Raw genomic sequence first — 72,089 nt, forward strand, 5'->3', positions numbered from 1 at the left:
GGCCCGCGGCCTTTCCCAGCAAGGACCCCCTCCCCCAGCCTCCGAGTCCCTCCGGGGCGGTCCAGCCACCCACCACTGCCGGCTCCAGCACGTGGCTCCGCGGCTGCAGGCTTCCTCGGCGCCCGGCTTCCTCGGCGCCGGGCAGAGACGCAGGGTGGTGTCCTCTCTCCCCGCCTACACCCCCCGCACCCTCCCCCCCGCCGTGACTTCTCGTAAAGGCTGCTCCGTCCCCACCCACCCCCGCTCTCCCGCGGCTGCCAGGCCGCGCCCCCCCCGCCCCTCCCCCGCCCCTGGCAGCGGGCTCTGCTGCGGAAACTGTTGACTCAGAGGGTGGCCGGGCGGCCAGCGTCTGATGTCAGCCTGGAGTCGGCCCCGGAGTGGAGGGGCAGGGACGGGGGTGGGGGGAGGGTGCCGGGGGCGCAGGGCCGGCGGGAGGCGAGGAGCGGGGTGCGGGGCGCCAGTAGGGCCGGGGGGCGCCGAGCTGCGGCTGCCTGGGCGCCCGTGAGTCACGCTGCGTCACCGGAGCAGATGCCCGGGGCGAGGTGGGGGGCGGGGGGCTCCCTGCTCCCGCTGACTCATCAGAAAGCCGTGCTGTGCGGCCCGGGGTTGAGGGGTGTGGGGGACCGGGGCGAGGCCGGGCTGGCGGCGGCCCAGGTCGTTGGAGGCGCGCGGGGCCGGGAAACCCCAGAGGGCGGATGCGGGGACAGCTGGCGGCTGCCGGGGTCACCTGCAGCGCGGGCGGGCGGGCGGCAAAAGGAGGGAACGCGTCCCGCACCCCCAGCCACCTGCGAGCGGCGTCTGGGCCTTTATTGCCGGGGAAAATGGGGGTGGGGGGGTACGGGAGGCTTCCCTTCCCGGTGTCGCGCACACCCGCTCTCAGGAGAAGGCGGTTCCAAGGCATCAGCACTGGCCTCGATGGCGCCCGAGCCCCCCCGCCCCCTCCCCTCCCCTCCTCTCCCTCCTCTCCCTCCTCTCCCCTCCCTCCTCCCTTTAAGACTTCTGGTCTGTCTGGGAAGAGGCTGCACCAGCATCCAAGGCTGGACGCTTTCATTCCCGATCTCGCTCCTACCCACCCCTCCGCAGGGGAAGAGGCCCAGATGCTGCAGACAACCACGTGCTGGGTCAAGGCCAGGCCCCAGCTCTTTCCGTCACTGCTGGCTAACCACAAGGTCCCCTGGCGCTCAGGAAATGGAACGGAGGGCCAGCCAGCGAGGCAGGGGCACAGCAGAGGGGGTTTCTCCGTGGCCGTCCACCCCGTCCTGGATCAGGGGCAAATGCTACGGCATTCAGGAAATGTGTGCGGCTCCTATGCAAGGTGTCTCCCCCCCACACACACCCGCTTCCCGCCCCCACGACAGGTGCGGGAGGAAGAGTCGCAGAGGGGCCTCACCCTTCCTGCCTCTACACCCTGGCCAGGGACACAACCCCGGGCACACCCTGAGCTGTGACAAAATGGGAAGGGGGAGGGGTGCAGGCACACACAAAGCCCTGGTGGAGCTGGCATTAGGGCAGGGACCTTGAAGAGTGATTTGAACAGATGGGGCAAGGACAGACATCCCGAGCAGAAACAAATGTCTGGAACCAAGTCCTAGGGGCTGGAAAGAGCAGGGTGAGTTCTGGGAACGGCGAGCAACCCAGTTGGACTGGAAGAACTGAAGCTCACGGGAGCTGAAGCGCAGATGTGGATCTCAGATGCAGGCCCAGTGGCCCAGAGGGACCTGGAGCCCTGGGTTCCACCCTGTGCCCCGGGGCACTGAGTCATGCCAGTTCCCAGACAGATGAAGTCCTTCCAAGAATCCCACAGTCCTGCTCAGTCACAGCTGCGGGAGCCTCGCTGCCTTTGGGTGGCTGTTCGTTGGTTCAGTCACCAGCATTCTTTCCGTGGGCACAGGGATGGGAACCCCTGATGCCAATGGTCACCATCGAGAGGGGCTGGCCAGGCCCTCCCGGCCTTCAGACTGCCCCCGAGAGTGGCCCTGGCAGGTCTCCAGCAGCAGTTGGACTCCCTGAGCCTGGACTTGAAATGTGTTTCCCAGGCACCCGTTCTGCAGCCGAGACCAAAGTTTCCAACAGGAAGGGAGGGGAAGACTTCTGTTTGTTTCTCAAGAGCCAACTGGCCTTTCGAGCCAGAGATAACCACCATGCACCTCACTGCAGGAGCGCCAGGCAGCCGTTGGAGCTGCAGCAATTTCCCGCCGACTCCGCATACATCACTCCAGCATGGAGATAGTTTTCAGTGAGCATTCTATTCCTCCTATTTTGCTAGTACCTCCTTTCACAAATTGAGGGAAAATCTCCAAGTCTGGCCCTCACAATGCTCAGCATTTGTCCACCCCCTCCCACAATCTACAGGCTTTGGGGGGGGGACCCTGAAGCCATATAAGAGGCCCCGTGTAAAGGTCAGGCTGAAGAACTTGGCTACGAGGGTACTGCCACTGATTGACAAGGGGGCGGGGGGTGGTGACCAGCTGTACTCTACCTGGACAGAACAGAAATATGGCCTTCACCCTGGAGGGGGAGGGCGTCTAAAATTAAAGAAGAATTTCCTGACAGATGACAAAGTAGCCTTAAGGACCCGTGAAAGTTGGAGATTCATCCATCCTGAGCACCTGACCCTGTCGTCACCAGTGTTGCTCCCATTTGACAGCTGAGAAAACTGAGGCTGAAAGACATTCAATAACTTGGTGAAGCAACCACAATAGCAGAGCTGGAATTGGACTCTGAAAGAGTGGCAGTTAAAAGCAGTGGGGTCTTTTGACCCCAACATCCTGGGATTGAGTTTTTCATCTCAAACACTGCTATCAGAACCCCAGAAAAGCCACACTTAGTCCTAGTGTTGGGGCATTAAACCCAAAGGGAAAACGTGTCACTGAAATGCTTGTGCCCTTTCTCCCTTTTGAGTCCCCGTCACAGAAGAGGAAACTCTTTATGTAACCAGTGCTCATTGGAAGGTCTTTCCTGGCAAGCAAGAGATTGGGGGGGGTGGGGAGGGGGGGTCTTGGGAAATGCAGAAGAGGTGCCTCAAGAAGGCCCTTTACGGAAGGTCAATTTTGCTCTCTCTTGGGATCCCCCGACCGCACCACAAACTTCCTGGTGGGAAAGCCTGCGGGTCTGCTGGGAAGTGGGTATTCGTTTTCCCATTTTACGGATTAGGAAACTGAGGCTGGAGAGAGATGCCACTGGGATTCCATTGTGGCTGGATGGGGCTCCATGAATTCCTTCTCGGGCCCAGCGGGAGGCCGGACCACCTACTGTGGACAGGCCTGGCGACCGAGCCTCCCTCCAGAGCCAGGCTCCGCTGCAGGGGTGGCCCGGGCGCGGCGGTGCAGAGGAGCCCGGGAACGGCATCGGCGCGCGCGCACACGCCGAGGCCGAGGGCCAGGGCCGCGAGCCCGGGAGGAGCCCGCTTCCCGCCCCGGCGCCGGGGGAGGAGGCGGCCGCTGCGCTCCTCCCCCGCCCCCATCCGCGGCGGCCGCCAGGTGCCCAGAAACGTGGCCTCCCCCTCCCGCGCCTGTTCCCTGCGCAGCCCGCGTCTCGGCTGTCACGTCTCCCCATCCGGCTCCAAAGTACAAGTCAGCCGCAGCCCTGCCAGCCCCGCGGAAAGGCGGGGGCCGGGGAGGCGGCGCCGGGGCGAGAGGGGCAGCGGAGGGAGGCGGCCCCTCCTCCCTCCCGCGTGGCGCGGGCGGGTCTGCGAGGGGCCTGGCCCAACTGCCGCGCCTGGCTCGGCCCGGCCCACGGGGCGAGGCGCCGGAGAGGCCGTAGCGTCACGGCTGCCGCCCCTGCCGGGCGGTCCAAGGGCGGGGGCGGGGCGAGGGGAGGCCCCGCGGGGAAAGCCGCGAGGCCGCGCCTCCCAGGCGGCGCGCGGGCCGGTGTTGCTGGGGAGAAAAGCGCTGCTGGGCCGCGGCCCCGCCCCAGCCCCGCGGACACAGCGCCCTCTGCTGGTGCTGCCTCAGCGCTGCACAGAGACGCCACCGCACCTACAGCCGCGACCCACTGCGGAGGCCCAGGGCAGCTCAGGCTGGGCTCAGAAATTACTAAAGGTCATCGCTCGCTCTCTCCCTCCCCTCTCTCTCTGACTTTTTAAACGAATTCATAAATGAGCCCTGAGCATTGCAGAAAACGTGGAGAAGAAAAAAAAGTCGCTCATATAATGCCTGTATCTATAAAGAAACTCTTAGGATTTTTGTCTGCCCTTTCAGCGCTTCATATCTGCACGCCTGTGTGTGTGTACATTCTGTATAGAATAAAAAATACAATATTGTCAGTTATGTGCGTTGTTTATAGAATAAAAAATACAATATAATATTGCCAGTTCCTGCTCCACCCTCAGGGTCTACAACACTGCCTCGCAGTGCGCTCCAGGTGCTCGAAACCACCTGTTCTCTCTCCCCTCAGGGGATCCACTCCACCGTACATCTTTTTTTAGCAGGCTTAAACTTTCCTTTACGATCCCTGACCCCACATGTAAGAGGTTGATGGTAAAATGGACCACTAGCCCCGTTAGCTAGAATCTGCAGGCCAGATGCGTTTGGAATTCAGAATTATTCAGCGTACACATATAAGGTAACCCCCCACTGGGGTCCGGACAACACCCTGTAATCAAACACCACATTCCTGCGGCAAAATGCATGACTGGTCGCACTAAATTGGATAAATAAACGCTATAAGCAGCTTCAGGTCAGTTAGGTCGGGTTTTGAGGCCAAGTGAGTTTTTTCCCACTCTAAACAAAAAGCTTTGGGTCTCCAGAGCATTTTAAAAATATATATATATCGCCAAAACCGGTTTGGCTCAGTGGATAGAGCGTCGGCCTGCAGACTGAAGGGTCCCGGGTTCGATTCCGGTCAAGGGCATGTACCTTGGTTGCGGGCACATCCCCAGTGGGAGGTGTGCAGGAGGCAGCTGATCGATGTTTCTCTCTCATCGATGTTTCTAGCTCTCTATCCCTCTCCCTTCCTCTCTGTAAAATATCAATAAAATATATTTAAAAAAATAAAATAAAAATAAATAAATATCTTTACTGATTTCAGAGAGGAAGGAAGAGGGAAAGAGAGATAGAAACATCAATGATGAGAGAGAATCATTGATTGGCTGCCTCCTGCACGTCCCCTACTGGAGATCAAGCCCGCAACCCAGGCATGTGCCCTTGAATGGAATCGAACCTCTTCAGTCCGCAGGCTGATGCTCTTTCCACCGAGCCAAACCAGTTAGGGCCAGAGCATTTTTAATTCAAAGAGATTGGACCCGTACTAACCTCTGGGGCCCCCCAAGAGCCTGGTGACGTGCCTGAGTCTGTGCTGTGAGCCGTGCTTTCCCATTTCTCAGTCTCTTACACACTTGGGGTGCTCGGTAACTCGGGGAACTGCGTTGCTGACAGATTTGATGTGAATGAATGTGGGGCAAGGGGTGTGAAGGCAGAGGGTTTGGTTGGGCTAGCCCCGTGGTCGGCAAACTGCGGCTCGCGAACCACATGCGGCTCTTTGGCCCCTTGAGTGTGGCTCTTCCACAAAATACCACGGCCTGGGCGAGTCTATTTTGAAGAAGTGGCGTTAGAAGAAGTTTAAGTTTAAAAAATGTGGCTCTCAAAAGAAATTTCAATCGTTGTACTGTTGATATTTGGCTCTGTGGACTAATGAGTTTGCCGACTACTGGTAGACTTTCAGATGTAATCACACTGCCTTCCCTACTCCCAGCTGCAAACCAATGAAAGTCAGCAGTTTTGTGGTTATACCTTCCTTTTCCTGGATTCACTGGGGATTTTGAAATAAATTGGCTGAACTCCCCACAAAGGCCTCCACCCACCCAGAGCACTACTGTGACCCGAAGGGTGCCACTGTCACTTCTCAGTAAGGGCCTGGGAGCCAAGACATTTGTCCCACCAGCAGTCATTAGCTGTGCTGTTTCCCTATGCACAGAGCCATGCGCAGCTTCTCCAAGCTCGGACTGAACGTCCAGCCTCCTGCTGACGTCCCCACTGGATTCCCATCCCAGATTCACCTCAAGGGCAACATGTCCAAGACCACACTCACAAACCTTTCCTCAAACCTGGTCCTCTTCCGTTGTGGCCCATGTGATCGAGCCCGTCCGCCATCCGTTACCCGAGCTGGAAACTCAGAGGCACCTGCCGCCTCCTTCTCCATCCTTCTGCACCTCATGTCACGTTTGTCCGTTTACCTCTGAAACAGCCCTCCAACCCGTCCTGCTCTCTACCTCCACCTCCACCCCCCATCCAGTCCCAGGGCAGAGCCCAACCAACTTCCACTTCCAGTTCTCACTCTACTCGGGTCCCTTCTCCGCAATGAAGCCCAAGGCATCGCTTGGAAACACAGTCAATTGTGTCATACCGTCCCCAGGGGCCCCCAGGGGGAAGCTGTCCAGGTTAAAGCCTCACCTAGGACCCTTGCAACATGGGACCTGCAAAGCCCGGACAGCTGTGAAACACACCCTCCTAACTATAAAAACAGCAAGGCCTCCCTCGCCTCTCTTAGGACAGAAATAGAAATCCTTAGAAAAGGCCTGCAGCGCTGCCTGGAGTGGCCCAGCCCTGCCCAATGCTGGTGGTGTGAGTCTCTGACCTCCAGGGGTACTGGCTTTCTTTCCCAGGACCTTGAATTCCCATCCCACAGCTTTTGCCCATGCTGTACCCCAGGCATAGAACACTCTCCCTCCATCTCTTCATCTAGCGATTCCTGCTCTTCATTCACGTCTCACTGCAACTAACACTTTACCAGGAAATCTTCCCGATCAAGCGAAATGCCCGTCCCTCGCTCTTCAGCTGCTCCTTCACATCTACGACTCCTCGTAGTCTTACATGCATCTGTGGGCTTGATCCAGGCCTGTCTCCCTCAGGACACTGTTGAATCTGGTTTGCCCATCATGTTGTGCCCAGCACCTGGCCCAGGGCCTGGCATGAAGCAGGTGCTTCATAAACACTTGATGTATGTGCCAATGAGCGTGTGATGAAAACTCCGCCCTGTTTGCTTGACCCCGGGATAACGTGCATTCTGCCCACCCCTCTCAGGACAAGCCCAGGAGGAGAACCAGAAGCGAGTTCGTTCATCCATCCAACAAAGAGCATCTGTTAAGTGCCAGGCTCTGAAAATAGAAAGAAGATGCAGCTCGAGTCCTCAGGAGCTACCGGAAGACAGCAGACTGAGAGACCAGGTGACTGACTGCCTTCAAGATCGTAACTTTTAGCCCAACCAGCATGGCTCAGTGGTGGAACATTGACCTATGAACCAGGAGGTCATGGTTCAATTCCCAGTCAGGGCACATGCTGGGGTTGCAGGCTCGATCCTCAGCGTGGGGAGTGCAGGAGGCAGCCTATCGATGAGTCTCTCTCATTATTGATGTTTCTATCTCTCCCTCCATCTCCCTTCTTCTCTGAAATCAACAAAAATATATATATTAAATAAACAAATAAAAGCAAGACGGCAAAGGAAATTTGCAGAGTAATAAAAACAATAACTTTTAAATCACAAAAAATAAAACAAAACAAAACACAGACTGTTAGAGAGTGGGAATTTTTGAGCACTCCGGAGAGGCCGTGGACCACGCCCCAGATAGAGCTGTCAGTGCTGACACCAGGCAGGCCAGGCCTTGAGATATGGTCTCATGGCCCCTGCCCCACTGCACCTCACAAAATAGCCTTGCAAGATAGAACACTGTCAGCTTTCTGAAGAACAGGATGACCCTGTAAATAACATGGTCGTCAAGAGCATGGCCCTGACATTATTTGGGAAAAACTGTTTTGTCTTGGGTTACTTACTCTGCAAAAACAGGATGTGGTTAATGTGCTTAAAAGGGGTCTTGCACAAAGGGTCGGGGCTGCTCTCTGACCTCCCTGCGTGGAGAGGGAGAGCAGTCGCCGGCCGGCAATAAAGGCTCCCTAAATTTTAATTTGGTCTGGACTCCGGTGGTCTTTACTCACGTTCGCTCCACAGCAAGACCCATTGACCTAGCAAAGCAACAGCCACACAGGGAACTTGTCCCACAGGGACAATGTCCTTTCTTTGAGCCTGATCCAATCAGCAAAAGTCCCTTTCTCCCAACCAACCAGTCCTAATTCTTTCCTGCTTTGCAAGCTGCCTCAACCACCTGACCCTTCAAAGAGCCCGCCCTAACCCTCTCAGACTGAGCTTGCCTGGTGTGTGGGTTCCTTGGATGCATCAAGCTAACTACACTTGGCTTGATGTGGCCATACATAGGCATGTCCTTGGTGAGCCTGGCATTCCAACTTGGAGCTTAAAACCCACCTGGAAAGAGCCACATCCCTTTGGCACCTAGATCTTCTGGCTTTTCTCACACCCAGGAATACCGGTTCACGTTGGGCGCAGAGCTCCAGAAGTTGTCATGGTAACTGGGAACCTGTACTTGGGGATTTGCCGTGGCAAAGGCTCTTGCTGCTAGAGGTGGGCGTATAGGAGTAGGTGGAGGGCAGGGAGGCAGGGGTCCCCTCTTCCTCTTGGCTCCACCCCCCTTCAAAACACACTGCAGCAATGCAAAGGACAGCGATGCAGGGGCACTTGTGACCTTCAGCAACACAATAGGACATACGAATTCAATATTCCATGAGGTCAGCTAAGTCCACTGAGAAAAAGTTGTTTGCTGCAACTTCCGGGGCACTATGAGCAAAGGCAATCCACAAGCTCCATCTAGTGGGAAAATATGCCACTGCCGCCCCATCCCTGAGCTCTCTGAGCTGCATCCCAGAAGCCTGACAGGTCTCTCTTCCCGTGGACCAGAGGCCAGCAACAGCATGGGCCCTTGTCAGAGAAAGCATTTTGAGTTTAATAGCCCCTGGCATTGTGCTCTGCACAGAGAAAGAAAACCTCACTCATATTATCAAAATGCTTTGAATTTTGTTAACATTTTTTAAAAGTTTATATTAAACTAGAGGCCCAGTGCACGAAATTCGTGCACAGGTGTGTGTGTGTCCCTCAGCCCAGCCTGCACCCTCTCCAATCTGGGACCCCTTGAGGGATGTCCGACTGCCCGTTTAGGTCCGATCCTACTGGGATCGGGCCTAAACGGGCAGTCGGACATCCCTCTCACAGTCCAGGACTGCTGGCTCCCAACTGCTCCCCTGCCTGCCTTCCTGATTGCCCCTAACCGCTTCTGCCTGCCAGCCTGATCACCCCCTAACCACTCCCCTGCCAGCCTGATTGATGCCTAACTGCTCCCCTGCCAGCCTGTTTGCCCCTATCTACCCTCCCCTGCAGGCCTGGTCACCCCTAACTGCCCTCCCCTGCAGGCTTGATTGCCCCCAACTGCCCTCCCTTGCAGGCCTGGTCCCTCCCAACTGCCCTCCCCTGCTGGCCTGATCACCCACAACTGCCCTCCCTTGCAGACCTGGTCCCTCCCAACTGCCCTCCCCTGCTGGCCATCTTGTGGTGGCCATCTTGTGTCCACATGGGAGCAGTCACCTTTGACCACATGGGGGCAGCCATCTTGTGTGTTGGAGTGATCGTCAATTTGCATATTACTCTTTTATTAGATAGGATAGAGGCCTGGTGCATGGGTGGGAGCTGGCTGGTTTGTCCTGAAGGGTGTCCTGGATCAGGGTGGGGGTTCCCTTGGGGCATGGGGTGGCCTGGGCGAGGGGCCTGTGGTGGTTTGCAGTCTGGATACACCCCCCAGCGACCCAAGTGGAGGCCCTGGTATCTGGGATTTATTTATCTTCTATAATTGAAGCTTTGTAGCCTTAAGCGGAGGCCAAGGCAGGCCAGGGCAGGTGGAAAGCTTGGCTTCCTCCATTGCCGGGGAAACCCAAGCCTCCTGCTCTCTCCATGGCCTCAGCCATCTTGGTTGGGTTAATTTGCATACTCACCCCTGATTGGCTGGTGGGTGTGGCTTGTTGGTGTAGCGGAGGTACAGTCAACTTGCATATTACTCTTTTATTAGATAGGATGTATTTTTCTTCAACCCTGGCTGCCTCAGAGTCAAAATGGGGCCAGCCTTTAGTAGGACCTTATGATCACTTTTATACTAACTTCACCTCCATTTCATCTAATTTTTTTAAATAAAGTATTTTTAATTAATTATTTTTAATCCTCACTCAACAATATGCTTATGGTTTTAGAGAGAGAGAGTGACAGAGAAACATCGATCAATTTCTTCCCACACACACCCCAGCCAGGGGCATCAAACCCACAACCTAGGTTATGTGCCCTGACTGGGAATCGAACCCACCTTTTGGTGTATGGGATGACACTCCCAACCTTGTTCATCACTGAGAATTGTCCTCTGCTACAGGGAACTGCTTGTCCCAGGCTGAGCCTCCTTACAAGGTGCAGCCTGGAGCAAAAGACTGGTTGATACTGGGATCCAAAGTCCCAGCCCCCACGTCTCAATTTGGTTCAGCTCTGAGGGCCAGCCCAGCTCCAGAACTCCCCAAAGGATCAGCTAAGGCCTCCATGGGCACCGCATTGTGGATGAACTTCTCTCTGCCCTCTCCTGCCTCCCATCTCCCAAGAGCACTTGCAACCGACCTGCGTGGTTGTCTCTGTGTCTAGGACACCAGTCAGACAGTGACCCGGGTTTATCAAGTCTTAGGTTCAAATCCTGGCTCTAATTGGGGCACATTTGTGAATATATCTGGGTCTCCATGTCTTCACAGGTAAAACAAGGACATTAGATGAGGAAATCTCTAGGGAACTTACAGCTCGTTTTTGACTACGTGTCATACAATAGACTCATGAGGCTCCTGAGATATTGGTCCCTGATTAAATAGCTTTTCTTCCCTATATTGCCATCCAATTGCTGTCATTCAACAGTGGGGTTGCTGATAGTGAAGGCTGGAGTATAATCCTTCAACTCTACTCTCAACAGGGTGAAAACAAACCATTTTGAAACCACTTTGTTTCAGGATAACTGGTTTATTAGGGATCAATGTTAAGATAACAAACTCCATGACTCCTAATACACTTTGTCTTACAGAGACACCAGGGAAAGCAGAAAGCTGCACCCAGTTGAACCAAACTGCGTAGGAACATACTAGTACAAAATGCACATTCCTCACTTACCCACCAGCGACTTTCGTTCACCAAGTGCGCATGAGCCACACCCATCCACAACCGATGTTACAACTTCCCATCCAGTTTCAATGGGAGTTCGCTGGAACTCAAAAGCAGTGGCCCTGCCGCAAACTGTGGGTCTTTTAAGGTCAATGGCAACAGTGACTGTATATTTATGCGTTTAACGTAAAGACTGCAGCTTGGTTCTATCAATATTGCAATGCTGCACTGACAACATTGGACTCTTTGCTCTGAACCCCATGTTTCCCATCAGCCCACTGTGCAATGTCACAGGGTAATGGTTCTTAGGAAAGCAGATCTCAAGTTACAGTGAAACTCACTGGACTTCAAAGGGAGGGGCAGTAGCATCATGCCACTTGGGAAGTAAAACTCCTTTTGAATGTGAACTTCTCATTATGTTCAGCTCTGCTCTTTACTGCCGTTTCCTAACCTTTCCTAAACCCAGTTCTTAGGAGGGCAACATCCTATATAATAAAGAGGTGATATGCAAATTGACCATCATGCCCTCGCACAAGATGGCCACCCCCATGTGATCACAAGATGGCTACCACAAGATGGCCAGCAGGGGAGGACAGTTAGGGGTGAACAGGTCGGCAGGGGAGGGCAGTTAGGGGCAATCAGGCCAGCAGGGGAGCAGTTAGGCGTCGATCAGGTTGGCTGGGGAGTGGTTAGGGGGTGATCAGGCTGGCAAGCAGAAGCAGTTAGGGGCAATCAGGCAGGCAGGCAGGCAGGCAGGTGAGCGGTTGGGAGCCAGCAGTCCCAGATTGTGAGAGGGATGTCCGACTTCTGGTTTAGGGTCGGACCTAAACGGGCAGTCGGACATCCTCGAGGGGTCCCAGATTGGAGAGGGTGCAAGCTGGGCTGAGGGACACCCCGCCCCCCGTCCTCCCCCCCCCCCCCCCCGCCGGCCCAGTGCACAAATTTCGTGCACCGGGCCTCTAGTGAAGGTATATTAGTGAGACCCATTCTTAACATTTTTAAATGCCTTGCTTTTGGGAACCACTAAATACTTTCCTCTCCAGCAAGCTCTGTGTTGTTTCCATTCTTATAGAGTTAGAAAAGGAAACCTAACTTTGAAAATGTTCTGGCTTCCTTATTTCTGCTGAGAACTCAACAGGAAGGGGGGATATCTTAAGAGGCGGATTTAAGTCACTAACAATTGATGCTGAGGGACAGTGCTGAGTGCTGAAACATACAAAGCGCCTTCAGTGCATTAAAACTGGTTTGTAGCAACCAAAGCTCAGGGTATGTGTGACTAAGTATTGCATAAGTTACAATTTATAAGCATATCACTCATTAAGCTTAAAAATAATTTTAGATAAATGCAGAAATTAAAACTCTATACCCATACTATGTCATTATGGTAAGGGATTGTTGGAACAAGTGTACCAACAAGCCACAAGAGATTCAAGTCAACTGTTAAAATGCTGTCATATACCATTCCTGTAACCTTGCACAAAAACTTAAGCTTTTTGTTTGGATACCAGAGAATCCCTTTAAATCCCCCCCCCCACCCCAAATTAGGTTCCATGAGGCAGATGGAGATAGTTTGGTCTCCCCAAATCTAAAAGGCCTCTTAATTTGACAAGGTTTATCCATGTGGTTATTTATGGAGGGGCACAATAACAGCAGTGAATGTGTTGCCTTTTCTTGTTTCTTCCTGAACTAAAAGGGAATTTATAAGGGCAAAAACACAATGAGAGAAGAGATGAAAAATGGAAGCTGGAAAGTGGACAGATTAGTAAATTACTTAACAGCTGTAGGAAACGGTCCCAAGCAGGCAGTAGGGAAACAGAAAGCTAATTCTAAAAGGTGCAGCAATTGGCCAGTCCTGACCTCTGGCAAAGACATTACTTAAAAGTCTAGGCATTCGAATCCCAGATCCTTATTCCTATGCTGCACAGCTGGACAGGAGCCCTCTTGGACATTCGTTGTCTAGACAGGCTATAAATGGGCCTCTGGAATGGGCCTCGGGGTGGAACTGGGCACCACTGGGGGCAGGACTGTCTTACTGTACACTGTGTCCAGAAGCCCAACCCTCTGACCTCACTTGGCTTCTGGACACTGGCAGATGCCCCATCACCTTCAGGCAGGACCTAGAGAATTCACTGACACAAGGGGTGTTACCAGGCACCTAAGGAATACCTCGAATCATGAAAGACACAGAACTCAAAAACAGAAAACCACCATTTGGAGAAAACACTATCTAGAACTTGGTGGGAGAGAGAAATGTCCACAATTGCACCCTTAGCTTGGAAACTAAGTTGCAGAAATGAAAAACAGACTTGGAATATGGAGCAGAGAAAGTAGCAACAATTTCAGAAACAGAAGAGATGGGAGGAAATAAATGAAATAGAGAATTAAAATTTCTAAACTTTAGCCAAGTGTCCCCTCTTCTGCATACTGCTAAGAAAGCTAGAAACTGGTGACAAGGTTGCAGGCAAGGGCATGCCCTAGGTGAAGTCTGGCACCATTATTTAGGAAAAGCTTTAACTAGCATCTGGGACTACATTCAAGCAGAAGATCCCACTAGTTAGTTCACTGCAAAGTCATCTTTTAACGTAACCCTTTTTCTACTGCCAACGCACCATCACTTTATCTGTCAGTTGCAGATTCTTTTTTTTTTTTTTTAATATATTTTATTGATTTTTTACAGAGAGGAAGAGAGAGGAATAGAGAGTTAGAAACATTGATGAGAGAGAAATATCCATCAGCTGCCTCCTGCACACCTCCTATTGGGGATGTGCCCGCAACCAAGGTACATGCCCTTGACCGGAATCGAACCTGGGACCTTTCAGTTCGCAGGCCAACCCTCTATCCACTGAGCCAAACCGGTCAGGGCAGTTGCAGATTCTTAATTCACCAATTTCCCAGAATTGATCCACTAATTTTCTCACGAAGCCATCAACTGCAAAGGCTGTTGACAGACATAAGCGATATTATAGTTGAGTTAGAATTTGAAAAGGCCATTAACAATGGAATTGCTTCTGAAGCCCAAGTCCACGACAAAGTGAGCATGTTGGGCAGAGAAAGCCTTCTATTCACTGCCAATACAAATGTTTGCCCGGACCATTTCCAATAAATAAAATCCAAATCCTTCAATTGTAACGCTGAGTCTGAGTGCCTTCAGCCTGATTTCATGTTCCCCTATCTATACACCTTTCTGGGTGAAAATATGTACTATGATTAAGACACAAATTTAACATCCACAAAATTCCTCCGTACATTTAAGAGTAGGAACCACTACTTTTCAGGTTAGCTTTAACTTGCCCAAATAATCATACATGACCAGAATTTCTTCAAACTCAGAGCACTTTCCTATTTCTGTCCTTCCCCTGCCCCTAATTAGCAAAGCTAGGAAAATGTTCAGCCCAAATGATCCATGACCCAAATCTGTTTCGCCCCAGTAGAGAAAAAGCTACAGAAATTGTAGGGGTAACATAACTTTGCTATATAAAATACAGCCACCTTACAGCTGGTAGCTTATTGGTTTAAAAATAGGTGATCAGTCTCCAGCAAATGGCCAGTAAAGACCAGAACTGGTTTTCCTCTTACTCCTGGGCCATTATGAAGGCCTGCGACTCCAAATACCTACACCATACTTCTACTTTGCCTTCAGGCTGGACAAGAATTACAGTAACTTGAATGTGGAAGACTTATTTTATTTTCTGATTTCATACTTTAAGCCATTAAGCAAGCATTCTTTGTTGGTCAAGTTGCTAACTAGAGTGAAGAAATTGTAACTCCCCTATTCAAGGACCAAAAAGACTGCAGTGTGACTTTTTCAAACCAATATTTGCAGTGAATGGCATATCATCTGTGCTCATGATTACTTGGAATAACTAGATCAATTTGTAAATTATTTCACCTTAAGTTTAAAATTGTTAGGAGGCCGGTCAGTTAATGTGCCTAGAAAATGTGGCTGTGTTATATATATATATATATTGGATTTTATAAAAATCTTCATTGTTCTCTCTGTAATGCCCAGCATCATTTTACCAAATTCCGTTTGTTGCTCTGTAATAAAATAAGACTCTGAAATAATGGTCTGCAAGCTAACTTACAGCTGATATGGAATTTTAACTTTCTTGCGCAATAGAAGCCATCAAAATAAAACGTGAGGAGGAATAAAAAACATTTTATCTGTGTATTCAGAATCACACACGAGTTACCTTTACAGTTCAATTTACTATATAGAAATCATTTGGGTTTTATATTCAGTTAAATTCTGAACCGAGATTACAATATTGTAAATTAAAAAAAGGTTGTTACATTAATTTAGTACTTTTTAACATACAAATTGAAATACATTAAGTTCAAACTTCAGATTTATGGCAAACAGTCTTCAAATACAATACAGACATTTCTTAAAGTTACCATATCATTCACATGTGGTTTTGCAACTCTTGAGCTGTTATACATAGAACAGCTCAATTGACACACCATGAAGCTCAAGGTTGTATAGTCAAGCCAAAGACTCAAAATTGCAACATCTTTTAGAAGATCTGGCATTTCTGGACCAAAGCACAATATGCAAAAAAGGTTGGGAACAATTCCTCCTCATTTCGGTTAAAAAAAGTTGTATGGTAGCTTGGAATTTTGCATAAAACCCCATATTATATCTTGGTAAAGTCCAAGGTATAAGATGACAATGGACTGGGGTCCTAAATTTTTTTATTAGTAGAACCCATAAAATTCAAATGGGCATTAATCAAATCAAAAAATATTAAGCACCTACTGGTTTAAGTGAAATTTTTTGAGATTCATGATCAATTTCTTTCCACCTTGAAATCAAGGTGTAAAAACCAGCTATTAAGTGCATTCCAAACTTCTCCTATGTAGCACAGGTAGAATTTTCTGTCCATTGGCACCAAAGTGAAGTCACATTTCCTCTTGGGAGACAGAAATTCTACATCTGAACATAGAGTAAGTTAGGAAAATATGACCCCTGTTGTTTATTTTATTACTATTATGATTCTGAGATCTAGGATTACTAATATACTAGCAGTGAACAATGCAAATTCCTGGCAACAACTGTCAGATAAGTGACCCTAACTCCCTTCCCCCCCCAATCACCATAAAATTTTAGTATGAAAAGAATGAAAAGCAATACTAAGCTGAACAAATGGGGAAATAAGAAAATAATCGATTGGCTAAATAACAAAACAAACACCTAAAGTTTGAAATCACTGCAAACTGAGAAATTGGAAATAGGTGTGACTCACCCTCAGCCCCTCACAACTCTGAAATTAAATAATATTCCATGCAAAAGAGTATCAGGTTTCTGGATATAGATGTAGCCCTTCTTTAAGTTTTAGTGTGCTGCAGAGTTTTCTGCAATTTTTATTTTCCTCCCCCCAGGTTACTCAGAGTATTTAACAGAATTGTCCATCTCAGCCAAAAGATTTGTGATTCAAAGATTTACTAAGTTACTCTATGCATTCTATCTATACAGAAACACCTATTATTACAATTGGTTTATGCAGGATTAACATTTTTGGTGTTAAAATTGTTAAACATCATGCTTACTGCACATCAACTCTCCATGATGCATCTGAACTTCACAATGAAACATTTTATTTAAATTACTAGTTAAATAACTGAAATGTACTGAGTCAAACTAAATTTAAGTGGGCTATAAAAGAAAATAACCTTCAGAACAGTCCATATACACATCTATTTCAAAACTACCTTTGCTAGCTAGCCCCTTTCCCAAAGTTTTAGCCTGAAAAAACAGTAAAATCTACACAAAATTTTATTGCAATCATACAAGGGTTACATTAGGTCAAATACAACAAATACTATGATGCAATTTTACATTTATTAAACTACAGTTCAAAGCACAAATTTACACTTTCTAAATACACTAAACGTATCTAATGAAGTCACACTGGTCTTCCACTGACATCTGATATATCTGGGTGAAAGACATTAACTTTACAAGACTTTAAACACGAATCCTTAGTATAAAAACTGTGTACTTGTATGTAAACGATTTAATGGGGAACCCAATTAATGGGCTTCCATCTCCACTAAGTCATCCATTTTGTTGCATATTTTATTTTAAACGCTTAAGGGGCAGAACAAACTGGTAAGTTTAAATCTGGATACATCATCTAAATCTCGCAATTAACCCCCAATGAATTATAGATGAAAGCTGTTTTTGTCTGGTCCCAAATAGTTATTACTAATAGTTTGTTTCCAAGAGAATTAACAGAATAAGATTGATTGAATTTTTTCCACACTGGAATGTAGACCAGACAAGCTTAACCTGCAACTTCAGATCTAAAGAAGCGTTAATGCCTGTTTTAAGCTTCAGTGGAAAAACTGTCTTCTTGGCTCAGCTGGATGCAAGAAGGCACAAAGAAGAAGTTCTTCATCGTGTCTGAAGTAATTCCAGCATCTTGCATCTCATACCTACATAAAGAGAAAAAGACAAGCATAATTCGGAATTTATGCACCAAGATCACAGAACTACTTAACAGACAATAAAATATCTTTCAATAACCCTTAAAAGATGAACGTTTTGCTATTAGTTATAAGTTATGCACTCATCACAAAATTAAAATTAGTGCCCAGCCGGCATGGCTCAGTGATTTGAGCGTGGACCTCTGAACCAGGAGGTCACGTTCAATTCCTGGTCAGGGCATATCCCGTGTGGCACATGCAGGAGGCAGCCGATCAATGCCTCTCATCATTGATGTTTCTATCTTTCTCTCCCTGTCCCTTCCTCTCTGAAATCAATAAAAAAATATATATTTTTAAAAATTGGCAAACATTCTGTCACCTCAAATATCTAATCTGCTTTAAAATAAAAACACCTTACCAATCATTGAATGACATCATGAAATAAATAGCTGGCCTCTGACAATCATTAAAAGCAGATGGTTCATGCAAAGAATCTGCTCCCATGTTATCAAAGATAAGCCAATCTCCCACATTCAGCTCAGGAAGAAGACACTTTTCCACAATGTGATCAAGCTCATCACAGGATGGACCCCAAAGGCTGCTTGTAAACAGAGGCTCATCGTCCTTGTATTTCTGTAGGAAAGAAAAAGTATGTTAAAGTTTTCACTCATGCAGGTACTGAATGTGAGGGTAGATAAGAGCATTTTTTTACTATCTCAGATCCAATGGGCCATGAAAGGCAGGTCTAGAGCCAGGGTCAGTAGAGTCCTTCATAACTCCACCTAAAGCAGCAAGATTAAAGCCAGAAGAATGCAGATCCTCCAAAAAGGGCACTAGTCCCTAACCTAAAGTACTTCTTCAAAAACTAGGATACATCTTAAAAATATCAGCTCAATTTACAAACTGCCAAGTGAGCAGATTTAATATTATTTGTAATAGAACTTGCCTTGTGAACCTCTGGAATGGTATTCAAGTCCTCAGACAGTTTACTTGCAAAAGAACCATAAACACCATCATTCATATAATACACAAAGGCTGGTTCATCACTTCCGGTTTTTTCTACTGAAATAAAAGAGGAAAAAATGAAGGTGAATTTACAGTAAAATGCCTCTAATAGTTATCATGAAATGCATAGCAAATACATTGAAAATTTATAGAACTGACTCCTAGTTTTCACATCCTATATAATCCTATATAATAAAAGGTTAATGTGCAAATTGACCGAACGGCGGAACAACCGGTCACTATGACGCGCACTGACCACCAGGGGGCAGACACTCAATGTAGGAGCTACCTACCTCCTGGTGATCAGTGTGCTCCCACAGGGGGAGTGCCACTCAGACAGAAGCCAGGCTCATGGCTGGCAAGTACAGCTACCATGTCAGGAGCAGGTCTAAGCCAAGGGGTCCTGGACTGCGAGAGGGCGCAGGCCAGGCTGAGAAAACCCCCACCCCAGTGCACAAATGTCGTGCACCGGGCCTCTAGTCTCAAAATATTTAACTTAAAAATCCCTACAGCCTAGCCCAGGGGTGGGCAAACTTTTTGACTCGAGGGCCATAGTGGGTTCTTAAACTGGATCAGAGGGCCAGAACAAAAGCATGGATGGAGTGTTTGTGTGAACTAATATAAATTCAAAGTAAACATCATTACATAAAAGGGTACGGCCTTTTTTTTTTTTAACAAAAATTTTAACAAGAAGAATGTAAACACTAATTATTATAATTTGAAACTTCAAAAAAATGGAGGAATCATAGCACAATAACATACCTTATATTGAAGATGGCAAAGGCAAAATAAAATTGCCTAACTAAGGAAAGGTACAAAAGCCTTTCAAATTAAACTTAAATATAATAAAATAATTTAAAACTAAAACAAATAGAAAAGAACAAAATGTGTAAACAGTAAATGCGTTTAGTGGCCACGGTAGCGTTACTGATACCGCATCCATATCAGCAAAAAAATGCAGCCGCAGCATGGCTAGTATGACATGTCCTCTGTGTCTTTTTCCCTGCTGCGCGCGTCCGCAGTGGGAAAAAAACTGCTGTGGATACAAGCCCTAAAAGCTGAAAGTCTTTGTTGTTTTATTAACAAGTCATTGTGATGTACAGAATGTGGGAACAGGAAAAAATTGTTTGAGTAGAGCTCTTAATCTTACCTCAGAAAGGCTCTGATACTGTGCTCTCCAGGGGCGTGTCTCCCTACATCACCACGATAACGTGTCTACGCATTCCCAGGGTGATGTCGGGAGACGCGTCCGCGGGCATTACAAGGAGCCTCTGGAAGATTGAGAGGTTGTTCCTTCTACTGAATGGGCGGATATAAATCCGCCCACTCAGAAGAAGGAGCTGCGGCCGTGTTTCCCAACGTTGCCATGTTAACACTGCTGCTGGTGAAGGAGCGAAGGGAAAGCAAGAGAACCCTCCGCTCTTTCGGCTCCACGGGCCGGATAGAACAGCCTAACGGGCCGGATCCAGCCCGCGGGCCATAGTTTGCCCACAGCTGGCCTAGCCGGTGTGGCTCAGTGGTTGACCATGAACCCAGAGGTCCCAGTTGGATTACAGGTCAGAGCACATGCCAGGGTTGTGGGCTAGAACCCCAATAGGGGGCGTGCAGGAGGCAGCCGATCGATGATGTTTTTCTCATTGATATTTCTATCTATCCCTCTTCCCTTCCTCTCTAAAAGTCAATGTTAAAAAAAACCCAACCAACCCATAGATATACACTGACACAACCTTAAACAAAACTGTTAGCCTAAAAAACAACGCATTTCACAAAGGAAAATAACCAATGAACATATGAAAAAGTGCTCTGCCTCATTCACCACCAGGTAAATACAAATTAAAAGTACAATGAGCTATCACCACCAAACACCTACTGAATGGATAAAAGATAGGCAATGCCAAAAAAATAAAAAAATCAAAAAAAAAAATCGCCCTAGCTGGTTTGGCTCAGTGAATAGAGCATTGGCCTGCAGACTGTGCCCATGCCCGGGTTGCAAGCTCCATTCCCAGTGGGGGGCATGCAGGAGGATAAAGGTGGGGAACAAGCAGAACCTGCATATAATTTACACTGCCCGAGGGAGGGTTAAAATAGTAACACCACATTGATATCTTTGAAAACATCTATTCTATGACCAAACAACTCTATTCTTAATCATTTACCCAAGCATTGACAAGATTTGCACAAGAATGTTGCTTTATTCATAATAGCCAGAAACTGAAACTATTCATTAGTAAGGGAATGCATAACTTGTATATTCCCAGAATATTATCAATAAACATGAAACAAAACGGTTCCATCAGATATATTATCCTGAGCTTTCTTGAACAAAAGAATATATGCTATATCAGCGGTTGCCAACTGGTGGTCTGTGGACCACTGGTGGTCTGTGAGGTCCGAAAGGTTGGCGACCACTGTGCTATGTGATTCCATTTATATGAAGTAAAGGCGGTTCAAATTAATCTATGGCAGAAAAATAATCAAAATAGTGTTTGTCTGGCAAGGAAACATAACTGAGAAAAAATAATTCTAAGATATGAAAATTATATTTTGCAAGGGATATCACTGTATGTCATTAACTCATCAAGTAACATACTTAACATTGTGTTCACTCTGTCAAAAAACGCCCCCAAACCTAAACAGATACTGAGTCTAGTTCAATTTGTCAAACTCGCGGCCCACAACGAATATTTTTGCGGCTCAGCCAATATAACGGTATGTAAGAAACATTTTAATAACAATTTCATAACCTAATTTTTACAATATCCTGTTATACATAATTATTAATAACGAACTACAACGTTTGCTAATGACTGATTACTACAATCGTGTTGCATTCATTTCCCTTACACCCCTTACATGCAGGCACACCATTTCTCTCCACTAATACTAGCAGCGAATATTTTAGCAGCCAACTGCCATGTCGTCATGAGTCTTGTACCGACTTGGTGTGCCCAACAGGATTTCGCTTTCAGAGAACAAGAAAAATAGGTTTACTTGTGTTACACTTACGAATTTGTGCAGTTATTCAGTGTCTGGTAAGTTAATGTTCAAGAAAAAATATTTATTCTTATTAAAATGTTCTATTATTTTATGTTAACGATGACTCATTTATTTCAGCCTTTTATATTCAGCATGTCTCAATCAAAATAAACCTACGTTTCTATGAAAATGGAAGCTTTTTTGCAACTCACATAAACGTAACTTTGATTTGACCCATGCTAGCCTTTGAGTTTGACATGCTTGGTCGTTAAATGGCTTGCTGTTGTGCAGTGGTGTGGAATAGCTATTCTGGAAACCCCTTCTGTGTGTTCTAGGCTTAAGTAAGTGAGAGAGAGGAATGATGGGAGCTAGGCTTCTCATTGTTGGGAAAGGAGTTACACAGGGAAAGGGAGAAACCAAATGTGCCCTGTGGTGTATCACTCTCACAGCTTTTGATATACAAGTATGTTTATTAAGAACTCAAAGGTAAAAAAAGACTACCTTACTCTTGCTTATTTACGGGGGAAAAAACTACGGGAAGAATAAGTCTCCTTAATGTAGAACAGTTCCTTCCTACCCATTTTTTAAAAAGTGATACTTTTAGCCCTAGCAAGTTTGGCTCAGTGGATAGGGCATCAGTCGGTGGACTGAAGGGTCCCAGGTTTGATTCTGGTCAAGGGCCCATGCCTGGGTTGCAGGCTTGATCTCCGGCGGGGGGCATGCAGGAGCCAGCCGATCAATGATTCTCTCTCATCACTGATGTTTCTATCTCTTTCCCTCTCCCTTACTCTCTGAAATAAAAGTGTTTTTTTAAAAATAGTGAATTTTGAAAATAAATAAATGTGATACTTTTAGACTGTCTAGATTAAAAGGACTCTGTTGGCCTTTGTTATGTAAGAAAGTATAAGGCAGATTCTCCCTGTGACTCATGTGACTAAAAAACACACACAATAAAACACTGCTTCTTAACAAGCGATGAGACCTGGGGGAAGTGTATCTAAAATATGTCTAGCTCAACATCAGCACATGAGAGTTACATTCAGATGTCTGATGGACATTTTGAAAAGATCGCTAACTGTCTATAGCTGGCTGAAGACCACCCACCCATATAATCCATAGAATGTCCTACAATACAATTACACTATAGTATCTGATAAATTCATCTTCAAAATAACTGGGATTATCTACTAACAGAAGAAACTATAAACTTTGTAACTTACCTCCAGAGGAAAATTTATCACTTTCAACAACTTTCTTTGCAATGATATTAACTGCGAGTGTAAATGCAGAAGACACGTAATAGCTTCCAGGTTCTGAAATTATCTTAATGCCAGATCCTTCAGGAAAGTAGACATCCAACAAAGGGCTGATAACACGATTAACCTATGGATTTTAAATCCCACATTACAGTTTCAATATTGGATTAGACAATTCAAATTAAGCCATGTTCCTGTCTAGCAACAAGGGAGCAAAATTTCAAATCAGTTTTTAGGTATTAAAGAATGTGGAGGAGGACAGAGCAGGAAACTAAGGAGTGACGTACACATGGATAAACAGCTTAAGTTATCCAAGTTGTGAATTTGTGCCATTAAGCAGTCCATAAGAGCACAACAGAATAGAAACTTTTCTGTGATAAAGTTATTATGATACAGAGGTAAAAAAAAAAAAAAAAAATATTGAACTTATCAAAGTTAGCTAGGTCTTCTCATTGCCTGCTTATTTTCTTAGAATCAAATTTTAAACAGATATCACAGGCTTTTAGTTCCTGCACTGTAAAAACCCTAGGCTACTTACTCATTTACCACCTAAGTAGCAAAGAATGAGAGATTATTCCAATATGTCCATCCACTGAACAGTTTACCTCTTCCAATTGAAATTCAGTTCCTGTGAAGCCTCCTCCAATGTCTAAGATGTTCATTGTGAAGCCAAATTCTCCCTAAAGATGAAAAATAGGAACATTTTGAAAACCCCCTCCCAGGTTGCTAAATATCTGTTCTGACATTGAATACAGCAAGTTTTTTGGTTCCTAACAGAAGCAGATTAATTAAATGTTATATACGTTAGCTTCCTGATGTTGTCTGTACTGTCTTGTAGACAAGTAAATCACTAATTCTTTCACCCACTTTTAAAATGAACTGTATGGAACTCTGCTTATAATGTAAAAAAATAAGTAAGGTGTGTGTCATAAATATAATGAAAGTACTTCAGATATAGAAGTGTTTTTCTAACAACCTGATATAAATATCAAAATTTAAGGAAAAAACTTACAGCCATGTCAAACACACATCGAGCATCAGATAGAGCATGTACGTATACTTGAGATTCTTTGCAAGCACTTGAAACATGAAATCTGAAAGAAATAAAGTAATAAATTTAAAGCAGCAGCAAATTTTAGAGGCCCTTCCTGTAATTCCTTTCAATTCTCATTCACCATATTGACACAATTAAGTATTTACCTTAACTTTACCCAATAGTTCAAGTATTAAAAGCCCTAACCTCTAATTATCAAGTTACAATACTTAACAATGAGTTATCAATCATGATTCATGGCTATCAGATTGGGGAAGGGAAGGTTTCTGCAGAGATGGTAGAGTAACAAGTTCCACCAATAAAATTGGGCCACAAAAACCATTAATAAATATGAATGTGTAATTTTATCTGACAAAATATAAAAACATGTCTATTGTGAAATACAAATGAACATTAATTCACCTGAGTATTACACATTTAAACTTGTCAATATTACTTAAGTGACAGATTTAGAAGAGAATACTTATACATATTTTTAAAATATATTTTATTGATTTTTTACAGAGAGGAAGGGAGAGGGAGAGAGAGAGTTAGAAACATCGATGAGAGAGAAAAATCAATCAGCTGCCTCCTGCACACCCGCTTCTGGGGATGTGCCCACAACCAAGGTACATGCCCTTGACCGGAATCGAACCTGGGACGACCCTTGAGTCCGCAGGCCGACGCTCTATTCACTGAGACAAGCCGGTTAGGGTGAGAATACTTAAATTAAGTATGATTTTGTACTCTTGATTGTGGCAGTGATTACATAAATCTGTTAAAATTCATAGTTTACCCCCCCCCAAAAGTCATTTCCCCTCTGTTAACTTAAAAAATAAGATTGAGTTGAAATGTGAAAACTCTCAAATATATGTGAACATTGTTACCTAAAGTAGTGATTAACAGTGATGATTCTTTATTCATCTTTATGAACAATTTAAAAAGCAAGATCTTATACTGTAGTGGGACTAGCAATGGAATGGCAACTCAGAAAATTAGATGGGATATAGAAGCACAAAATAGTATGAAGGATAGAGCATATTTAGTTTTTTCCTACACTAAGAAGGTTAAAAAAAAAAATATATATATATATATATATATATATGTAAAAAATATACAAAACTGGAAGTTGAATCTATGAGTTCATACGAATGAAGTCTTAAAATCAATAATCTTAAGACAAAGATTATCACCATAAAATGATTTTAAAACAAATACTCACTTAACCCCAATAATTTGGACATCAAGTTCCTTAGCACATTCCAAGATATGCCTACAGTTCTTCAGGGTAGCGCCAAACTTCATGTTACCCTCTTCATCTCCAGTATTATCTTCTGTTGCAATATGTAGTAAGACCCTAAGAGAAGGGGAAGATGATTGGGGCAGAGTTGGTTTACATCATCATCAGCACATGTGAAGCCTGAAGATTGTAGAAATTGTTTTCATTATGTTGCCAGTGTTCCCAAATCCAGCGACGGATGAATCAAGTGAACCTAATGAAAAACAATCCTGTATAGAGAAAAAACTAGCAATTAGGGCCTAAAGCATGAAGCTTAAAAGGATGGAATTTGGAAATAGGAAGTTAAGACTCTGTTGTAGCAGCAAGGGTAGGTAGGGCTCTGTAAATGAAAGACATTACTTTCAAATGAAGTCCATCAGTCCATAAATTCACCTGGAAAGACTAAATTGAATAGCAATGCCATCATTTTTTCAGTAAAAATATTAGGGCTTCAAATTTCTAAATTATTCTAGCCACTTACTTTCCACCCACTTATTCTGAACATTCCTCCTATTAATCTCTTATATCTAACAAAAAATTTGGGAAGCTTTCAGTTATTTTATTTGTATAAAAGCTTTTTAGACTACTGATTTAAATCTATTGGGTATTTCCTTTCAAACCATGACAATCTAGAGAAAATGATCATGAGATATTCAAATAATTACAAAACCACTAAAAACTGCAAATACACAAATACTGTTTTCCCTAGGTAGGAAGTTTTGGTGAATGACTGATGATGAATGGGCAAGTTTGATAAAAACTAAATTGTTCTATCTATGGGTAGAATAAATTCTAGCAAAAATATACCATTCCATTTACAATTTAACACAGTAAACATTCCATCCAAATCAGGGCTTATCTTTAGAAGATCATGGAACAGAAACTTTTAGAGAGAGTTCTCTAGAAAATTTTCTGAAAAAGCCCAAAGGTTTTTAGTGTAATTAATCCTATCAGGATGCCTTTCTCAGGATCACATTAACATCACTTACGAAAATTATAAATATACCAGGAAAATATGGATGATACACATTTCCAGGAACATATAACTCATTCAAAGTAAGCAAACATGCTCAGCCCACATGGCTCTGGTTGAGCATTGACCTCTGAACCAGGAAGTCACGGTTCGATTCCTGGTCAGGGCACATGCCTGGGTTGTGCGGCGTGCAGGAGGCAGCTGACAGATTTTCTCTCTCATCACTGATGTTTCTCTCTCTCTCCCCATCTCTGAAATCAATTTTAAAAAAAGCAAAGCAAGCAAATAATTTTGTGCTAATACAATATATTAAGTATATGCTGAAGTCCTCTTGAGATTATTTTTGCCTAAACTTTTTGCCTTTTTAAAAATATATATATTTCTTCATTGATTTCAGAGAGGAATGGAGAGGGAAGGAGAGAGAAAAATATCAGTGATGAGAATCATTGATTGGCTGCCTCCTGCAAGCCCCCCAACTGGGGATTGAGCCTGCAACCAGGGCATGTGCCCTTGGCCGGAATCAAACCTGGGACCCTCCAGTCCGCAGGCTGACGCTCTATCCACTGAGCAAAATCGGCAAGGGCAAAACTTTTTGCTTTTAAAAAGTAAATTTTTTAATTTATAAAACAATCTTGGAATGCAAAGTAAAAAAAAAAAAAAAATCACACTTCCTGTTCAAATAGAAGTGTGAACTTTAAAGAAATCCCTCAAATCACTAAGGACAACCATTCAAGAGCTATAGCCAAGGGCAGAATATATCCTTAGCTAACCAGGGAAAAAAGCTGACCAAAATGCACCCTGTTCCTAACACAACATAACAAGCAGGGTTAATGTGGTTATAAAAATATGGCTGTGGCCAAAACTGGTTTGGCTCAGTGGATGGAGCGTCGGCCTGTGGACTGGGGGGGTCCCAGGTTCGATTCCGGTCAAGGGCATGTGACTTGGTTGCAGGCACATCCCCAGTAGGAGGTGTGCAAGAGGCAGCTGATCGATGTTTCTCTCTCATCGATGTTTCTATCTATCCCTCTTCCTTCCTCTCTGTAAAAAATCAATAAAATATATTTTAAAAATATATATATAGCTGTGGCTGTAATTTTTATCCCACCAACCACATCTTCCTTAAGTTAAAGATTATAAATTCATGTCCTAAACTGTCCTTATCTCATCCTAACTCCATCTGAAGGGTCAGAAATACCCAATAAAACACTAGCATTTTCTATATAGAAATTTTAAGTAAGTTAAAATAATTACAATACACACCACTGCTCTACATAACCGCCTCCTTTTCCCAGGATAAGACAAACCCAAACCCTAAGCAAGTAAGATAATCTACCGAGGTACTAAGTTTTACACTTACTTGGCATTTGGATGATTACGTGCAATTTTCTTCAGTTCGACTTCACTGTCACAGGTCATGATGTTCACTCCAACTTTTGCTGCATACTTTATCTGAGACACTTGCTTGCAAGGACTTATGTAAATGATGTTTTCTGGAGACACACCCAATTCCTGCACTAAAGCCATTTCAGTCTGTAAAAATAGATGTTAAACAGTGTCATCTAAAAGGCAAATTTCCTATGACTTTTCATTCAATTACTACCTTATGTTTTTATTTTTTTGTTAAATTCAAGTTATAAGAGGTTAAATTTGTATTACATAATGCCACAGTACATATTCTGGTAACGCTTACTATACTACCCTGTGTTAAAACCTTTTAAAAGGTATAATTACTACCGGAGAAAATTTCTTAATTTAGAATATTACTTGTCATCAGAAGTAACTTGATCTAGCTAGGTCTAGCCTAAGAATGAGGAATAGCCCTAACTGGTTTGGCTCAGTGGATATCGAACGTCGGCCTATGGACTGAAGGAACACAGGTTCAATTCCGGTCAAGGGCATATACCCAAGTTGGGGGCTCGATCCCCAGTAGGGGGTGGGCAGGAGACAGTCAATCAATGATTCTCTATCATCATTGATGTTTCTATCTCTTTCTCTCCCTTCCTCTCTAAAATCAATAAATATATATTTAAAAAAGAGGGAATGAGGGGAAAAAAAGTGTCAGTTAAAGATAAAGAAAACTTTTAAAAGTCTCATCTTACTGAAACTTTCCTTTCATTGATAGCACACTTAAAAAATTGATCAATTTCCACTATTAGGCTGCAAATTTAAACAAGAGTTTTTAAAAAACCTATCCAGAAGTCAAATTTCCTTGAAGTTTTTCTCCAACTGTTGTGGGTAACCAAAAGTTAGAAAGTTAATTTTTAAGTATTATAGTTTAATGGCAAAATAGCCGAAACCGGTTTGGCTCAGTGGATAGAGCGTCGGCCTGCGGACTGGGGGGTCCCGGGTTCGATTCCGGTCAAGGGCATGTACCTTGGTTGCGGGCACATCCCCAGTGGGAGGTGTGCAGGAGGCAGCTGATCGATGTTTCTCTCTCATTGATGTTTCTGGCTCTCTATCCCTCTCCCTTCCTCTCTGTAAAATATCAATAAAATACATTTAAAAAAAAAATAAAAAAAAAAAAAAAAGAAAAAAAAAATGGCAAAATAATAAAAAAATACTTACTTTACTGGAACAAGCAAATCCAGTTCCAAGAGCCGCCAAAATCTCAAGTACAGCTGGAGTAGAGTTGCACTTTACCGTGTAGAATGGCTTGATCTGAGCCACTACGTTCTGCCACTGACTGTGTTTCTTCACAATCTTTCCGAGATCTCCCACAAAAAATGCCTTCTTCCCTGTCTATTATGTTCATGAAAAAAAAAAAAAGAGAGAAATAGTCACACCTACTGAAAATAAGAGTACCACTGAGTAAGAAAGAACTCCCTTTTTCCTCCACAAATGAGCCAAAACATGTATTATTTATACACTACATTTAAGGCTTGTGGAAGAATTAAGCTAGATTGAGCAAACAAAGGAGAATCTAAACACATTTGTTCTTTTTTTTTTTTTAACTTGACTTTTTGCTGTGCTATATTGTGGCATATGAAATATTCTCTACTTTGATTTTACAATATTATAATGACTTTCTATTTCAGAATTACCTCAATTTTACTTTTTAGGAGTAGAGGAGAAGGAGATTACCTATTTCCTTCCATACCACTATTTTAAAAGGCAAGATTAAATTTAAAATTCCAGAAGTATACTAAGTATCAGATAAACCAGAGTAAAAATATCCTTCCTTCAAAAGAAAAGTGATTTTATAAGGGATTTGGGGAAGATCTGTAATGATTTTAAAAAGCTGTGCCTACTCCCAGGGTAGAGAGATGATTGTACACCTCATGAGAAAACGGTTGGCAGATAAAATAATCTTATTTAGAATATACAACATCCAAATATTGTTTTAAAAGCCATGAAGCCAATATTACTGCTTTCTATTTTTTAAACATATTTTTGAAAAATATATATACTACTGAAACATGCCAAGAAATAGACATGATTGGAAATTATGGGCTATGAGTGGAAGATAAGAGACAGTTGTACTGAAATTATCCCATCCTTACAAGACATGCCATTTCTAATGTCCTAAAGACAGATTTTTTATTTTTACTTTAACATGAAAAAAAAAAAAGCAATTTAAAGTACCAGCAAGAGAAATAAGATATTCAGTTGTAAATCAACCTTCAGGGCAGGAAAAGACAGAAACAAAAGAACTTTGCTGGGGTGTGGGAAGGTGAGCACATCTATAAAAGTCAAGAGGAGAGCCGAAACCGGTTTGGCTCAGTGGATAGAGCGTCGGCCTGCGGACTGAAGGGTCCCAGGTTCGATTCCGGTCAAGGGCATGTACCTTGGTTGCGGGCACATCCCCAGTGGGGGCGTGCAGGAGGCAGCTGATCGATGTTTCTCTCTCATCGATGTTTCTAGCTCTCTATCCCTCTCCCTTCCTCTCTGTAAAATATCAATAAAATATATTAAAAAAAAAAAAAAAGTCAAGAGGAGAATCATTTTTTGGTTTTATTTTTCTCTATTTATCTACCCCTAGGAGAACAAGTTTTTTCCATCCTATTACTGAACCCTAGTAACATGAAAACAATTCAACAAATTTGGGGAATATGGGAAATTAGCTCCAATAAAAAAGCAAATTCTATCAGTAAGGTGATAAACAAAAATAATTCTACCAATAAGCACAAAATAAAAATAAATGATCTTAAGTAGTCATGAATATGATTTTATAGAAGCTGACACTAGGGGCAGTAGAGTGTAAGCATTCAATGTAAATTATCAATTCTCAGTCCACATACACCAGATTATCTGAAATATAAATGAAGATCTAGCCCTGGTCAGTGCAATTCCAGTGGTTATAGCTTGGGCCTCCAGCACTGCAGGATGGAGGGTTCAATTCTCAGTCAAGGGCACAGCAGGGAAAGGGCTATCAGGGAGCATGTTTTTTAAAAATGTGGGCTGGAAAGAAAATCTCATTCCTATTCAAGGGGAAAGGGGAGTGTTAAGGCACCCTAGAAAAAGACAACCTGGCCCTAACCGGTTTGGCTCAGTGGATAGAGCATAGGCCTGCGGACTCAAGGGTCCCAGGTTCGATTCCGGTCAAGGGCATGTACTGTGGTTGCGGGCACATCCCCAGTAAGGAGTGTGCAGGAGGCAACTGATCGATGTTTCTCTCTCATCGATGTTTCTAACTCTCTATCTCTCTCCCTTCCTCTGTAAAACATCAATATATTAAAAAAAGAAAAAAAAGAAAAAGACAACTTGGAAAAGTTAACATCTGAACAGGTACTTTATTAGATTCACATCTTAGAAATAAAGCATTGGTATTTTAGAATTCAGAAACATGAGACAGCGCACTTACCAGGGTATGTTCATTAACATAGTTATCAATAACATCTCCAAGGTTTGTTCCTTCATCCAACAGGCCAACGAAGTAGTTTGCATCGTCAATAAATCCTTTCATCTCAGCCGTATTCCACAAAGCCGAAAGTCATAAACCAGGAAAAACAAGAGACGGGCCACCAATCCTTATGTCTGGGTCCTTAGAATATGCAACAAACTGTCAAAACAGAAGTTATTAAAAAATTTGTATCATTTCAGTAGTTAACCTTAGTGTACGAGTTGTCAACTAAAGTGTGCTAAATGCCTAATTTAATGAGGACTCTGTATAGTCACTCAACACTTTGTGTGTAAAAGTGTGTACTTTATATATTTTTATAAAAAGCTCAATATGATATGACTTTAGAGAAGATAATCCACACATATGCACAATTTATTTATTACAAGTCAATATGGTCACCTTACTTACATAAACTTGCAGACCCAGTCTGTATTAATCATCATCTTGTTTTATAATTCTTTCATAACACAATTTACTAATTTTAAGTGAAGAAAGCTTACGAATTAGTGAATTAAGTATCTACAGCCAAGAAATTAAAATACTGAGTTTCAATATATTGCCAGCCAGGTAACATAGCATGCTACCAGGTAACTCCAATAAATGTCTTCTAAATAAAATTTTAGAGTAGATGAAAGGTAAGTAATAGAAGTCAGTAGAAGTGGAGGGTGATGTAAGAGGAAATAACTAGGTCAGGTTAGCAACATATGTGTCTTATGAGGCGAGTTGATTAACTGAACTAGAAGTCAGAAGACCTGGTCCTGGCCATGTCATTTAATAACTTTGCAATCCTAGGGTCATTTTCTCTAAATTTTAGTTAATGACCTTTAACTACTTCCTCAAAACGTTGTAGTTAGAGCTAAAATTAAGTTGCCAATTGCCAGAAACACAAAAATGCTATCGTAATTCAAAACCAGGTATAAACTAAGTTCACTGTACATCCCAAACCATTTACTGATAACTGATTTTTAAAAAGGCATCGGAGCCCTGGCTGGTGTGGCTCAGTTGTTTGGAGCATTGTCCTGTATACCAAAAGGTTGGTATACAACAAAATTTCTACCAATAAGTACAAAATAAAAATAAATGATCTTAACTAGTGGTCAGTGAGTCTACAGAAGTTGACACTAGGGGCAATAGAATGTAAGCATCTACACTAATAAAAGAGAAAAATGCAAATTGACCATACCTTCACAACGCCCACCATCCAATCAGGACTATGCAAATTAACCCATCAAAGATGGCTGGTTAATTTGCATATGCAGGCACCAAGTGGCCAGGGGCGGGGCGACGACGTAGGCATTCCGCACCGCCCCAGCAGCTCCGGGCCTCTGGGCAGCATGGGAAGGCGGAAAGGCAGCTCCGGGCCGGAGCAAAGGCAGAAAAGTGGCTCCTTGCCGGAGGGAAGGCAGTGCCGGCAGCCAGGGGAAGGAAGGCCCATTCTTGCACGAATCTTCATGCATTGGAACTCTAGTCTATACTAAAAGGGTAATATGCTAATTAGACCGGGAGACCTTCCGGACAAAGCCATGGTGGCAGGGCTGAGGCAGAGGCGGTTAGTGGCGATCAGGCAGGCAGGCAGGTGAACAGTTAGGAGCCAGTGGTCCTGGATTGTGAGAGGGGTGTCTGACTGCCGGTTTAGACCTGTAATATGGCCTAAACCAGCAGTTGGACATACCCCAAGGGGTCCCAGATTGGAGAGGGTGCAGACTGGGCTGAGGGACACCCTCCCCCCCACAATGCACGAATTTCATGCACCAGGGCACTAGTTCAATATAAATTGATTTCTGGTCAGGGCACATACCTAGATTGTAGCTTGGATCCCAGTCAGGACACACATGGAAGGGTTCTCACTCACATCAATGTTTCTGCCCTCCTCCCCCTTTTCTAAAATCAGTAAGTATATCCTAGGTAAAGATTAAAAATATCCTATATAATCCTATATAATAATGAGCTAATATGCAAATGGTCATCACGCCCTCACGCCAGGGCTGGAGGACTTGAGGCAGGGCGGGGGACCTGAGGCTGTGCCCCAACCTCTGCCCAGCAGGGCTAGACGGGGAACCTGAGGCTGCGCCCGTCCCCTCCCACCCCCCACAGAGCTTGACGGGAGGCCTGAGGCTGCATCTCCCAGCCTGTGGGGCTTGAAGGGGGTGAGGGCGGCCGGGTCTGGGTCTCGTGTGATTTCGAGGCGCATGCGAGTGGGTGGGGACTTGACTCTGGGTCCCACAGCACGCCTCAGACTCTGACAGGAGGAAGATTTTCCTATAGATTTTATTAATTTTCTTTCATCTGACACTTCTATTATAGAGAAAGGGCAAATAGCAATATTAAAATATTTCTTCTAATTAATTCCCTTTGCATGTGCATGAATTTCGTACACCAGGCCACTAGTGTGTGTGTGTGTAGCACCCAGCTGATGTGGCTCAGCGGTTGAGCATCGACCCATATATGAACCAGGAGGTCACAGTTAGATTCCTAGTCAGCACACATGCCAGGGTTGTGGGCTCAATTCCCAATGTGGGGCGTGTGGGAGGCAGCCGATCAACGATTTCTCTCTCATCATTCAAGTTTCTCTCTCCCCCGACCCCTGCTCTTTCTTCCTCTCTGAAGTCAATAAAAATATAAACCTTTAAAAAAAAAAAGGCATCAGACTAAATCCCATCCCTCTCCAAAGAACTCTTTCCCTTACCCAGACCTCCATTCTCCTCTAGGGCAGCATATCTATACTAATAATAGAGGAATATGCAAATTGTCTGGGACACCGTCACAGTAATGACTGAACAGCAGGCTGCGTGGGGAGACCAGGCCAGCAGGGGGAGCAGTTAGGAGTTATCAGGCAGGCAGGCAGAGGCCGTTAGAGGCAATCAGGCAGGTGAGCAGTTAGGAATCAGAGGTCCTGGATTGTGAGAGGATTGTCCCAGATTGGAGAGGGTGCAGGCTGGGCTGAGGGGGCCCCCCACTCCGTGCACCAACTTTGTGTACCAGGCCTCTGGTACTGACATAAACATCTATCTTTTAAGCTGAATTCACTGGTCCTTAGGTTACTTTAAGCAAAGATTTGTGTATTTTTTAACATGAAGTCCACAAACAAAGTCCTTCAGGCAGGATACTACTCATTGTCTTGTACAGATTTCTGGTTGCCACATTAACAATGGGCATAGATCAGCCCTTGGCAACCTACTTTAAAATTTGCACAACCTTTCTTGAGTTTTCAACCCATTTTCCTCCTGCCAACCCTGTTCTATCCTAGGTCTTCACCATGGTGATGGCCCTCATCCTAGAAGCATACTCCAATGGTTCCAAAGTGTCAGCTTTCTGGTTGCACCAAAACAAACTCATCAATTAGCCATAATACTAGTCAAATTTCATGAAATACAAACAATGCTTAGTTTTAAAATTTAAACACCAACAACCAAGAAGTCAATTACTTTCAGTTTAGGTCAGCGGTCGCCAACCAGTGGTCCATGAGGTCTGAAAGGTTGGCGATCGCTGGTTTAGGTCATCAAATCTTTCTGAAATAGTAGAAACTGTAAAGGTGAGAATATTTTTATTTTACCAAGGAAGTTAATAGGGCATATTCACAGGAGACCTCATACTTATGCAGAAAAGTCAAATGGTGGTCTGAACATTCTCTGAAGTTTGTTAAACTAGGACTGGTATAAATCTGTGCCCAGAAAGTAAGACATTGTAGGCTTGAGGATACATGTTTATTTTAAGCAATGTAACTCTAGCTAGAGCATCATTTTAGGGAGACAGTCAACTATGCACTAAGAGAAACAGAAAATATAGAGGCTACTCATTCAAAAAGTTCAATGGAAAGGTTTAAGTGTAAAAAGAGTATGTAGAAACTTCCTGTTAAATTATACCACAAATCTTTCTGGCAAAAAGGCTTTCATTTATTCTATTAACAATGAAAAATAATTTAATCAAGGTCTTTAGCCTAATGTTTCAGCTCATGTGACTCCTCAGTATGTTCTACTATTTTTATTTATTTTTGTTAATCCTCACTCGAGGACATTTTTCCATTGATTTTCACAGAAAGTAGAAGGTAGGGGGAGAGACACAGAGAGAATTATCAGTGTCTGGTATGGTTGCCCCCAGCACATCCACGACCAGGTACATTCCCTTGACCAGAATCAAACAAGGGACCCTTCAATTCACAGGCAGATGCTCTATCCACTGAGCAAAACCGACTTAGGGCTATTCTACTATATATACATATAAAATATTTACTTGGGAATCTTGGGTTATCAATTATAGACCACCACAAGCAATTGCTACTAAATTCAACAATTCTAGCTTTTTAATTTTTTAAAGAAGTCTAGCTTTAGAGTCAGGACAAGATGAATCTTAGTTTCTTATAGCAATAGTGCTTAGGGAAAAGGTAATTTTCCTCTAGTGTCAGGATCCTCAGTACTTACAAAAGATCAGGCCCATTCCATGCACTCTTTTCTGCTAAATGCCCATATTCTTCAGAGCTTTTCCTAGAGTAGTATGCTCATAGAGATAAGGACGTCCCTCCCCCCAAACTATTTTTGAACTACATAATCTATATGTCCCAACACTCACTGCCTGCTAAACTAGCTTAAATGTAACAGCAAATGTTTTTTTACAGCAGTATGCCAGGCGCTGTTTTAAGTACATTATCTATCTAGTATCGATTTTCTTAACCCTTAAAACCACAATGTTATTAACCTCATTTTACCTTTGAAGACACTGGGGCACAGAATAACTAATTAGGCTAACTCTAGAGATGCTGATCAAATCATGTTTAAAATAAAAGGAAAAATCTGTCTCCTCAGCACACAGGATTCCTTTTCCGGGAAAACCAACACAACTAATAGTTTCTTTATTAGAGCTTTAGCATATTCCCATAACCTATTAACCATTTCTCAGACTAAATTTCCATAGTGGTTAGTCAATAATTAAATTTATTCAAATTTGGTATAAAAACATCCTATCATGCCATGCCTACTCATTCCTAGCCTTTTAACCTTTCTTCATATAAATATTTTCTACATTTTAACTTTGCTGGCTGCTCCTTCTTTTTTGCCTAATTCTCAGGTAAAACCCAAAATTATTTTTTCCTTTTTCATCCACCTTATCAACAGTTTGCATACAATGTGTACCCAATTTTGACAAATTTGTACACCCCAGTAATCACCACTACTATAAAGATAAGTTCCCTCATGTCCCTTTTGCAATCATTCCCCAATTCCACCTCAAAACACATCTGCTTTCTATCTAGTTTGACTTTTGTAGAAGTGAAAAATTTTAAACATCAACTGAGGGCACCAAACTGAAACAGCTGGCAAATAATGGTACTACCAACATGAATAAAAATATTAGAAAATATTCCCTGCTCTAAAGTAAAGATACAATGCTTATAGAGTGACTAAGATACAATGCTTATAGAGTGACTAATACCATCATTGAAATTCAGAAGTAACCATAGCATTAGCTTACCAACTCCTGGTTGACTCACAAAAGGACATTGATGGGAAAATAAACTCATTAATTATATATATATATTTTTAAAACTTTTTTTTAAAATATATTTTATTGATATTTCACAGAGAGGAAGGGAGAGGGATAGAGAGCTAGAAACATCGATGAGCGAGAAACATCGATCAGCTGCCTCCTGCACACCCCACACTGGGGATGTGCCCGCAACCAAGGTACATGCCCTTGACCGGAATCGAACCCGGGACCTTTCAGTCCGCAGGCCGACGCTCTATCCACTGAGCCAAACTGGTTTCGGCTCATTAATTATATTGGCAATACTTGACAAAAGGACTAACAGACTACTGTAAACACACTTAAAACACTAAAAGAAATACAGGACATTAATATTATTTAATTTACTTAGTTATACCAAGCATTGCAATAAAATTGTTTATTAAAACCAATATTAATAAAACCTATACACAACAGATGGTAAATGTGGATAAGTGAGCTCTATCTCCACCACCTTCTTAAATGCTCCCTGAAGGTTTTGACATTCCCCTAATCCCTAACCCAGAGTAGGTGCTCAGAAACAGATGGGACAAAGGACTTCACAACTCTTTCAACTTAGCAATGGTGGTGACAGCAATACACTCCCTTGAAGTGTGTTGAAAACCATGATCCATCTTTCACATTCTTAAAAGGAGCCCAAAACCTTGATTCACGAGCGACCCACATGTAAATGTAAACCTCACCTGTCAGTTACTGTTAAACACTAAAAGCTTTGCCCAGGGAAAACTAATTCCTCAAAATAATCTGCAAAACACAAAAACCTTCAGGAGGGAAGTTTTCAATACATTTAGAGCCACCAATGCCTTTTGTTCATAGTTGGATACGGGTGGGCTGATCTTGAGTCTTTCCTACCCCCAATCTCACTGAAGGATTCCTAAAAAGCAGGGTTTTTTTCTTTTTAATATATTTTTATTGATTTCAGAGAGGGAAGGAGAGGGAGAGATTGAAACATCAATGATGATAGAATCATTGATTGGCTGCTTCCTGCACACCCCCTACTGGGGATTGAGCCCGCAACCTGGGCATGTGCCCTTGACCAGAATCAAACCTGGGACTTTTAGTCCGCAGGCTGATACTCTATCCACTGAGCCAAACCGGCTAGGGCTAAAAAGCAGTTCTTAATCATAAGTCCACTGTCTCACAAAGGAACATCTCCGTCTTAATTAAAGCACTATAGTAATAAAACATTTTGCTAAAATGTTTTCAAGTGACATGTAAAGTTACTTGGTGATGACACGTTAACCCAGAACCCAAGACACGAGCATGTTCTAGGCGGCCAAAATGAAAATAAGTAAAATTCCTGAGTAAAATTCCTAACAGACACTGTACCGCTTTTTATGGCTTGTAAGTCAGAAACAGGACTGATTTACTGGCTCCAATACAATATAGACCACTACATACTATAGTCTGGTGCTGCTGGATACTGAATTATTTACATTAAGCCTGAGAAAATCTACCATATGTAAATCTTACATTCTCTCCAAAATGCTTTATAACTTAAGAGCAAATTTACTTTTATCAATAGATACTAAGAAATGTTTTCTTCTCACAAGTCTTCAAGCTATTTTCATAACTAAACACCTTATGAATACAATATATGGTGAAAGAAAGCTCATCTTATTTTACACTAATACAAGTGGTGTAATCACACTACTACTTTTATAATAAGTAATTTCCTCCTGGATAGCTGGGAAGAAGAAATGTTGAACATTCCTATACACCTTCACATTGGTGTTTTTTGATAATACATTTTATGAAGAGCTGCCAAAGAAAAATCTCCAAAGAACTGCACACTGCTCTCCCTGGAGCCTTTCATGAGGCAGTTGAGTCCTCATGTTCATCAAAAAGGTAGCTCCAAGAGTAATGGCTGCAGCACTGGGCACTTGCCTTGTTACACACCTGCTACAAAGGCTTCTACAGTTGATTGTACTTCAGAAGAAACTGATACATCTCTCAAATAATCACAAGATAATTCTGGCAGCAACAGCCCACTTGACACCAGGCTGGATGGATAGGAGTCTTGGATTTCTGAAGTGAAGACCTCCCTGGAAGCAGAACAGGGAGAGCTGAACGGTTGAAGAGCACTGTTTCAGAGACACCTACTCAGGAAACCCAACCTTAATACATTGACCACTTTTCTAAAAGGACTTCTACTCATTACAAATGAGAGCTTGACCTATTTGGAAATTTGTACTACTACTATTACTCTGAAGAAGCCTAAAGGCACTTCTAACTTCATTATTTTTTTATTACATTGGCATTTGGTAATTTAGCACTCAGCTCACAGCTTTAAAACTATGCACAATGCTGTCAGTCACCTCTGCATTCTACCTCCAAAAGAAAAGTTACTTACCATACAGAATACCTTTAGAAGTAACTGAGCAAGAGTATTAGAAGAGACTTCTAAAAGATGGCTTGGGCACTATAGATGTGAAGCCTGGAGCAGGTAAACCTGCTAAAAAAAGTAGTTCCAGGAAGCTACGCTCTGGAACTGGTAGTTTTAGAGGTAACAATAGCCTACATTGAGCACTCAGAAGAATATAAGGACAGGGTTTGCTTCGATTGACGTAAGAGGAAAGCCAGTAATGGCAATAAGCATCCTTCAAGTTATTTTTCAGGTGATGAGGTTGGGAAAAAATTGAAAAATCCTAGAGGAAGAACATTAAAGCTGACTGCTTGAATTTTAAAAGACAGAAAAGAACAAGAATGCACAGAATAGATTTAAGGGGGGAGGGGGGTGAGGGAACCCCTAAAAGGATGAACCCAACAGGCTATGTATGAAGTACCTGTATAAAGCTGCCCAATGAAATGACTCACAATAAATTCTAAAATATATCTTTAATGAGATGAGACATGGATTTTCATAGTAATATGCTTGTGCATATGCAAATGACAAGATTAGGCTCCCTTTAAAAAAAGTGTTTGATGAGAAAACTAAATCTGTTTCTGGAGGGAATATCTGTTTTGGTAATTAAGAGGTGATAACATTAAAGATAACTACTGTAATATAATACGAACAGAAAATACATAACCATATTAATTTCAAGCTCTCCTGGTGCAGCATAGGAATAACCCTGTAAACAGATGTACTTAATTACTACTTTGAATACCTTATAGTAGCAGATCTCACTGTCACCTCACCAAGAGAAAAACTTAAGAATATGCATGTCAGACTTTTCTTCTTTCGTTAATCCTCACTCGAGGATATTTTTCCATTGATTTAGAGAGTGGGAGGGAGAGGGAGAAACAGAAACATCAATGTGAGAGAGTCACAATGACTGGTTGCCTCCTGCATGCACCCAACCAGGGCCCGGGCTGGGGAGGAGCCTGTAACTGAGGTACATGCCCTTAGACCCCCTGGTCCAGTCTGATGCTCTATTCACTGAGCCAAACTGGCTAGGGCATGTCAGACTTTTCTAATCATCATTTCCTTGTTATTTAATAGTTTTATTCTTCTACTAGAGGCCCGGTGCATGAAATTCGTACACAGGGGGAGGGGGGGTCCCCTCAGCCCAGCCTGGACCCTCTCCAATCCAGGACCCCTTGGGGGATATCCGACTGCTGGTTTAGGCAGTCAGACATCCCTCACAATACTGGATCGCTGGCTCCTATTCGCTCACCTGCCTGCCTGCCTGGTTGCCCCTAACTGTCCCCCGCCTGCCGCCAGCCTGGTCACCCTCAACTGTCGTCCCCCTCCCCCCACACCAGCCTGGTCGCCCCACACAGCCTGCTTGTTCAGTCGTCCCTCACTAACCCCCCCTGCTGGCCTGGTTGTAGGCAGCCATCTTGTGAGGACATGAGGGTTAATTTGCATATTACCCCTTTACTATATAGTATATATGTCCCTAAAACATTAGCTTTACTGTTTTAAACTATAAATGGAATTGCTATTGTTTCTCTATTATGACTGGCCTATTCTGCTTAACTTTATAGTTTTAGTTCATCCATGCGGACTGATGTGACTGGAGTCCATTAATTTTCATTGTTGTGTAGTATCCTACTATATAGATACACCATGTTTATTTATCTGAACTGACCTATAGATTACTTCCCACTTTTGCTACATTATAAATATTCATTATTTATGATACAAATATCTCCTATTTTAAGGATTGCTTAATTATTTGGGGAGTTTTGTTATAGTGTCCATGTTGATCATATTAGGATATTCCATTCTGCTTTCTGTCATGTCAAACATGATGGGCTAAGAAGATACCATATTTATTTAGGAGCTCTTTATAAACTGGGCATCAGAGGATCCTTGCAGTAAAATGTAACAAATAGAAAGTCCTATAGTTAACATAAACCTAATATTAATTTCAGTCTGCATGAGCACATAAAGTAGTAGGAAGTTGTGACCTAAGAACATGTAGGCAACTAAAGAATTCAATGAGAATATAAAACTGAAAAGTCCTGGTTAAGGCCTGGGGCAGGGAGCAGGAGTGGGCTAGAAGAGGTCAATAGGGGAAAAAGGATACATATGTAATATTTTCAACAATAAATTTTTTTAAAAAAGGAAAAGGAAAAAAAAGAAACTAAAAAAAGTCCTTATAATATTTTTTTAAAGAAACAGTTGTTTTATTACACAAATGTAAGGAGAAAAAAACAGAGAATACATAATTCTTATGATTATTAATAGATGTTTTAAGATTATTATGGGTAATACTACTCACAATAACAATTATCCTAGAGTGATGCTGTCCAATAGAACTTTCTGCGATTGAAATTTTCTTTATCACTACTCAAAACAATAGCCATTAGCCACATATTGCTCCCAAACACTCATGCAACTGAGGAACTGAATTTCAAATTTTATATAAAGTTTATTTTAAATTTAAATAGTCACCTGCCTAGTTGCTACGGTACTAAACAGAGCAGTTCTAGAAGATCCTGTTTTCATAAGAAAATTTTAAACTAAGGACCAAGTCCACACACATTACAGGTTACCCACCCCCAATAACTTTGCTCAAGGTAGCAAAGACCAATTCATAAGATTAACAAAAGGCTAGATTATAAGGAAACAAAACTCCATAGCAAGTTAAATCCTAAAGAGAGATTGAAAGGTGTGCTTACATAAAATAAAAAGGCAAAAGGTTAGAGCAGAATATTCCAGAGGAGTTTATCTTGGCTCCTACTGTTAGTTACAGACCTCCTGAAGGCTAGGTATGGTCTGGGCAGGCTGAACATCAGCCTAATCCTTGCAACTGTATGCTGTACAAATATTTTCTATTTATGCCATAATGTTCTTCACAATATTCACTGGATTGAAGATAAGAATGGCTAACACTGGACTAAAGGGGGGTGGGGGGGGGATGGCCAAATCTTTGCTACAGTTAGCTTGTGACAAATTGCTAAAGTGTGCATGGATGACCCTGAAATGGCAGTGAAGAACAAAAATATCTGTGTTTCCTACGCCTTTTGAGTATTGAGAGCACTTCATGTGTAACAGCTACCTTAGACTTATTTTAACAATGGCCAACCTAGAATGTCAGTCTACCCTTACCTAGATTTTACAGTTTACAAGGTATAGTTTACACAGTACCACCTTTACTCCTAATTGGAATTAAGCATTTAAAAAAAAATTTTTTTTGGAAGAGGGGAGGAAACTTCAAACTCAAAAACTCTGAAATAAGACCAGGCAAAGAGTGTAATGAACACGCATATTGATAGTCATTGTTAAGTCTCTAGGCTCAATTGACTCTTGTAATAAATGCAGGAACCATTTTATCCCCCTTTAAAAACTGGTCTACACTGCTTTCCAATTTTTTTGGCCTTCCCAGGAAAGATCCTTAAATTGGCCCAAAGAAAGAATATCACGTCCTTCAAACAGTGTTTTATCTATTAACATGCTATTATTCACACTGTGCTTGTATAGAATATATTTCCGCTACTTTTACACAAGCAATGAATCACCATCAGATACTACTTACTTTATAAAAACTGGTTCCTAATTTCAATGATGACGGTTTTGTTCAGCTTTTTGGCCAAAGAGCATCAACAACCATTAATGAATGTACTGTTGAATTTGTTTGCATCACAGAATCTTTAAATTACCAAAACTAAAATTTCTTATCTCCATAATGAGTAAATATTTTGCCTTTTCTACTGACAATTAACAGTTAAACATGAGAAAAAAAATATCCTATATAATAAAAGGCTAATATGCAAATAGACTGAACGGCTGAACCACCGGTCGCTATGACGCGCACTGACCACCAGGGGGCAGATGCTAAATGCCGGAGCTGCCCCCTGGTGGTCAGCGTGCTCCCACAGGGGAGTGCCACTCAGCCAGAAGCCCTGAGCCAGACTCACAGGTGGCAAGCATAGCGGCGGTGGCAGGAGCCTCTCTGGCCTCCGCAGCAGCACTAAGGATGTCCGACTGATGGCTCCCGGACTGCGAGAGGGTGCAGGCCGGGCTGAGGGGACAACCCCGTGCCCCCCTCCCAGCCCCCCAGTGCATGAATGTCATGCACAGGGCCTCTAGTATATATATAAAAGGCTAATATGCAAGCAAAGTGTCCTCTCGAGAGTTCGTTATGATGTGTGCTGACCACCAGGGGGAGGCACGGAACCTGCTGGCAACTAGCAGCAGGACGGGGCCCTGAGGGAGCTAGGGAAGGGGGAGGCGGGGAGTGAGGGAACCATGCAGTGGTGGTGTGCAGGTGGCAGGGAAGGAGGCGGTGGGGAGGCAGGGAACCTGATGGGAATTTCGTGCACCAGGCCTCTAGTAGTACCAGTAAACTCGTAAAAAACATTTTATTTCCCTAGTTAAAATAATATCAATTTAGGTTGGGCAAGTCCTATGAAGGCACATGTAAATGAGACAGAGTATGGATATTTAAAACCCTGATGTTCATATGAAATTTCTACATGAACAAACACGTAACAAAGTTAACTAATGATTACCAGGTAAAAAAAACTTCAAGCAAATTTTAAGAGTCCATTTGAACAAATCAATTAATTGCATTCTTTTTCCATACTTAGATACAACACATAAGGTATATGCTAATGATTAATTCAATCTCATTTCATCATCAACTAATAGAAGCAGTTGGTTAGAAGAAAATTTAGTTTTCTGGAATGGAATCTTTAAAAATTTTCCATTGGGCTAATTTATTAATTATAATCAGAGCTATAAAACAACTTGAAAATCTAGCTCACTGGAAAAAAAAAACCACTCCATCATAAAACCCTAAGGAATTTTAAAGACATGAAAAAACTTTTGTACAATTAGCACCCCTTCATTAATCTGAGATATTATTGGCATTAAAATATTTGTCAATCGGAGAAAAAGGAGACATATGTAAAACTTTAAACAATAATAAAAAATACTTGTCAAGATATTTTATAGTGGTCATATATTTTCTTTTTGTTTCATTTATTTCAGAGACAAAGGGAAAGAGAATCATTGATTGGCTGCCTCCTGCATGTCCCACACTGGGTATCAAGCCTGCAACTGAGGCATGTACCCTGACCAATAATCAAACCGTGACCTCCTAGTTCATAGGTCAACGCTCAACTGGGCGAGTGGTCACGTATTATAATATACACGTACGCTAAAGCAAAGTCTTGAAAGAAAAAAACTTCATTATGTAAGCAACTTCCAAAAATTCCAGACCACACCTCAAAATTCAGATGGTTATCTGATTTAAAAACCTAACTCTGAAGCCAAGTCCTAGATCTTAAACCACCTGCATAGAAATCCTATTGGGAGTATTGGGAGTATTATATGGTTCAAATAGAGTTTAGTTTAGTTTCACAGTCTGCAATGCTACGTGCCAAGTATTTTCCATAAAGGCCAGTGTGTTAAGTGCTTTAATGACTTCCAGTTTTCCAAACAGTATTGTTGTTCCACAAAGAATTAACCTTGAAATTTCAAATGTCAACTGCTGTAAGTTATCTGAGGATAATTTTGAAACATAAAATTTTCTCTTGCCATTTTTATTAATTTTAGTCAAGAAACCTTTGGAGCCTGGATGGCGTGGCTCAGTGGTTGAGCTTCAACCTACGAACCAGGAGGTCATGGTTCAATTCCCAGTGAGGGCTCATGCCTGGAATGCAGGCTCTATTCCCAATGTGGGGCGTGCAGGAGGCAGCCAATCAATTATTCTCTCCCATCATTGATATTTCTACCTCTCTCTCCCTCTCACTTCCTCTCAGAAATCAATTAAAAAAATAATCTAAAAATAAATAAATAAAATTATCTATAATAATGGCACTTGTTCTTAAATTTCCACCTTAGAATAGAATCTATTTATGACTATGATGTCAACTGACGCCACCTCAGGAAAGTTTTAAATGCCCAAGCCACCTTGGGGAAAAACATCAGATATGTTGGAAATAGAACAGATGATTAACAAAAATTAAGAGATAACTGACTTGGTAACTGAGATGGTGGCAACAGTGCTTCTCTTTAATATGCATACCTACCACTTGGTTAAAATGCAGATTCTAATGAAGGTTTAGGTGGTGCCAAAATCCCAAATTTCTGTTCTAAGTGATGCTAATAGATGCTGTTCCAAAGACCACACACTCAAAGAGAAATCATTTTATCATTTCAGGACTAAAGGAACTTTATATAAAATAAAGGAACATTATATAAAAATCACAGCTGTAAAGTAAGCAATTTGCTCAAATTCATAAAGCTATGAGAAACCCTCCAGTCAGGGTTCTAAGTCAGCAGAACTTGCAAGAAACTCTATTATTTAAATTGTGTTCCCCCCCCCCCGCTTTAATCTTTAAAAAACCCAAGTCTTAAATTGTAATTTGAGGTTAATATCAAATGTGCTGAAAAGGTTTGCTTTAAGATACTCTCCCATATTTGTTAGAGCAAAAACTTTTGATAGAACCTGTTTAACAAGAGAGACTAAACAAACACTAAACTGATACCCTAAGCTTTCCTAAAAGTTTCAAGTGTTCTTACCAAGTCTCTGGCCAACTTATAAAAACATCCAAAACCCAAATCTCAAAAACAAAAAATCTATAAATAATAGATTTAAAAATTAACCACATGAATCTAGCAGCACAAATTTAAATTCAAACAAGTTTATGGTGGAATTACATTTTTCAGAGATTTAATTCAAAAGTCAAATTCATTCATAGAAAATCAAGTTTAGTCAAAACAAAACTACCCCCTGAAAAATCTGCTCAGGTGTACATATATGATCTCCCAGTAAGTCCTCTAAAAACAACCCGTTTTTCCCCCCAGCAGCTGAGTGTTATATAAAGTTATTTTATGGAAAAGAATATAAACTCTAAACATCACTGGCAAGACGCTCATAACTAGAAAAACAAGAACTAAGATTCATTCCTCATATTCCATGCTCTAGGACAGTGGTCGGCAAACTCATTAGTCAACAGAGCCAAATATCAACAGTACAACGATTAAAATTTATTTTGAGAGCCAAATTTTTTAAACTTAAACTTCTTCTAATGCCACTTCTTCAAAATAGACTCGCCCAGGCCGTGGTATTTTGTGGAAGAGCCACACTCAAGGGGCCAAAGAGCCGCATGTGGCTCACGAGCTGCAGTTTGCCGACCATGGCTCTAGGATATAGGTGCAGTGAGTGGAACAGAGAGCATTTGCTCTGTTTGAATGATGTGATAAAATACTACCCACATCTTAACTTTAAAAACCTCTCTCCAATTTATATTAAAACCTGGACTATTAAGATTTCCTAAAATGTAACCTACAATAAATACTTAAGTATGATCATATGTGTTATGTAATCAAAATAAATGTTGTGATCCAGTCTTTGGTAAACAATGCATATAACTGAATCAGTATGCCTCTAATGTCAAGCCTGTTTTAGAACTTTTAAAGAGTTTTAAGAGTCACTGCATTTTAAGAGATAAATACAATTGCAAAGTTGAAAAAGAGCGAGCAAACAGAACTCTCCTTTATTTCAACTTTACAAGACCCCTGCGTAGATGTGAAAATACTTACATGGACAAGTTAGGAGATGGAACCCCCCTATCATCAGCTAGGTTCCCAAGGTGGCTCAGCGTTGAAGTCGAACTGCTCTCTATACAGCACTTCTCCTAGGCCTTCTGGGTAGTTGTACACTTGGTCAGAAAGTTCGCCCTAAAGAAGAAAATAAAAGTAGTAGCATATAATCCTATGTTTTAAAATGTTAGGTTAAATTGACATCTTAACTGCAGAAATAAGTTTTAGCGTTAATAGAATCTTTCTGTATATAGTAGTACTAGTATTTAAAAGCCTAAGCAACCAGTATGACCCAACGACTGGAACCACCAGTCGCTATGACGTGCACTGACCACCAGGGGGCAGACGCTCAACGCAGGAGCTGCCCCCTGGTGGTCAGTGTGCTCCCACAGCCAACCTCCCCCGGTCCCTCCACCTGGCCTGCAGGCCTGGCTCCAATGGGCCCTGATCACTGGTTAGGCCTAGGGACCCCACCTGGGCACAAATTTCATGCTCTGGGCCTCTAGTTTCAATAATGTCACATTACACAAAATGTTTTCAAAGGGTTTACACCACAGTATGAAATACTTACTTTTTACATAGTAAGCATTTCCAAGCTGGAATAGTACAAAATTCATATAACCTAAGTATATGGTCATCTTACCAAGTATCTTTACCTACTTACTCAGCTTCCAGCCTTCATCTAATTTCATTTTTGCTTTTATTTGTCCGCCAAAACCAAAATTTCTAAGTTGCCTAAAATTTAAATGTCCAACCTGATGTGTATGCAAGACTTAGTATGTATAATGTTCTAACACAGTGGTCGGCAAACCGCGGCTCGTGAGCCACTTACGGCTCATGAGCCGCGGTTTGCTGCTCTTTTGACTAATGAGTTTGCTGACCACTGTCATTTACTACCCTTTACCTCTTTGCACACAATATGCCACAACTGCCTAATCCTCACAGCTTCCAACTACACGGTAACACTTAGTCTAGTCCAGTGGTCGGCAAACTCATTGGTCAACAGAGCGGCAAACCGCGGCTCGCGAGCTGTGGTTTGCCAACCACTGTTCTAACATGTAGTCTAGAACTACCCAGAACATTTCTTTTACTCTCCAGTTTCCAAGTTCTTTTTTGCTTAAAGTATAAAATCCTACTGTATACCAAAACGATAAAAAGACTTTATGTCTTAGCTAATACATTATGTATATATGTGAACTAACTTTTGAGAACTGTCATATATATTGGGCAGTGACCACTAAAGGTTTACCTCCTCATACCTAACACTTGTCTAGACTTAAGTCACTGCTATACCAGGAACAACATGTGAATGTGCTTGGTACACTACAAAATGCTAAATAAGTTTTAGGAATGCTTATTACTTGCTATCGTTTGATAGGACAGACTTATATAATCTCTAAGGTAAATCGCTAGACCTAGTCATACTTCTATTCATAATTCCGTGGTTGCTACTTTAAATATAACCTGGCAGCATCTGCTAGAAAAGAGGTAAGAAAGAAAGCAGAAAGATGACAAAACTAGAAATTATAAGGGCAAGAATCTGAGATTTCAGAAGCATTATAGACATATCTAAAGCATATCTCATCTCAACCAGGATGGTCACCTTTGTAGGAGGTAAAGAAAATGTTCTTTCAGTCTACTAGGGTCTGCTCACACTCTCAATGATACTAATGGATGATGAGGCAAGATACTAGCATGCAACGGTGATTATAACCTTACATTAAACTCCATACAAAGATTCTGATTCTTCTCACACCACGATAATTTTAAAAATAAACTAAAATACTCGTGCTGGAGACAGAGACGGTTTATTCTCAATTATTCCAAGAAATAGGATAATTATCCTGACAGAGACATTTTTCTCTTTTCCCCGATATAGTTCCAGATATCATGCTGCTTAATGCAACCCAAGAGCAGTGATGTGAAATGTTAAGGCCATTAAACTTCAGATATCCAAGGATGTTCTTCAGTATGATCTCTAAAACATTTCCATCTAACTAAAAGATACGAGTAGGAAATGAAGGCCCTAAAATTTGAAAGGCATATCTCAACAGAAATAATAAAAAGGGTATGTAGAGTAAGAGAACCTTTATATACAGGATAAACAGAATTAACTGTACAGTTAAGATAAACCATGAAAAGTTAGATAAAAATGTGGAGAAAAGGAGTCATAGGAAAATAAATTATTCTCATTTAGAATGGTGTGTGTAAATCAGTTGGATCATGTACAACATTGCATTCAAGTTCCTTAACAATTGTTTGAAGAGACTGTCTTCATCTTGGTGAACTGAAAGTCGGCAGTAAGCTAGTAAGACAAAAAACTTCTCCCATTACGTTGACAGATACTACCCACAAACACCTAGTATCACCAAATTGCCAATATTTCTCTGAACTCACACTGCCTTTACCAATGACTTTTAAAGTTGTTCTGTGATATTCCTTCCCAAAACCCCAAACCCCAGACTAATCATGACAAAAGACCAGATAAACCCAAGTTGGAAGATGCTCTACTGGATATCTGGTCAATATTTCTCTGGACTGTCAAGGACATGAAAAACCAAAAAAAAGGACTAACTGTCACAGATCAGAGAGTCTGGGGAAAGTAGGACAACTAAACGCAAGGTGGTACTTTGGATTGGATCCTGAAGAGAGAGGACATTAAAAACTTGTGAAAGCCAAAGGAAATCTGGAGTATAGTTAGTAGTAATGTATCTGGATGAGAAGTATGCAGTATCAGCTTCTGTACAAAATTTGCAACTTTTCTATAAATCTAAAATTATTCTAAAATAAAGTTTATTTAAAAAAATTAGAGAAAGGATTAATATAATGGACCACTACTGAGCAAAAAAAAGGAAAAACCTGCTAATATATGCACCATGAGTATCAAAAATATGCTGAGTTAAAGAAGTCTTTTAAACAAAGCAATGCATACAATATAATTCCACTTATATACACAAGTTCTAGAATAGACAAAACTAATCTGCTAAAAACAACAAAAAACAATCATGGCTGCTTCTGTGGTAAGAAGGGGATAGCGTTTGAAGGGGTAAAAGATAAGTTTTCTGGGGTGCTGGCAACCCACATCTTGACAGCGGTTTGGAATACACAGCTCTATTTTTGTCAAAACTCATCAAACGGTATTACTTGAGAGTTGTGCATTAACTATGTGAATTTTATCGGTGTGTGTGTGTTTTCTTCTTTAAAAAATAAACAGTATTGCATGAGTGGGGGTATAGGGGAGGGTAATGGGGGAATAAGGACACATATGTAACACCTTAATCAATAAAGAAATTCTTAAAAAATAACAGTATTAAACCCTATTTAATGGTATGTGCATACTGAAGCTGGAGCAGTGAAGTGTTCAGGCAACTTCAGCTTACTTTGGTGTATGGGACCATGCTACAACTGAGACACCCAGCCAGGGCATGCCATTACTTCGAAATATATGGAAAAAGGTGATGGATTGATGAATGGATAGCGGGATGACAAATAAAATTAAATGTGAATCTAGGCGAGGGTACAATTCTTTCCCCTTTCTCTGGATGTTTGAAAATTTACAAGTTAAACGGGCGGCAAGAGGGAAGGTACTGATCACTGGATTATTGCACCTACCAGTAGTAATTAGGAGCCTACCCATCCTATCAAAATGCAAACTCTTCAGGGCTTATTTGTATTCATGACCAGCATCTGCAACTCTTACATTTGTAAGAGGAATAAAAGGATTATTAGGGCTTTGCTCAAGTTTCTGCCAGGCCCAGTAGTTCTCTCTTCCTCAAGTGTCCTCAGGTTCCCACCTAAGCTGGGAGCTCAACAGTGGAAACGGGACAGGACACCAAAATATCATAAAGTATCCAAGATGCTCCCCCCAATCCAGTTAAAACTGCTCAAACATCATGGGACTGTAAACCGGCCCTTTCAGGTTTCCGAACCAGCAGCTTAGCACAAGAAACCTACGCTCAGAATACATTCTGGGTAAGAGTTAAAACACGTTACCACCATTAACTGTTGGCAGTCGAACTAGTACTTGATAAGCCACCCAAGCCTACCCTGCTCCCTCCCTGCCCAGGAATCGTGGCGTGGACGGGAGTACGAAGCCGTGGTGACTAATCCTCCGGCTCCAGGAGGTGACTGGGGTGAGTGAAGGCGACTGGGTCCAATCCTGGGCGCCGCGGGGGGCGGAGCGGCAGGCCGAGGCTTCCAGAAGGGGCCAAAGGCCTCTCACTCGCTACCTGACACTGGGGTTCCCCGCCGCCGGGCCCCGCGTGGCGTCAACTTTCCTCCACCAGAGGGAGGCCGCACTCCCAGCACCCGTCCTCCCCCGGCAGCTGTCACAGGAGGCCGGCGCGGGCCCGCCCCGCTCCATTCATAACCCACGGCCCCAGCCATAGCACCCGTCGCACCGCCCGCCGGGCGCCCGAAGGAGAAGGCTCGGCGCTTCTCTGGGTCGGGGCGGCGGGACCCAGGCCCCTCGGGACGACGGCCCGGCCCCCTCCCCGGAAACAGCAAAGCACCACGGGAGAGGGGTGGGGGGACCACGCCGCCGGAGGCGACGCCGACCCCCGTCCGCGAGACCCCAGCGCGCCCCCACACGCACACGCCCCCTCGCCCCAGCCGCTCGGACTCCACCGAGCGTCCGGCGCCCGCCCGAGGCCCTGAGGCGCGCCCGCCGCCGCGGCACCGGCCGCCGCCACACACTCCGCCGTCCGCCATGTTCGAGGCGGCCAGCGGCGGGGACGCCGACCGGCGGCGGGGCCCAACCGGGAGGCACTCGGCCGCCCCCCGAGGCCGGCATCACGTCCCGGCCCCGCCCGCCCCCCTCGGATGGGTACTCACGTGAGATAACGGCCCAAAGAGTCGGGTAAAGCGTCTTCTCTTTTTCGGCGGAATTTTTAAAGAGGGATGTGGTTACCTTGAGCAGAAATACCCAAGGCGGCCTGGGCCATAAGCTGCGGGGACGACGTAGGAGGAAAAGCGCGGCACCGACACCAGCTGGGCAGCAGTGGAGGCGGCGGCCGACGGAGAGAAACTGAACCCCAGCGCGGGTACTAGAAGAAGGGCGAGGACTGGGTGGGGAGAGGACTCGGCGTCGCCACACCACAGAGGAGAAGAGCGAGAAAGGATGAGAAAAGACAGAGAAGGCGGAAGAAAAGGAAACCCTGCAGCGGAACGAAGAGCCAGAGAGTGTGGGAAGGCGGTGCGGGCGCCGCCAGTATTTATAGTAGGGGGCGGGGCTTGGCGACGTCACGCCGGCCGGCAGCCGCGCGAGCGGGGCGGAGTCGGCTCCGGCCCGGAGCAGGGGAGAAGGGAGGGGGCGGAAGCGAAAGGGGACAGCGCGCAGGGGGCCCAGGGGGCGGGGCGACCCCGCGGTGCAGGTGCCGGCCGCCTGGCGTCTCTCCGCCCTCCCGCGGTCCGCGCGTCCCAGGCTGGCGGGTGGCCGGCTGCGCGGACCCGGGCGGGCGGGGTCGAGGAGGTGGCTGAGCCGTAGCGCGGCGCCGCCCCGCATCCCCGCCCCTCGGGCGCCTGAGCTCTCGCCAGCGGCGGCCCGAGCTTCGGGAGCGGGGCCTGGCTTCCCGGCGTCCCCGGCAGCCCGTGCTGTTTCGGGCCCGGGCTGGCGGGATGCAAGCACTCCCTGGAGAGGGTGTGAAGGAGGCCTGTGGGGCCATCGGGGAGCGTCTCCCCTCGGGAGCCCTCGGCTTTGTAAGGGCGAGCTCGGCGGGCGAGCTGGGACCACCTTCCAGCCAGAGGCTCCTGCCCGCGCGGGCTGCGGCGCCCCTTAACGGAAGCGGGTTCCCAATCGCCGGGCCCGTCGGCCCCGTGTTAGTGACCGCGTGAACAGGTCCCCAGTGCTCGTAAGTTGCAGTGCGGGGCAGTAGGGATTTGTTTTTTGAGGAGTGTGGCTGTTACGTCTTCATTTTAAAAGGTGCTGGCGCAGTCAGACCCAGTCCTTACTCGTAAAGAACCAGTGTTGGAGAGGGGATTACTGATGTTCCAAGCTCGCATTACTATACTCTCCCCCGTCTCGTTTTCGCAATTATTTTAATGTTACTACTGCATAACAAACTTTTACTGGCGGACCTGGGACAACCTACATAGTTTTTAATTGCTCATCTTTTAAAAACGTCCTCGCACTAGTGATTAGAAACCCTGAGTTCTGGGGTGAAAACGCCTTGCAACTCAGACTCAGGGACACAAATGAAATACGAATTGACACACCCCTCCAAAATTCAAGTCTTTGAGGTTAAGACCCTGAGTTGTTTTGTTTTTCGTTCTTCCCCGCCGTCTGTTTACTCTGTGAGCAGCTCTGTGCTTGATTAATAAATCATCAAAATGGAAAGAGAGCCTTTCTGCGTGGAAAGGGAGCAATGCTGGAATGTGGGCTCTTGGATGAAAATATTAGGTAGAAATCAGAAGCTGTGGACTCTATTCCTGGTTTTGTTTTTCCATATTTCACTCTGCTTTCGTGGCTTTCTCTTTCATTTTAAAAATTCTCTTTGATTCAGAATATTTATAAGCACAGCACTTCACTAGACCCCCTGGTGGAAATAGGAAGGCAAGAAATGAATACACCACTTGAAATCTTGCTTACAATTTAGCAGGGGAAATAAGATGACACAAAATAACTAAACTGTTGACAGATAAATAGATAAAATGCTGCATGGAATCTAATAGAAGGAGAAAATGATTGCAGCTAAGTGAGAAAAAGGCTGCTGGGAAAAGATGAAGATAGATTTTGAGAGCAGAAGTTCCTAACATGGGAAACAAGTGACTTTGAGAGCAGATATTCCAGGTAAGGGAACCAGGTGAGAGAAGAAGGCACAGAAATGGGCCAGTTTGTAGAACTGCAAATGGGCTTTCGGGATCCAACCTAGGGGCAAGGTTGCAAATGAGATTGAAAAGGTAGGTTAGGGTGAGGTCAAGACGGGATCAGAGCTTGGATTTTATTCTAGAACCACTAAGCAGGGACATGATATACTCAAAGATGTTTTTAAAAGGTTATTCTGGCATCAGTGTGATTGAAAATAGAAAGTTTGGGAGAGAGAAAGTGAATGAGACTCTCACAGCAGTTAAGGGACTAAGGGAATTCAGAATGGATGTGAGGGAAAAGACAGGAAAAGTAGAGGTAATCTTGAATGTCATGGGAGAGAAGAAAGTATCAAATGATTTGGGGATTTAAGCTAATCAACAGGGAGAATTCTGGAATCATGAGAGAAAGAAATACAAGGACCCATTTTGGAGGGAAGAAGATGAGCCTGCTTTGAGCATAGTTTGAGCTGTAGATGAAATATCCCTGTAAAGATGGTGCAAAGGCCCCTGGAAATAGGGAGATCTGAAGCTCTTTTGGCTGTGAATTTGGGAGCCTCTTCTACAGGCATGATAATTAAGGAAATGAGGTCTACAAGAAAAGGGATGTAAGCACAGGATCTAGAGAAATGCCTGAGAGAAGGGATGCTGGCACAGAAGACCAAGAAGACCAGCCAGAAGTGGGATAGTCACAGTTGTACACTGTCAAGCCATTCAAGATGGAATGAGTGATGAGGATATCATATACCTCAAGCAGGATGAAAAGGGGGTTCTGATTTTGGCAAATGGCAAATCATTGGTAAATCCAGTCTCACATTGAAAAGTTTGAATTTTTTTTTTCTAAAGAAGTTTGAATTTTTATCCTGAAAAAGTTTCAATCATGATGGTAGTTAGAAGTTTAGAAAAGAGAATAATATGGAGTTGGTAAGAGAAAGGACTGTGTGTGGCAGGGAGAACACTTGGAAAGCTATTGGCATTTTTTTTCTATTTTATTTTTTTAAAATGATTTCAGAGAGAGGCAGAGATAGAGAGAAACATTGATCGGCTACCTCCTGCATACCCCCTACTGGGGATTGTGCTCACAACCAGGGCATGTGCCCTGATTCAGAATTGGACCATGACCTCCTGATGCACGGATCACTGCTCAACCAACTGAGCCACACCTGCTGGGCTGGAAAGTTATTGTAGTGATTCACAGGGAAGAATGATAAGGGCCTGAAGTTATCTGTAATCTCTAAGTGAACAATTTCAGTGGAGTGGGAGGCGCAGATGAGCTGCAGAGGTTGGAGTGAGGAGCAGCTGACATGAAGTCAGTGAATGTTGACCACTCTTTCAAGGGGAAGCTACTGGACTAGAGCCTAATCCGGCATCATTTATACTGAAGTAACCCAACTTTTATTATTCAAACGGTGCGTCCTCACAATTAACATTGTATTCACATCTAAAGAATAATGCTAGCTTTTAATGAATACAATAGAACCATGAAAACTGTACGGCAATGAAATAGACAGCATAGTATGTAACTTGAACAGAATGATAGGTTCCCAATGAGAACAGCATATTTAATTGTGTTTGGGGTTTGAGGTTTTGGATTTTTTGCCAAGTTGGGTTACTCATACACACATAACACAGGTAGTGCCAGAGGAAATATTATCATTAAATAGAGAGCCCTCAGATAAAATGATATAACCATTAACACTTAGGTCATCCTGGTACACTGACTCAAACTTACTGTTGTACCAATAGATATAAAAGATTGAATGAATTAGATTGTTGATAAAGACAAGTCACTCAAAAACAAGAGGTAAACCTAAAATCACCAGCCTATAACAGAAATATTTTATAGTCACATATAAATGTGGTAAGTGTAAAGAGTCCAATAGTAACTGAGAGTAAAAATCCCAGTTTAATGGGACTGCGTAAAGAGAGCTTAATAACAATTTTTATTGCTGAGTTTCATTCTTTGAGTACTCCCTATATAGAAACCCCAAATATATAGGTTTTAAATAATTTTAAAAACTTGCATTTTAAAACATAATGAAAATAACTAGATCTAATAAATGAATTCAGGGAAGTAGGATACAAAATCAATACCTAGAAATCGAAAGCATTCCTATACACCAATAATAAGCTATCAGAAAGAGACACTAAGAAAACAATCCCATTTACTCTTGCAACTAAGAAAACAAGGTACCTAGGAATTTGATAGAGGTAAAGGACCTCGGAAAACAATGAAACATTGAAGAAATTGAGGAAGATACAAACAAGTGGAAGCATAATCCATCGTGGATTGGAAGACTTAATGTAATGTCCATAGTATCCAAAGCAATCTATAGAAGCAACACAATTTCTATTGAAATAACAATGGCATATTTCACAGATCTAGAAAAAATACTCGAAAAATGTATATGGAGCCAAAAAAGATCCCAAATAGCCTTAGCAATCTTGAGAAAGAAGAACAAAGTTGGAATGGTCACAATACTGGATATCAAACTATACTGCAAGGCCATTGTAATAAAAACAGCCTGGTACTGGCATAAGAGCAGACATATGGATCAATGGAACAGAACAGAGACCCCAGAAATCAACCCATGCCTCCATGGTCAATTAGTATTTGGCAAAGGAGGCAAGAGCACTCTGGGGAAGCCAGCGGCCACGTTGTGAGTGCCCTTATGGAGAGACCCACAGGGCAAGGTACCGATGTTTCCAGTCAACAGGCAGCAAGGAGCAGAGGCCACATGAATGAGCTTGGAAGCAGAGCCTTCCACCCTTCCAACCTCCTCCCTGCACCCCCTCCCCGCACCCCTCCCCCCCAAGCCTGGATATAACTGCAGCCTGAGACCCAGGGAAGGTCAATAAATTGTCAAGTTCATGTAGCTAGTAAGTAGCAAAGCTAAAATTCCTGTCTCTTTTTTGCCTCTTGATTCAATTCTGTTTCCTTCACGTCTTTAGTCATCTCCTCATTTTCTCCATTCCCTCTCTCAGATAATTCATCCATTCTTACAGGATTATTTGACAAGACTATTACTGTGAATCCAAAATTGGTATCACTAGTTTTGTGTCACTACAATCCAGCTGTGGCCCAGCAGGGTGGCTCAGTTGATTGGAGCATCATCCCATGCACCAAAAAGGTTGTGGGTTTGATTCCTGGTCAGGGCACATACCTAGGTTGTAGGTTCGATCCCCAGTGTACAGGAGGCAATTGATCTGCTGTCTGTCTCTTCTCCCCCCCCCACCCCCGCTGCCCCCTCCTGCTTCCCCTTTCTCTCTAAAAAAAAAAAAAAAAACACACACACACATAGCCCCAGCTGTTTTGGCTCCATGGATAGAGTGTTGGTCTGCAGACTGAAGGGTCCTGGGTTTGATTCTAGTCAAAGGCACATGCCCGGATTGGGGATCAATCCCCAGTAGGGCGTGTGCAGGAGGCAGCCGATCAGTAATTCTCTCCTATCATTGATGTTTCTATCTCTCCTTCTCCTTTCTTCTCTGAAATAAATAAAAATTAAAAAAAAACAACAACACATAAAACTACACACATAAAATCCAGCCACAAATGGCCAAACTGCCTCTAGGACAACTCTACTACGATGATCTGTATTATCTCAAACTCCAGATTTCTTCATCTATAAAATATTTAGATGTTCCACATAGTGTGGTGCAAAGTCTCATTTAACTGTAAGAGTCAAAGGATTCTAGGTCTCAAACTAAATTCATCATTGTCCACTCCTTCCCCCTAAACCAGCTGTGGGCAAACTACAGCCCGCGGGCCAGATCCGGCTCTACTATCCGGTTCTCTTGGTCTCCCCTCCGCTCCTTTACTTTGAATTTATATTAGTTCACACAAACACTCCATCCATGCTTTTGTTCCAGCCCTCCGGTCCAGTTTAAGAACCCATTGTGGCCCTCGAGTCAAAAAGTTTGCCCACCCCTGCCCTAAACTGATACTCCTCATTCAGGTTCCCTCCCCATGTTCTTATTATAACTCATCAGCCAGGTACAAAATTTTGAAAAATTTTTTATTCCTTATCTTCACCTCCCCATATGTAAAGTTCTAGACCTGGAGAGCATTATGCTAAGTGAAATAAACCAGTCAGAGAAAGACAAATACCATATGATTTCGCTCATACATGTAATCTAATGAACAAAATACACTAATAAACAACATAGAAACAGATTCATAGATATAGAGGGGAGAGGGGTTGGGGGCTGGGTTAAAGAAGGTAAAGGGATTAAGCCAAAAACAAAAAGCCTCATAGACACAGACAATACCAGGGGGAAATGGGAGGTGGGGAGGTAGCAAGTAAAGGGGATATACATGGTGATGGAGGAGACTTGACTTGGGGTGGTGAACACACAATACAATGTACAGATGATGTGTTATAGAATGGTACACCTGAAACCCATATGATTTTATTAACCAATGTCACACCAATGAATTCAACAACAAAAATTAAAAAATAAAACAAATTCTGTTTTTATTTTGAAATTACCTTTTTCTCCTCCCAGTCCAATCCTACACCACATCATGTGTGAATAGTTGCAGAATCCTCAGCAAGTCTAACTTTTCCTGCCCCAATCCACTTTGCGTGGCTATTTTTCACACTAATCTTCCTTAATGCTGTTTTCATCTATCCCTCCACTGGCAAACCCATAATGAACCTCTTTTTTTTTTTACAAATCATGCCTTGACTCTTCTGTTGGCTTATAAGGTTCTTCAGAACCCAGCTCCATCCTTGGGAGCCAGCCTTCTAATCCCCGACACAAACCTTGAACTTAACTCTGTCTAGTTTGCTCACTGGCCCTCAAGTTATCCATGTTAGTGTCTGACTCTGGGACTCTGTACTGTTGTTGTTTTGTCTACCCAAATTCTACCATCCAAGGTGTCCCAGCTCAAGTCCAACGTCCTGTTCAGATCCTAGAAGGCCTGTTCCACTGTTACTAAACTTGACAAAGCCACTATTCACTACTGAACCCTGTGCTATAGAAGCACCTAAAATGTAAGTGCCTTCGATCATCCATCTTATCCTATTCTCTGGTCCCCAGCCCATCCTGTGTCTTCCTGCACTGCTGCTTTCCTCCGCACACTCCCTTCTGTTCCTTGTTGAAGATCATTTCATGATGAACTTACCATTCTACATCCCCAGCCTGTCTCTTACTCCTTGCTTTAACCGAACATTGGCTGTCTTACAAGAACATAGCTTCCCCTGCCAAGTCTTGAATCGAGGGGTGTTTACCCTACCAAGCCTCATACACTTCAGGATTGGCCTTCTCCCAGCTCCACAATGCTATTGCCAGACCATTATACTGAAAATAAATAAGAGATTAAACCAGCTGGTATGCCCACCCCCTCTCTATCCATGCCCATATCATCTAACACCTTCCTGCCACTCCCACGATGGTTGAAAGTGAGAGAGAGGCACCTTGTTCACTGTCTTCTTAAATTTTCTATATTACAGCTTTAAAACAATTTTCATTATTTTTTCTCCTTAAATAATAAAATTCCCCTGTAACCCTACACTCCAGTGATGTCCACCATTCCCCCATGCACATGTATCCCTCTGAAATTGCAGTCTTGAGTCTCCTTGTGAAGTGGGTGTTTTTGTTGTTGTTTTTTTTATTACCTTGGAGTACTTTAGCCTCCCAGCCTTTTTATCTGCTCAACTCCTTCACCTACCCTACACTGTTCTGTATTAGGGTTCTTAAAGCCCAACATTCCTCTGATTGCAACCTCCTTTCCCTTCCAGCTGCCTCATGCCACCCCCATACCTGCTCTGCAGGAGTAATCTCCCTATCAATTTTTTAATTGAGCTGAAATTCACATTACACATAATTAACCATGTTAAAGGATACAATTTAGTGCATTCAAAATGCTGTGCAAACACTACCCAAAGCATCCTACGGATTAAAATGTAATCACTATCAAAATCTCATCTATTTTTGCAGAAATAGAAAAACCCGCCCTGCCTAGCCGGCATGTATCACTGGTTGAGCTTCGACTTATGAACAAAGAGGTCACAGTTCTATTCCCAGTCAGGGCATAGGCCCAGGTTGTGGGCTCGATCCCCAGTGTGGGGCTTGCAGGAAGCAGCCAATCAATGATTCTCTCTCATCGTTGATGTTTCTATCTCTCCCTCTCCCTTCTCTGAAATGAATAAAAATATATTTAAAAAGAAAAGAAAAACCCACCTTAAAATTCATATAGAATCTAAAGGGACCTCAAATAGCCAAAACAACCTTGAAAAAGAACAAAGTTGAAGGACTCCCACTTCCTGATTTAAAAACTTACTATAAAGCTATAATATTCAAAACAGTGTGGTGATGGTGTAGGACAGACATCTAGACCCATGGAATAGAAGAGAGAGCCCAGAAATAAACCCTTATATGGTCAAATGATTTTCAACAAGAGGACCAAGACCATTCAATGGGGGAATGGACATCTTTTCAACAAATGGTTTGGGGAAAACTGTATATCCACATGCAAAAGAATGAAGCTGGACCCTTACTTTACACCATATATAAAAATTAAATGGATCAAAGATGTAAACTTAAGAGCTAAAGCTATAAAACTCTTACAAAAAATAGGGGGAAATCTTCATGACATGGATTTGGCAATGATTTCTTGGATATGACACCAAAAGTAGAGCAACAAAAGAAAACCAGACAAATTGGATGTTCTGAAAATATAAAGCTTTTGTGCATCAAAAGACACTATCAACAGAGTTAAAAGGCAACTCACAGAATGGGAGAACATATTTGCAAATTCTATATCTGTTAAGGAATTAATTTCCAGAATCTACAGATTATTTTTAAAATAATATTATACTATTTTTGTGAGATAAAAGAGAATTAAAATTTAAAAGTTTACTCTCTCTAATTATATGTGTGTGTGTGTGTGTTGTGTATATATTAGACAATATTTATGTAGAAAAAGGCATATATAGACTATGTGTTATATGCAGACACACAAAGAGAGACTGTAAACTTTATGAGATTTGGGGTTGTGTCTGGCATGTATAACTTTTTCCCCATAGTGCCTGGTACAAGATCTTGGCCCACATTAAATTTTCAGTATCTATTTAAAAAAAATATATATATATATATATATATATATATATATATATATATATATATATATTTAATATATTTTATTGATTTTTTACAGAGAGGAAGGAAGAGGGATAGAGAGCTAGAAACATCGATGAGAGAGAAACATCGATCAGCTGCCCCCTGCACACCCCCCACTGGGGACGTGCCTGCAACCAAGTTACGTGCCCTTGACCGGAATCGAACCCGGGACCCTTCAGTCAACAGGCCAACGCTCTATCCACTGAGCCAAACCGGTTTTGGCTAAAATATATTTTTATGGATTTCAGAGAGGAAGGGAGAGGGGGAGAGAGAGAAACATCAATGATGAGAAAGAATCATCGATTGGGGATTGAACCTGCAACCCGGGCATGTGTCCTTAGCCGGAATCAAACCTGGGACCCTTCAGTCCGCAGGCCAACACTCTATCCACTGAGCCAAACCGGCTAGGCCTTCAATATCTATTTTTAATTAAATTAATGAAGGAGAGAGAAAGAATACTCTATTTAATTCCCACATCACCACCAGCATTATTTTTCTAAAATTGAGATCTGATCATGCCATGATTTGCTCAGAAATCTTGCAAGACGTCTCAGTGCCTTCAGAGTCAAAGGCTCCTTGTGGCCTCCTTATATGATGGGTGATCTCCTTCTATCTGCTTTCTGTTGGGCTTTTCACCTCATCCCCATCATTACCATGGAAGCAATGGCTTTGGCCTTTGTGCACTTGGTAAAATTGGAACAATACACATCACAACAAGGATTGTGTGTTGAAAGGATTAAATAAGGTGACATCTGAAAATGTTTGTCAATTCATGCTGGTTTCTTTTCCTCCCTTCTGCACCCTGCTCTTCAGCCACACTATAGGTTTTGCCCTCTCAGAGCATACATGTAATTTCATTTCTCCAACTTTTTGTTTCATACTTTATCCACTGTTTCATGTGTGTCTTCCTGATCTCCCATCTATATAAAAATTAAATGAATACCTAAAGATATATCTCAAATTGCACTTACTCAGTGCAACTTTTGGGAGTCCCCCAGATTTAATTCTTTCTTTTTTTTTTTTTAATCTTCACCCGAGGATATTTTTCCATTATTTTTAGAGAGAGTGAAAGCGGGGTGGGGGGGGGGGGGGAAGAAAGAGAGAGAGAAACATCAATGTGAGAGAGACACATTGATTGGTTACCTCCCGCACGGGATCAAGCCTGCAACCCAGGCACATGCCCTTGACCAGAATCGAACCTGGGACCCTTCAGTCCACAGGTTGATGCTCTATCCACTTAGCCAAACCGGCTAGAGCTAATCCTCTTTTTGTGCTTCCATAGGCTGTCTTATATTATAGTTATTTGTGCACATATCTTGTAGACATATGTGTCTATCTTCAGAGCCCAACACAATATTTATTACATTAATTTTTTTTGACCAGGAAATCTGGGTCTTAAATTTCATGATTGAAATACATCATAAAATCATTCCAACTACACTCTCCCTATAAATAGTTCCTCTCTTTATGTGATAACATCTAGCCTGGCAAACTAGCTCACCGTCACCCACAGCTCTCTAGAAGCTATAGCTGCTTAAGATAATGTGTGATAATGTGACTTCTAAGGATGGAGCTGGTGATGGTGGGGGTGGGGAAGCCCAGAGTGATTGGACCAGGGGTGAGCACACACCTGACCCAGGAGGAATCAATCACTTGCTCAGAAATGACCCATGTGGCCCCAGTACTCAGAGGAGCCAGGCCAGTCCCTCCCTCCCTAGAATTTCAGTGTGTGTTGCCAATGGAAGTGGGTGCTGGGGCTTAGAGGTCCTGGTGCAGGTCCTGGAGGAGCAGCCACGTTGGGCCTCATGCAAGATGAAGGAGCAAAGGAAGGCAGGCACAGTGGAGGAAGGGCTGGAGCTGCTCAGGAGCAGAGACAGAAACACAGGGCAAGCCTCTCTGTCCCTGAGGGCTCCCCGTTCCCTGGCCAATTTAAATGAAGCCCAGCAGCACTTTGTTCTCCATCCTTGAATGCTGTGAGATCGCTGGATACTCTCAGTAAGTGCCCCTACCCCTTTTCGTCACGGGCATCCTGGCCGCAAAGTGAAAATTGTTCTGCTGAAGCAACTCCAGCTGTCCATACTAGGATGATACCACATCAAGTGTTCAATCACTTGAATTTAATGGCCCTTCCTTAGTAGCTAATTATGACCTTGGACAAATTTTTTGTCATTCCATGTCTCAGTTTCTTTAATAGGTAAAACACCACAATTTCATATGGTGCTTTACCACTTACCAATCCCTTTTCATACATTATCTCATGAATTTTTAAAAAGTTCTTGGGCCCAGCCAGTATTGCTCAGTGGTTGAGCATCGGCCTATGAACCAGGAGGTCACGGTTCTATTCCCGGTCACGGCACATGCCTGGGTTGCAGGCTCAATCTCCAGTATGGGGCAGGAGGCACCCGGTCAATGATTCTCTCGCATCTTTGATGTTTTTATTTCTCTCTCTCTCTCCCTTCCTCTCTGAAATCAATAAAAAAATATTATAAAAAAGTTCTTGTAATACAAGTAGAGTGTTTTTATTCACCTCTTAGAAACTTTCCTAAGATTTCACAATTAAGCCACTAGTGCAAATGGGACTTACACACCAGTCTTCTGACTTCTGTCTGCTCAGGTCACCATCAACTCTACATCAGGAAATATAAAGAATCATTTTTAAGGATGATAAATTGCAGATTGATTGATTGAAGAAAGGAAGGAATGAATGAACAAATGAATGAATAACCTCTAAGATCTCTTTCATGAGAACTTTTGGTGAAAAACTTTCAAGTCATTAGAGTTAACAGTAACTTCATATTTATATGGATCCTCTTTCAAAATATATTGATGCTGAGTTTAATAGTAGAACCATTAGATTGAAGATCTATTGTTGTAATAAACTGCTCTGTTTCTACAAATATGCATAATATTCCCACTGTGGCCTATGCTTCTTGGATTCCAGTTACCATGGAGAAGTTTAATTTCAAGGCTGTAGGCTCAAGACCTAACCTAGACCCATGGGCAGCCAATACCTGGTACTTCCTCACCCTAAAATATCTTAGCTCAGGTTACAAAGAAGTTATTTTTGTGTTGTTGGGTTTTTTTTTTTAAATATGTACTAGGCGTGTGCCCTTGACTGGGATTGAACCTGGGACCGTACCCAGGACCCTGCCATCCGCAGGCCGATGCTCTATTGACTGAGCCAAACCAGCTATGGAACAGAGAACTTTCCATACTAGGATGATACCACATGGTCCAGTTCCCCAGAATTTCTTCAGTTTCCTCAAGGCCACTGACACAGCCTGACCAGGTCCCACCACAGGAGCTCTCTTCCCCTCCTTCCTCCCAGCCAGGTCTGCTTGCGGGGCTGATTCTGCTCAGAGCAGGCAGCTCCCTCATGGCTCGGGGGAGGCCGATCTTCGCTGCTCCTCGGAGCTGCCCTGCACTGTTCCACGCAGAGCACTGCTGAGTCACACACTTTCCTCCCAGCTGCTGCCACCAGACCACATAGCCTCTTTCTCAATTCAGCCAGAGAAAGAAGAACACGTTATGCAAACTAAGTGCGAGCAGAGAACACAACCCCCTTCCTCCCTCACACAAAAAGCACACTGGGGGATCCTTATGTAATTTAGGGATCAACCAACACAATATGCTGTAATGGCACTTAAGTGAAAAGGAGGTGGAAGGAGAAACCAGGGTGGGGCTAGTTCACTGCTCGAGAGGGCTGACCCTCAGTGTGCCCTGTTCAACATGGCTCAGCGTGTGGGTTGGAAGTGATCACAATATTATGCTCTGTTGCTGTAATGATGATAGCTAGCATTATAGTGGCATAGAATGATGTTAGTAACACTGATGTCTTTACTATAGGCCGTGCCTCATGTCTATTCCTTTGTGTACATTATCTATACACAACTGTACTGGTAAAGCCTTTAGCACAGTGCCTGACACGAAGTAAGTGCTCAGTGAATGACAGGCATAGTAGTAGTAAAAAAAAAAAAAAGAGTATTATTTATCCTTACAACCACCAACAATCTTTTCTAAGCCTTGCTCTTCACATCAGCTATTTCTTCAGGACACATTTCCTGAGCGTGTACTATGTACCATGCACTATGTTAGGCCCTGGAGACACTCAGAAGAATAGGCCCATGTTCTTTCAGATATGGGTTCCCAACCAGTTTAACTGCTATCATGGGTGATATTGGGCAGGTTCCCTGAGCTTTCTGAGCTTAAGGTTATTCAACTGTTAAATGAATATGATAATCTCTCTGTCATAGGATTGTTAATAGTCTTAGATACCTGCAAAGGGTTTAGTCAAACATGTTACTCATAAGAAGTTCCTAATATAATCTTAGCATCATTTTATGTGGACTGTTTACATAGCATGCTTGAAAAAGAATACTCAGAGAGAATCCCTTCTCAGGCTCACGCAGTAATCAGTACTAGAACCTGGGATTCGAATCCTAGTCTTGGGGGCAGGCCACATGATTGGCTGATGTGATTTCAAGTTTGAAATCAGGATTTCTCTGAGACCCTGGTGTATCTAGATTCCACATTGCTCCTGGACAGATGAAGCATCAATACATATGGAAGGGAGAGTTTTTAAAATTAAAATATAGGACTCTAAGTCAAGCATTAATTAGAATCCTTTAGAAATCTTTAGACACTTGGCTTGACATGAAGTTAAATACAGCAGCATCCCTGTTACTTCCGTGATGTTTCTGATAAAAAATAAATAAAATACTGCCCCAAAACGATGTGGAATATCAACTATAGTTACTTCTACACTAAAGAGACGTACACTTAACCTATACTGATTCATCACCATCTACAAAATTGCTCTGTAATTAAATTTAATAACTTGGAAAAAAAAGGTAAGAAATTTGAAGCTGTAGAGCCACACAAACCTCAAAGAGCCCTTCTTTGTTGCTTACAGCCCAGAAAACATTTTTAGTAACGTTGAACAGAATCGATTCTCAAGGATGAAACCCTTGCTCCTCTTACCTGTCCCCCTGAAACTTTCCATATCTTATACTTTGAGAACATTAAAGTTTTCAAATCTGAATGGTTTGCAGTTCAGCGGGGAAACTAAAATCAAAACTGACTTAGGGGAAAACTTTCTGACCTCTTTGTACTCACTCTTCAGGAAATTTTTGTGTGCTTGTTTATTTTCTTAATGTCTCTTGGTTGTGATCTTTGTTTTGGTTTCACATATGAAATGTTCCATCTGTGTATTTCATTTTCTAGATTTAGTCTCTAGAATTTTAAGTAAGAGACAGTTTAAAGCAGTGTTTCTTGGACTTGCCCCCCCTCCAATCCACCATGAGAAATATATTTTATATTCTAACCTAAATATACATATATTTACACATATATGCATATAAAGCAAAAGTTTCATGAAATAATACCCGTGCTGTGAGGTATGTACTATGATTTTTTAAATTATATTCTAGCCCTAACCGGTTTTGCTCAGTGGATAGAGCGTCGACCTGCGGACTGAAGGGTCCCAGGTTCGATTCTGGTCAAGGGCATGTACCTTGGTTGTGGGCATATCCCCAGTTGGGGTGTGTAGGAGGCAGCTGATCGATGTTTCTCTCTCATTGATGTTTCCGATGTTTCCAATTCTCTACCCCTCACCCTCCTTTCTGTAAAAAAATCAATAAAATATATTTTAAAAAAATAAATTATATTCTATCTTACATGTAAAGATATCGCACTAGATGCCCAGCAGGTGTGGGGGAAGAATGCACAGGCAGAGCACAGGGCACCTTTAAGTCAGCGAGACTACTTCGTATGATATGCTAATATATGCTAATGATGGACACATGACATGCATTTGTCAAGACCCATAGAATGTAAAACACGGTGAACACGGACATAAACTATGGATTTCAGTTAATAATCATGTATCAATAGGGATTCATCAGTTGTAGCAAATGTACCTTTGTGATATTGTAAATCAGCAAGCTGAACATAGGACGCCTTAATAAGCCAAATTAATTTGGAGTCTTTTATTATGCTTGCAGGCTCAGAGGACTAATGTTTCCAGAGTCTGAGCAAGGCAATTATGGAGGAAGTTTCCCCTTTATATGTTTCTAATGTCTTTGTTTCCTAAATATGGGACTTCCGGTCCCTTTTGCAAGTTTTCAAAAGAGCCCTATGTATGCTTAGCAGATATCTTGCAGGAAGCCTGTAGCCTTGAGAGTACAACACAGTGCAGGAGCCTTGAGTACAGATAAATGAAAGGCACCTGGTATGACAGCATGGGAGTATCAGCCCCTTACGTTCGATGACTAGCCTGCAAGGTCAGACAGCTAAGCTTATCTTCCCTCTTATTCAAGCAAGCATGAAGCGTGTGTTTACAGAAGCTAAAAAGCAGAGTTAATTCACAGGACAAGGGACTGTCTAAAAATAGCGGAATTGACTCACAGAACAAGGGACCATCTAAAAATAGCAGAGAATTTCAAACAGCAGTTTTACAAAATAGAGATTACTATGCTCCACCTTCTGTGCAATTTTTCTGTTAACCTAAAACTGCTTTAAAAAGGAAGTTTATTTTTTAAAAAATTAAGTAAAATAAAAGTTGGTTATAACTTATGAAATTGATATTATTATCCACTAATGGGTCACTCTTCACAATTTGAAAACTTGTAGCTTAGAGGGAGTGCCTTTTAACCAGCTCCACAGAGCTTGGCCTTAGGTAAGCCAGATAATACAAATTGTTCTCAACTTTCTCATCAGAAAAGTGGTGTTTGATCAGAGAAACACCAAGCTCCAAAATATTATAAGTATACATTCTAATTTTTTAAAAAAGTATTAGAATGGAAGAAAAGTCATTAAGCATGAATTTTAAGTTGTATATACATTATATAGGCCAACCTTATTTTTATAGGCATCTGATTGGCACTCTTCTTTTATTTCTCCTATTTAAAAAAAATAAAATGATCCTCGACCAGGTAGCTTAGTTGGTCAGAGCATCATCCCGATGTGCCAAGGTTGAGTTTGATTCCCAGTCAGGGCACCTACAAGAATCAACCAATGAATTCATAGATAAGTGGAACAACAAATCGATCTCTCTCTCTCTTTCTCTCTTCATCCCTCTCTCTCTAAAACTAATAAAAATAATAAATAAATACATAAAAAATTAAATGAAAAGTAATGGTTTTCAAGCAAATATATAATTACATTCCTCTCTCGGTTCCTGATTCAAGAACCTTGTGTAAGAAGCAAACAAAGAGCATCCAGGAATGATGCCAATGATAATTCCAGGTTGGGTATTTGTCTGCCTTATTGCCATGGCCCAGCAAGAGCTTACCTGAACTGGGTTCTCATTGGCTTCATTCGATGTTGGCTGGGAGCCTATTGGAGACCAGGCCCCGTGCTGGGGGGTGAGCCTAGCGGCGTCCCACCTCTTGTAGCTTGTGTCAGGAAATGGAAATTGGGCTACCTCATTCCAGATCTTTCTTGCTTTCCCTACCCCAGGAGGGCAGCGAGCAGGGAAGACTGTGTGGAAGCTCTGGCCCAGGCAGGTCTGGGGTGCATTTCAGTGCTCAGTGCTGCTTCTCAACGGCTGTTGAATCCTAGGTGAGTTATCTGACCACTCCCCTCAGTGTTCTCCAGTGAAAGGGGTAATAATGCCCCGCTGCATAGGACTCTGAGGACGCCCTAGGAAACGGAGCTGTCATCTTGGTCCTGCACAGTACTGCAAAGCGATGAAGGTGCCCTTGGGACACCCTTCTTTCATATTTGCTCTGCCCTCTTTCTCCTCACCCCACTTTCTGTGACCAACAATGTTGTATGTACACCCTTTCCAAACACCTGGTTCTTCCCCCCTAAACCCTCATTCATTTTACTTAATTGCCTTATCGTCTAAGAGCTGATGACCCTAAATGAGTTGTGGAACAAGTCACCTTGTGTGTTTCCCCTCCCATTCCATCAAGTCCTTGTAGCAGAGCCCAATTGCAATTGAACTTGAGAGACGGCCTAGAGAAGGAAAGGTATGTCACAATAGATGGCAACCCTCTGGGAGGCCCAGTTCCAGTCTTCCCGCTTCGTTTCAGTGGGACTGCTTTTAGGTTGATTGCACGACTAATAATAACATAGCATCTGAGTTATTATCTAATGAAAGTCTATAGTCCTAGACGGTTTGGCTCAGTGGATAGAGCGTCAGCCTGGGGAATCAAGGGTCCCAGGTTCAATTTCGGTCAAGGGCATGTACCTTGGTTGCAGGCACATCCCCAGTGGGGAGTATGCAGGATGCAGCTGATCGATGTTCCTCTCTCATCGATGTTTCGAACTCTCTATCCCTCTCCCTTCCTCTCTATAAAAAAATCAATAATATATATTTTTTTTAAAAAAAGAAAGTCTATACTTTTTTTTTTTTTGAGGGGGAGCATGTGTTAAATAAACAGTTTACACAAATATCTCTAAGCCCCACAACCACCTTGGAAAGCTAGGTTGTCCCTTTGTTTAAGAGACTGAGTCTCAGATTCATTTATTCAGGGACAATTTTTAATGGGTGCGTACCACGTAACAAACGTGGGATTAGACAGTGGGGATAGAAAGCTGAACAACATGTTCTTGCCCCTAGGAAACTTGTGGTCTAGAGGAGAGTCTGGCAGATCAACAGACAACTGCCATCCTGGAGTAAACCCAGGGGAGGTAAGAAAGCACAGAAGGTGGCACCTGACCAGACCAGGGTTGGCAAGGGAGGTGAGGAAGCTGCAGGTGTTTACTTAAGCCCCGTTGATCTGAAGCCTCTCCCCTCCTTCACTCCTTTGCTCTCCCTCCTCACCCCCCACCAGGTGAACAAACCTAGAGCCATTTCTCCAAGTCACCTAGGTACTTTTCTGTACCTTGGACTAGCAAAAGCAAGTACTTAAGGACCATGTTGCATCTTTTCCCTCCTTCTCCCTCCCTTGCTGCATCTTAACACAGAGAGATTGTATTAAAACTAGGACCAGATAGTTTAGGCTCAAATCAAGATACTTAGAGAAGGAAAGGGACCCTGGTAACAATTATGTCAGAATAACAGGGGTAGCCCTAGCTGGTTTGGCTCAGTGGATAGAGCCCGCAAACTGAAGGGTCCCAGGTTTGATTCCGGTCACGGGCACATACCTTGGTTGCAGGCTCGATCCCGGCCCTGGTTGAGCATGTGCAGGAGGCAACCAAATGATGTGTCTCTCTCTCACATCCATGTTTCTCTCTGCCTCTCCCCCTCCCTTCCACTCTCTAAAAGTCAATGGAAAAAGTTCCTGGGGTAAGGATTAACAAAACAAAACAAACAAAAAATAAAGAATAACAGGTGTAAACTAGGTGTGTCCTGGCAACCTGGAACAGAGGTTTAGGCTAAATATAACCTGATGGAACGAATGCCTGCAAAGGACAGATTCCTGGGCTAGAAGCCTGATCAGCGGAGATTTGGGGTGGTAGTTTCTTCATGTCCCATGAGCCTCTCCACTGAACAGGGACATGGGCTTGAATTCTAGCCTATTTCCCTGAGCTTAGGGGCCCTACCTGACAATGGTGTGTGTGTGTGTGTGTGTGTGTGTGTGTGTGTGTGTGTGTGTGTCAGAGTAGGGGTGGGAAGTTGCTTTAGCAACAATCACTGAAGTCCCTTGGGAATAGTTTGGGAATAGTTACCAGGGTGAGGGTATAAGCCAGGGGAATACCTGAGAAAGAGCAGCCCTCAGCAGGGAGGGCAGCCAACTCAACTGGGCATTGGAGTCCAGAAGTCCCACTGCTCGGCGGTGGTGAGCCAAGCCCATGTCGTGCCTCGGTGATGCATGGCTGGGCTGAAGAAAGAGCTCATTGAATTGTTCATGGAAAAGAGCGGTGCCCGAGAGGCCAGGCCCGGAGAATGAGGCCGCCTCAAGCACAGGGCCTGGCAGGACACCAGGCCTGGAAGGTACAGCGAAGGCCTCTCAGAATCGGAGGAACGTTTTGCATCAAAAGCTGGCCACTGCAGGGACAGATGGAGCTCACGGGTTTTGTCTGTCTGCTTGGGGCTTGCTGCTGATGGATGTGTCATAGGGAGTCAGAGCGGCGGCTCAGCCTCTGGGGGAGAGGAAAAACCCAGACCTGCCTGAGCAGAAGGCACCCGAAGCAGGAGCAGCAAGGCCATGCTTTGCTTTCAGGGCTTTGTCAGCAGCTCCTTATTTCCTATAATCCACCTGCACAACCGGAGGCCTTGGTGGCCAGATGACTTGGGTCTACTCCTGGCTTCATGCCCTCCCAGCTGGGTAAACAAGGTTATAACGATAAAACACATACTTTACTGTGTGTGTGTGTGCACAGCACTGCCCTGAGCACGTTGCCACTCTTATCTCACTTTTATATATCGATTTCAGAGAGGGAAGGAGAGGGAGAGAGAGAGAAACATCAACGATGAGAGTCACTGATTGGCTGCCTCCTGCACGCCCCACAATGGGGCTTGAGCCTGCAATCTGGGCATGTGCCCCGACTGGGAATTGAACCATGACCTCTAGGTTAATAGGTCAACGGCAACCTCTGAGCCACGCTGGCTGGGCTTATTTCACTTATTTTTCACAGCACTTCCAGGTACTATTATTTTCCCCAATCACAGAAGAGGAAACCAAGGCCTGGGATAGGTAGGTAGTTCGCTGAAGGTCACATGGCCGGGTAGTGATGGAGTCAGGATTTGAACCTGGCTGTGTGGCTCTGGGAACTGAGCCCTGGGCCACTCTCCTACGCTGCCTCTGATTCACTGATTGTAAAATGGGTGTCAAAGCAATTTCGTATTTACATATTCACAGAGGATAATCACTTAACAGCTTAGGCACAGTGCCTGCAGGCAAAACTGTGAGCTACTGTGGGTGTGATTCATCAAGGCCTCTGTGGGCCTTGCTGCCTTTTCTGTTCCCTGTCAGCCTCCTGCAGACAATTTTCTGCTTGAATTTCACAAGACCTTCCGCCTCTTGGGTTAGCACATGCTGTCTATTTGGCGTGTGTAGAAGGCCGAGTAGTAAGGATCAAACACCCTGGGGATAAGTGGGGATTCTCTGCTCACCTAAACAGTATTCCAGGAATCCTTCAAGGACTGAAGTTCAAGTTTGGTCCTCTGAGCCAACGTTAGAGTTCTTCTTTCCAAGAGTCCTCAAACTATGGCCTGCGGGCCACATGCGGCCCGCCGAGGACATTTATCCGGCCCGCTGGGTGCCACTGCCTGTCCTGCTTAGCAGCCGACTTGTCCCAGGCCCGCAGTGTGCATAGGAATTTGTTCATAGTGTTTTTTTTAAACTATAGTCCGGCCCTCCAATGGTCTGAGGGACAGTGAACTGGCCCCCTGTTTAAAAAGTTTCTGCAAAGAAAGAAATCTCCATCACAATCACAACAGCCCTCCTGGTTTTGTTTTTCAGTGGCTCCCGGACACACACAGAAAAACACAGATCAACTAAAATCACTTATGTCTAAGCTCCGGGGTGTAAAGGAAGAAAAGCCTTTCCCCTCTTGGGCAGGGAGGGGTTTCCCACAGCCCCGTGCCTCCCCTCCAATCCCAAAGCTGAGGAGAGACTCACCCATGTGAAGCCCCAGGGTATTTCCAGCCTTTGCTTCCCTGTGTACTTAGAGGATGTTAAGTTTCCCCTCAAGGTCGGAGATGCTAGGATGCAGCCCAGCCTCTCCACGGGAAGAAGTTCCTACTCACCCACCTCAGAAAGAAGGTACCTAGGGGTTTGTGGCTGCGGGCACTCTGGGGTTCCCTGTTGGGCTCAAGTATGTGTTGCCTGGACATTGGGACTCTCTTAGATTTTCAGGGAAGGTTAATCAGGACCAAAAACATCCTCCAAACAAGTTTTGCTTTTAGAGCAGATACTATATTTGTGAGTTTAATTACAGCCACACTTAGAAATGCCACAAGGAATTTTTTTTTTTTTTCTTTCTCAGTTCCCTCCATTCCCTTTCA

At 43.2% G+C, this 72,089-nt stretch overlaps 1 protein-coding gene across 2 annotated transcripts; it reads right to left on the bottom strand.

Annotated features, from left to right (window-relative positions):
- Positions 1–15,152: 15,152 nt before the first annotated feature.
- Positions 15,153–51,457, bottom strand: AZIN1 (antizyme inhibitor 1). Of its 2 annotated transcripts, none has more exons than XM_080647258.1 (12): positions 51,098–51,457; positions 46,265–46,402; positions 30,766–30,963; positions 28,530–28,703; positions 27,322–27,494; positions 24,935–25,069; positions 23,692–23,773; positions 23,285–23,359; positions 22,644–22,806; positions 18,389–18,504; positions 17,861–18,075; positions 15,153–17,451 (listed from the first exon to the last, which is right to left on the bottom strand). In XM_080647258.1, exons 3-12 carry the CDS (start codon positions 30,865–30,867, stop codon positions 17,343–17,345), a joined length of 1,344 nt encoding a protein of 447 aa, XP_080503384.1. In that variant the 5' UTR covers positions 30,868–30,963; positions 46,265–46,402; positions 51,098–51,457; the 3' UTR covers positions 15,153–17,342. The 2 variants fall into 2 exon arrangements, with proteins under 2 accessions (XP_080503384.1, XP_080503385.1); XM_080647259.1 differs by having other exon boundaries at positions 18,389–18,501; positions 51,098–51,452.
- Positions 51,458–72,089: the final 20,632 nt, after the last annotated feature.

Source organism: Plecotus auritus, assembly GCF_963455305.1.
Source record: "Plecotus auritus genome assembly, chromosome: 11".
NCBI classification, from domain to species: domain Eukaryota; kingdom Metazoa; phylum Chordata; class Mammalia; order Chiroptera; family Vespertilionidae; genus Plecotus; species Plecotus auritus.

What these genes read in the sequence shown, in the direction of transcription:
- AZIN1 (XM_080647258.1), bottom strand. Translation starts at nt 30,867, where the DNA reads ATGAAAGGATTTATTGACGATGCAAACTACTTCGTTGGCCTGTTGGAT. An exon ending in CGTAATCATCCAAATGCCAA is followed by an intron (nt 25,070 to 27,321) that starts GTAAGTGTAAAA and finishes CCCTTCTCTTAG; the next exon opens with GGTCTTACTACATATTGCAA. An exon ending in CTGAATTTCAATTGGAAGAG is followed by an intron (nt 22,807 to 23,284) that starts GTAAACTGTTCA and finishes TAAAATCCATAG; the next exon opens with GTTAATCGTGTTATCAGCCC.